Source organism: Lagenorhynchus albirostris, chromosome 14 (genome assembly GCF_949774975.1).
Source record: "Lagenorhynchus albirostris chromosome 14, mLagAlb1.1, whole genome shotgun sequence".
NCBI classification, from domain to species: Eukaryota; Metazoa; Chordata; class Mammalia; order Artiodactyla; family Delphinidae; genus Lagenorhynchus; species Lagenorhynchus albirostris.
Genome location: NC_083108.1, coordinates 70,014,593 through 70,082,222, shown reverse-complemented (window position 1 = coordinate 70,082,222; position 67,630 = coordinate 70,014,593). Strand labels below are relative to the sequence as shown.

Here is a 67,630-nt window from a genome sequence, read left to right as displayed (position 1 = left end):
GGAAGCCACGTTTAAGGGAGTAATGTGCTCAGACCTGTCTATTAAAAGGATGCCCGATGCCCAGGGCTGCTCTGGGGGACAAGCTAGAGAGGGGCGAGAGGGGAAGCGGGAGACTGCTGCGGCATCCAGGTGAATGCCCTGGTGCCTGAACTTTGGGAGCCAAGGTGGAGCTTGAGAGAAATGGACTATTCCAAAGCTAGTTAAAAGCTACCCAAGCTTTCTCCAGGGACCGGTTAGCGGGAAACCAACCCAGGGCTCGTTTCAGCTGCACAGAGACCTCGGTGCATTGCTTTATTGACGTAAATTAATTGTAAATATTATTCAAATGTACCTCCCAATGCACACTTATATTTCTCAGGGGAGCCCTCTGAGCAGTTAATAAAGCCCTATAAATAATACATATATTAACCTAAGAGGAATGGAAGCATATTAATGCAGCAATTGTGGGTGGTGGCTGAGGGGAATTTAAGCAGACAACACTCCAAGTGCTTGAACTTGGGGTTTAACCTTGGAGGTCACCGAGTTCTGCCCTGGGGGATCCTCCAGACACCCTGCAAGCACTTTCCTGTCATTAACTCATTGAATCCTTACAGCCATCTTTGTGGTAAGGACCATTACCATCTGCCTGTACGGATGAGGAAACTGAGGTTCAGAGAGGTGAAGTGACTTGCCCAGTGTCACACAGCTAGTAAGTGGTAGAGCTAGAATTCCAACCCCAGTCTCTTTGGACCCTAAAGCAACTTGCAAACATAAACTGTCCTCTGAAGAGACTCCTCCCTGGAGAACGATGGCAAGCACGTGCTCTCTCTCCACTGTCAGATTTTGAGGCAGTGAGAGTGGGGGAATCTGAGAGATAGGTTTTTTGTTTGGAGGGAGGAAGTGGTGTCTGGGTGGCTTTGTCACTCCTCCTGAGCCTGAGAATCTTAGGGTTGTTGAGTTTGGAAGGAACTCTGCTTCATCAAGTTCATCTCTTCCCATTCCCCCATTTTGCAGATGGTAAAACTGAGGCTTTTTTGTAATAATATTGGGACCTCCTTCCTACCTCACTGACTGCTGTGAAATGAGATGTGTGTGGAAATGCTCATGTGGATCATTTTTAAATACCATTATTCTACAGACCTGGACATTCACCAAGCTACCCTCTTCACTTCTTAGTTTGTTGACAAGGGCTTTGGTGCTGGTCTGCCCTGCAGGACCCCTGCCTAAGATCTGGGAGTCAGTGGGAGTTTCCAGCAGAGTCTTCCTTCCAGGGGAAACAGGAGATTTTGGAAAAACCTGGTACAGGGCAGAGACATGCTGTGTTTGGGGCATAAACTTTACCCTTCAAAATTGTCCTGGGTATGGGTGAGAAATGATCTCTATCTTGATGTAGATGGTGGTTCCATGGCTGTCTTCATATGTAAAAACCCATTTATCTGTACATATAAGACTAATGCTCTTCACAGTAATTAAGTTATGCCTCAATTAAAAGTATTTTTAAAAATAAAATAAAATAATTCATGGCGTCTGCAGGAATGACTTCCCACTTGCATTGGCAGCATAGACAGACCCAGGTTTGGGGGCTTCCCTCTGATTCAAGGGAGCAACTCAGAGGGGGGTAATCCCTGCAGGGTCTATCCAAAGAGGCAGGACCTTAGGAAAGACTGAGCACACCCTGCCCAGCTCTGTCCCCTGACTCAAAGGGCTTCTGATGGTTAAGGTCCAGGATCACATGGGCTCAGGAGTCAGACTGAGTGGGTTGGAACCTCAGCGCCACCATTTACATCAGCTAGGGTTAGGGCTAAGGTTAAGGCTCTATGACCTTGGGCAAGCTACTAAACATCTCCAAAGCCTCAGTTTTCTCACCTGTACAATGGGTATAATAGGAACTTGCAGCTCACGGGGTTGCTATGGGGATTAAAGGAGATGTGGCATGTAAGCATTTAGCAGGTGTTGGGCTCACACTCACTGCCCTCTTTCATCTAGACATGCATCCACCCCATCATTGGTCTCCCCACTTCCAGCCTTGCCCCCCGACAACCAATCACCACAAAGCAGCCAGAGTTAGCATCCATCCGTCACAGAGTACAATAATCCAACCTTTTACTGTGGCTTACGAGGCCCTAGAGGACTGACATCACCTCCTCCATCTTTATCTCGTGATGCTCCCCAGTCAGGCATTCCTCTCTGCGTCCCCAAAACAAAAGAGGCAGGTTAACAACGGCAACAATGCTAACACATCTGAGGCTGTTCCCACTTCTGGCCTTCGTGTCTGCTATCCTGGGACCTCTGTTTGCATGACTGGTTCCTCCACCTCCTCCAGATCTCAGCTCCAGTGTCACCTCCTGAGAGAGGTCCTTCCTGACCCCTTCCCCCACTTAAAGTAGCCTCCATCCCCATTCACTGTCTATCAGATCTCTTGTTTCATTTTCATCATGGTACCTCCTGCCATCCGGATTGATTTGATTTATTTGTTTAGCTGCCTTAAGGCTGTCCCCCTACTGGGCAGTGAGCTCCATCAGCGCAAGGACCGTGCCCATCTTGCCCACCTGTGTATCCCCAGCGCCCGGAGTGGTGCTTAGCACAGAAAAAGTGCTCACAGGATTTTGTTGAACAGATGAAAAAATAACATAAGCTGATGTTATTTTTATCATCATCATCATCTGATTTCATGACAATCATGATTACATCATTTCCAAAGTACTTTCACATTTTTTCCCATATTGATGGAACTTGGAAAGGGTAGGACTATCCCCCATTTCACAGACATGGAAACTGAGGCCCCAGGTCACCTGGTTTGGAAGTGGAGAAGCCACGGTTCTTTCCCTTGTATCATTAGGAGCGGTCACAAATGAAGGAGGCTTCCATTGAGTGCTTCTACCTCCCTTGGTTTTTTCCCTTCCCTTTTGTCTGATTAATTGCAGCCTGAAACTAAAGGAACCAGATGCCTCCCTCCTCCTCTTTCCCCTCCTCCTACTGTTTTGTAGTTCTTTTCCGGACCAGGACTCTGTTAAGGATTTGGCTGGTACAACCATGACCACAAGCTTCCACTTAGAAATCATGGATAGAGCAATCAACTGGGCCCCAGGTCTGTGTTGGCACTGGGTGATACTACAGCAGGAAGCACAGCCAGATAATGACTCCCTGATGCCCAAGTGTCCCTGGAGCCCAGATGTCTAGCTTTGGGAGAGGTGGATCTGGATTATCTTCTCCCTGGCTTCCATCATACAGATGTTTGACACACCTACAGAGTAAACATCTGGATAATAGAATGAGTTTCTGGTTGGCTCCCAGATGCTGGTGCCACAGAGCAGGGACACACACAGGGAGGTGGGAAAGGGGGCTCTCAGCCTTGGCTTGTGGCTACTAACAGCCTATGAGCCCCTGGTTCACGGCAGGCAGTTTACGATGCTCAGGGTCCAGCGCTTTACTGGGAAGGTTTGACTCATGATGGGATTTTAGGCAATTCCACATCCATCATCCCATTTCGTCCTCATTAGAAGCCTGAAGCGTAAAAGCGTCTTAACTTTGGAGATGAAGAAGCTGTAACTCAAGAGCTCAAGTTTCCTAGAACCACACAGATATCCATTAGGGTACTTATTGCCATCTGGAATAGTTTCATTTATTTCTATGTTTAACTGCCTTAAGGCTGTTCCCCTACTGGGCGGTGAGCTCCATGAAGGCAGGGATTGGTGTATATCTTGGCCACCTCTGTATCCCCAGCACTCAGAGCTGTGCTTAGTACACAAAAAGTGCTCACACTATTTTTGTGGAATGAATGAAGAAATAAGCACAAGCTGATGTTATTTTTATCATCATCATCATCATCGAGTTTATGACAATGGCTATTACAATTTACCATTTCCAAATTGTTTTCACCTTTTTTTCTATATTGATGAAACTTGGGAAGTTTCATTGATTTTTATTGAGCACCTACACTGTGCTGGGCTCTGGGGATATGACAGCAATCACTATCCTCACTTTCCTGAATCTTACAACATATTAGTATGGAGAAGAGTTGAGATTTGATCCCACACCTGTATTGCTCGGTGGCTCATACTCTTTCACTAGATATGCTGCTGCTTGTGTTTAATAAATGAGGTATGAAGAAATTAGTACAGAAGGGAGAGAAAGGCTTTATGTTATAAAGCCTTGAACCTCCCAGGAGTTAGAGAGAGAAGACTCGCATCTTGGCTGGGAGTTGCTGAACTGGGATTGATTCTGGGGGCCAGGATGCATCTGTCAGCGACTGCTCCCCCATCTCTGACTCCTCAAAATAGAAGAGTGAGGGCTTCCCTGGTGGCGCAGTGGTTGAGAGTCCGCCTGCCGATGCAGGGGACACGGGTTCGTGCCCCGGTCCGGGAAGATCCCACATGCCGCGGAGCGGCTGGGCCCGTGAGCCATGGCCGCTGAGCCTGCGCGTCCGGAGCCTGTGCTCCGCAACGGGAAAGGCCACAACAGTGAGAGGCCCGCGTACCGGAAAACAAAAACAACAACAACAACAAAAAAAAATAGAAGAGTGATTTGATCCAATATTCCTTCCCTCCTTTGAAAGAGCATCAGGGAGCTGGCATTGCTTAGCCCAAGCGAATGGCATGCTGAAGGTGGAATTGCAGGAACTGAGAAGGTTGAAGGAACAAGAAATTGGGAATGGAACAGGGGCTTCCCTGCTCACCATAGGGACAATGGGTTTTCAGCTTGTTGGAATCTTAAATGTCACCCCTTTCTTGTTCCTGGATTTCCCAGGTGTGTCACCTGCTTATAAACCTCATCCTGGTCCCCTGGCCACAGCATCTTCAAGGATGCAGATAGTTCTATGGAAACGGCTTGCTCAAGCTGAACACGTCAAAACTGACAAGACCCTTATGGTCAGTCTAGTGGAGCCGCTCCACTGGATCCCTGATGGGACTCCACAGTTCATCGGAGGTGAGCCAGGGCAAGAACCCAGATGCCCCCACAGCCGGCTCCACTGTTCTCTGCTCTTCAGTGTGGTTGTCCATCCCCTTCAACAGCTCCATCTTTTTCTCACATTTTGGTTCAGACACATCAATCTGTGTCCACCATTAATTGCATTAATTGCTCAGTTGATTTCCTAGCAAACCTAGTAAAAGAAACACAACTTATCTAGGCAACCCCCTATCGAGGGACATGTAGATTGTTTCCTTTTTAGAAGTGTCATTGTTGGCCCTTGTTGTTTTTGTAACTCCCTGACGGATTCTCCCCCGAGAAGCTAGGTATAGCTGAGCTTCTGAAGCCTGACCCTCAAGCCCGGGGAAATCTGCAGGTCTGACTAATCTGAGCTTTCTGCACACCAGCCCCACCTCAGGTCTGGACCCCACCCTCTCCCTTGGAGGAGAGGGACACGCTCTTTGGAGGCCTTAAGAGGAGGTCAGCCAGCTCAGGAAAGAGAGGCGGGTGCAGTAGGCAGTGATCACACGCATAGTCTCTGGAATGAGGCCAGGTTGATTGGGCAAATAACTTTTCCTCTCTGAGCCTCAGTTTCCCCATCCGTACGATTCGGAGTGTGGGGAAAATGTCTTGCAGGGTTGCATGAGGATTCAATAAAATAATCCATGTCAAGAGCTTATCACAGCATCTGGACAATATTACATGACCCCCACAGTTGCTAGCTCTCGCCGTTGTAATGTTTTATTCCATTTTTTCCCTTTTACTGGAGCTACCAGACTGCACTTGCTTTGTTATCTCTGGGGGCCGTGCCTAATTCAGACCATTGTTTCAGGAGGCTGTGCAAATCTGCTTAAATTACGTATTGGGGTTGCACCTCGAATGCTTGCTGCAATGCTGGTGTGTGAAGAAAATGTAATTTCTTTGTCTGCAGCTGATCTGGTCTTCCTTATGACATCTGTCCTAACTTCTCCCACCCCCCTGCACTGGCAAAAAACAAAACAAAAAACAAACAATTAAGCTTTACCCATGTTGTGGGTTGAAGTGTGTCCCCCAGGTTCATGTGTTGAACTCCTAACCCCCAGTTCCTCAAGATGTGACCTGCTTTGGAGATAGAGTTTTCACAGAGGTAATAAAGTTGAAATCGGTCATTAGGGTGGGTCCTAATCCAATATGACTGGTGTCCTTATGAAAAGGGGAAATTTGAACACAGACACATACAGAGAAAAGACGACATAAAGAGACAGAGGGGGAAACAGCCATGTACAAGCCATGGAGAGAGACATGGAGAAGATCTTCCCTTCCAGGCTCTCAGCAGGAACCAACCCTGCTGACACTTTGATCCTGGACTTCCAGCCTCCAGTTGTGAGACAGTGTGTTTCTGATGTTTAAACCGCCCAATCTGCGGTAATTTGTTACAGCAGCCCTAGCAAACGAGTCTAACCCTGTTTTGACATTTTAGTCCAGGTGATAGTTATACAGGTTCCTGAGCTTAATTGTCCTCCTGCTTTTCTCCTGGGGTGGTTTTGGGCATGTGGAGGGCGGGGCTTGGTCTGATGGTCCCAGGGGATTGTGGAGGAGTCCAGAGCTCCAGAGGGCTCCCTGACCCAGTGCGTGTGGAGAAATGTCTCCATTCTCCCTGGTCCTGTGTGTGTGAGTATAAGACCAGGGAAAGAGGATCTTGCCCCGGGCTTGCCTGGTTGGCTTCCCCGTGGCTCCCCTGAATATGAACCCCAGCACCCCTCCTCTGCCCTCCTCCCAGTTTGGACTGAGGTGAGGCATCCCAGCTTGTGTGAAGGTCACCTGGTCCTGCCCCACATCCATACCACATGAGAACTGAGGGTGCTGAGAAAGCCAGTGAGATGAGGCTGTGATCTAGAGAGCCCCCCTGTCCTCACTGTACCTGGGGCAAAGCTGCAAGAAGGAAGGCCAAGCAAATGTGTAGGCAGTCCTCTCTCCTGAATCCTTCTCCCCTTCTCCTTCTACGACTCCTGGCTCTGGAAAAAGAAGCATCTTTTCTTTTCCTCTCCCTATGTTGTATTCCCCTATCATCTGGTGGTAAGCCTCGGAGTTGTAGCAGGAAGGGGGTCTGCTCTGCACCCTGGCAGAATCCAGGAGCTAGGCTTTCTTTTGTGTGTTACAAGAAGAGAATAAAGGAAGTTGGAAAATCCTTCCTCAAGACAACAGCCGGCCTTTAGTCCACAGCTTTGCTGCAAATCCCATTGCGCGTGTCAGAGCAGAATATCCCATCATTCTTCCTCTTATACAACAGGTCCAACTCTCCCCTCATGCGCACAGCCTCTCAGGGCCAATTGCAACAAAGATGTTGCATTTGGAACACTAATAATAAAAGCTTCCTTTTATTATCGTTTCCGGAAGAGCCACCTGTTACCATTACTTCTTGACTTTCTGCTGCTCCCAACAGGGTTTGAGTCTTAAAAAGTGGAATGAAAAAGTCATAATGATCACTATTAAGATCATTATTAACAACTTTCAACAATTATTGACAATTATTCTACATTTCACATTCGGAGGAGGAATGGAGGCTTGGAGAGGTGAAGTCTCTTGACCAAGGTGACTGGGTTGGGGAGATAGTATGGCGATGGGAGTTGAACCCACCTTTGTCTGACTTCAAGCTGTTTATCCTTGCACTAGGAAGAGTGCATCACTGCAGCCCAGGAATGGTGTTGCTGTAATCAGGCTCCTGTGCACAGCCGCATGTGATTTTCTGCCCACTTAGGTGAGCTGCTTCCCAGATTTCCGAGACCTGGGACTCAGCCAGCGTTAGTCTCCTAATGCATCTGTAATAGGATTAATGTTGCCTGGAACCCTGGGCATCCTCTCTCCCTTCTTGAGGTCTCTGCGTCCCCTGGGTCAGAGGGTTGCCGGGAATTAGAGACCCATCCTGGATCTTTGGAGACTACGAGAACAGATGCTCAAGTCATTCCCCAAATGTTCCATGTGCAGTGCTGTTTGCAGCCATTCTGGCTTACAATAAGGCTTTCACCTGCCTGACCTCACTGCACCCTAAAAGTTTACTGGGACAAGGGGGATGAGCCCCAATTTTAATGAGGAGGAACCAGGTGCTCAGAGAGGTCCAGACATGTGCCCAAGCAACACAGCTAAGGAATAGCGGTGCCAAGACTAGAGTTTAGGACATGGCGGCTGCCAAGTTCTTGGGCTCAGTATTGAACTTGATGACCTGGTCACCAAGTGTCTTCTACACTTTGTGCCTCAATTTCTTTCCTTTTTTTTTACATCTGCAAAATGGAGAAGCAGTGCAGGTTCTCAAATGAGGTGCTAAATCAGAAGGCAAGACACTTGTGTTTGAGTCCTACCTCTGTCACGGGGTCTCTGTAACTTTGAGGTGGTCATGTTCCCTTTCTGGATCTCAGCCTTTCTTTCTGAAAAAATAGGGAAGGGGAAGGAGATGGGTTTTGACAGGAATGCAGTTATCAGAAGTTAGCCTATAACAGGTACCTACTATGTACCAGGTACTTAAGACACACATCACTTCATCGAATCCTCCCCAAACCCGGGGAGGCTAGCATGGCTATACACATTTTATGGATGTGGAAACTCACATTTGTGTGTTTCCAGAGGCTTGCTCTTGGCCAGACGACCTCTAAGGACCCTTTAAGCTCTGACATTCCAAGATTCTAGGCAGAGGGTTTAGACAGATCAGGACTCAAATCCTGCCTTTGCCACTTCCCAGTCGTGGGACATTCTGGACTACCAGCTTCACCTCTCTGAGTCTCAGTTCCTTCATCTGCAAAATGGGTCCATCGTGTCCACCTGTCGGAGTTACTGACATAATTGAACGATACACTACATATAAATCCACCATCCAGCATGTGGTAGACGTGGATCTTTCTGCCCTTTTCCTGCCCACACTCACGGAATGTTTGAAAGGAGTAGGAAGAATCTCTCTTCTCCCCAGCAAAATCCTTTCCCCTCCCTCCTTCCCTTCTGTTCTGCTCTACCACACTCAAGTTCCAGCAGTTGTGCTTAATTGGATTTAACTTAATAGTTTTATTGATGCCTTTTGGTTCAGAGGACGAAGAGGCCTCTGGGTAATTTGCACATTTTTAACAAACCAAATAAAGAGCTGATAAGCATAAACAAGTGCGTTTTAATTGGATTAAGGGAAAGCTTTGCTTGGGGACTGCAAACCACAAAGGAGCTGGAGAAAAAAAGGGCTCTTGGAGATTTCAGACTTTCTGCTTCCCTGGACCTCCAAAGCACTCCGCACAAGGCTCTGGTTTCTTTCTAATAAACTGCGTTCTGGTGTATTTGTGTCCATGTCTTACTTCCTACATGAGATGGCAGCATCTCTCCCCCACCATCCTTCCCCACCTGCTGCTATGCGCCATGTGACAAGTGGTTCAAGCCTCTGCCCTTGGTCTCAGACCCACCAAAGTTCAAGCCCTTGTCCTGACTATTCCATGCTTCTCTTGAGCAATTCATTTAATCCTCTAAGCCTCAGTTTGCTGTGAAAGGGGTTAGTGGTGTTCTCTGAACTGTAAGGTTAGTGTGAGAATTACATGCTGGGAAGTTGCCTGCTTCTGAATAGGCCCAGCAAAATGGCAGCCACTAATAGCAGGGGGAGGGATCAAAGTCCCTGTTCTCATGGGGGCTCACATATCTGTGAGTCAGATATCCTAATACTTATTGTCCAAAACATCCCCAACTGATGGGGCAGGGGATTGTTTTGTCATGTGAATCCCTGCACAAAATTTAAATATGCAGACAACTAAATTCTCATACACTCCTGGAGGGAATACAAAACGGTGCAGCCTCTTTGGAAAAGTTTGGCAGAGTCTCTTTTATTAAAGTTAAACATCTATTTACCTTGTGATCTGGCAGCAATTCCATTCCTAGGTATCTACTCAAGAGACTGAAAACATTATGTTCACACAAAGACCCACATGTGAACATTTGTAGTAGCTTTATTGATAACAACCAAAAACTGGAAAGAAGTCAAATTGCTATAAATTGGTGAATGGGTTAAAAAAAAAGAGTACTTGGAGTACTACTCAGGAGTGAAAAGGAATGAACTATTTACATATGCAACATTGAGTATAAATCTCAAAAGCCTTATGTTAGCTAAAACAAGCAAGACTTGTATGACTCCATTTACATGAAATTCTGGAAAATTATAATGATAGAAAGCAGACTAGTGGTTGCTAGAGGCTGTGGGGTGGGGGGCGGAGGGAAGGAATTGACTGCAAAGGGCATCAAAGAATTTTCTGGGGGGAAATGGTAATGTTCCATAGCATGATGGTGATGGTGGTGACATGATTGTATATGGTGATGGTTAAAAGTCATCAAATTGTATAGCTGAAATGGGCAAATTTTGTTATATGCAAAATATATTTCAATAAACCTGATCAAAAAGCAAAAGAAAACATTGAGCCCACGGTGGAAGACATACTGATATTGACAACAATAATAATTAAATCCCTTCAGTGGGTCAGGCGCTCCACATACACGTCTCACTTTCTAGACCAGAAAACTGATGCTCAAGAACATGAAACAACATTTCTAAGGCCACACACCTGGGAAGTGGCAGAGCTGGGACTTGAACCTGGGAAGGTGAAGGCACCTCATCCAGGCTCCAAGACCAAAGAACTGGCCATCCTGTGGCTTGGGAATCAGGCCATTTGCTAGGGAAAGATGCAGTCCTAACACCTGAGGGGGCGCTGGTTTCTCCTTGGGGATTAGCTAACAATGACCGAATCCATGCCACCAATGAGGCGGAAAGCAGCCTCTGATAACAATAATTAGCACTGAAACATTGCTTTTAAACATTAGCTTGCTTTGAAGGTATGTTTATTAATTAAACACTTTCCACAGCCCTGGGAGGCAAGAGAAGAGTGGATGGCTGGCTTTCCAGGGCAGCAACCAAGAGGAGGAAGAGGGTGTGATTTTCCCCAGGTGGGGCTCCTGCCAGCCTCCCATCAAGACCCAGTGGCCTTAGTCCACTTAGCCCATCAACACACAGAGAAAGGGCACGTGGTGGGTGACTGTTCTCCGAACCATAGTTTTGACCAAAGGGAACGTAGGTATGAAATACAGTTTGAGCAAACCTCTTTCCCCCTCCAGACCTTGTTCCCAGTGGGTTGGCTTGTGTGATTCTAAGTTGTACATATGCCCCTAGTTGTCCTATCCTAGGGATGATTGGATCATTAGGGGATCGCCCAGTTCAGTGCTCTGGGTTTACAGAGGGGCAGGAGACTGGGAAGTCCAAGAGCAAGGTGTCAGCAGATTTGGTGTCTGTTGAGAACCCAATTCCTGGTCTGCAGATGGCTGCCATCTTGCTGTGTCCTCTCATGGCACAGAGAAAGTGATCTAGTGCCTCTTCTTCTTTTTATAAGGGCACTAATCCCATCACGAGGGCCCCACCCTCATGACCTAACCTAATCCTAATCACCTCTCAAAGGCCTCACCTCCTGGTACCATCACACTGGAGACTGGGGCTTCAAAATATGAATTTCAGGAGGACACAAACAGATAGTTTATAGCTGTTCTTGATCCCTCAAGTTAGCCAATGGCAGACAATTTTCCGGGTTATTACAAACTGAATTAATTCCTCATTTGCAAGAATCTTCCACAACACCATGAATAATCATAGTAATGATAATAAAGAGAATACGTTTGCACTTTTTATTCCCTCTGTGTATAGAGTACTGTGCCCAGTACAAGAAGTCCAGTAATTATATTCCATGATAATCTCCATTTTAGAGATGAGGAAACTAAAGCTAAGAGATCTTTGGCAGCTGGTCCCAAGTCTCACAGCTGAGTCCAAAGGTAAGTCAGTTTAGTCTGATGCTGGAGGAGCTCCATACCCCGCTCCCTGCCCATTTCACTGAATGAGTGAATGAATGAATGAACAGCTCCCCTTTTATTATATTACACCAGGGTTTGCCAGCATTGGCACTATGGATATTTTGGGACAAATCATTCTTGGTTGTGGTGGCTGTTCTATGCTTTGTAGGATTTTGAGCTACATCCTTGGCCTCCACCCAAACCAAAAATATCTCCAGATATTGCTAGGTATCCCCAGGTTTAAATCCCCCTTGATTGAGAACCACTGTATTAGAGATTAGGAGTTCACATTTGGTTTTGATTGAAGATAGGGTTCCACTGCCCTACTTTGGAAACCACTGGATTACATGATTTTTAATTTCCTACTTTAGGTCCCAAAGAGCCTAAATGCTCCTTGAAACTCTATGCAAACTCTGCACGCACGGGTGTATGTGTATGCTCACATTTTTCTGGGGAGACAGTTCATGGTTTTCATGAGATTTATAAGCTGATTTGACACCCCCTTCCCAGTCTGATGATTAGACCTGTGAGGTTTTATGCCCCTCTTTGTTCTTTCTTTGGTCCCCCCACTCAAATTTCTCCTCCATCATCATCATGAAAGGGTCTCAGGCCATTTCTTCTCCTCCAGCACAGTCTGTCCTGGGGAAGAAGCCGTCACCCTGCCTCTGTCGGCTGGGAGGAGTGGTAGTGACAGAGAGTAGGAAGGACTTTCCAGAGAATCACTGAGCTGTGGAGTAAGAGATTATTGCTTGGCAGTTGCCATGGGAACCTATAAACCAACCTTGCTGCTGAGAACCCAGACTTGTCTGGAGCACCAGCTTCCGGCCTTGTCTCTATCCCCTCTTCACCCGGTGGTTCCTCAACCCCAGAAAGGCCAATCCTCTGCATGATGTGTTTTCTTCCCTCATCTCCCATTGTAGCAATCTTCTCTGTGTTGACCTGAAAACCACCCCTTCCTTCTCGGCTCTGCGCTCATTTCTCCCCCTGCGAGGCAGCATTGTGGCTAAACATATGGACTCTGAAGCTAGACTGCCTAAATTCAAAGCCCAGATCTATCATTTCCCAGCTGTGTGACACTGGGCAAAGTAGTCAACCTCTCTGAACCTGGATTTCCCTCTCTGTAAAGTGGGGAGACTAAATGTCCCTGTCTCCCAGAGTTCTGGCGATGATTCATACCTATGAAGCTCCTAGCACAGCGCCCAGCATACAATTAGTACTAAATAAATATTAGCTACTATCATCACTCTGAATAGTTTTTCATTCTCCTGCCTTCCTGGCCATTGTTTGGTCAGGTGGATCCTTCTATCCACTCACCACAAAGTCTGTGATAGCTGAGAGGCTGGTGGATGGTGTTAAATGTAATCGATGTATTCATTCTTTCACTGGGTCAACGTTTGCTCATCTGGGCTAGGAAGCACGTGGAAATCCAGAGGCGAAGACAAGGTTCCTGCCCTAACAGAGCTCATGCCCTGAGCACTGAGAGAGAGAGACATGCACCAGCTTACTGAAGAGATCACAACAATGGCCACGTCCAGAGTTGGTAGAGGAGGAGTTGAATTTGGTCTTTGTGATCAGGGGAAGCTGCCTGGAGGAGGAAGATCCTGAGCTGAGTCTTAAGGAGGCTTTCCAGGTAGAGGGGGCAGCATGAATAAAGGCATGGAAAAGACTAGAAATAGCACATATGTGCCTGTGTGCTTTGGGCAGTGGTGTGCTGGCAGATACTTAACAACTCTCCAAACAAAACGAAAAAACCACTCACCTGATTTGTAGCAGTCGCCAATTTCCATGGTGTAAATATTCTCACCATGGCCAATTTCAAGCTACCGATGTGATGTCACTGAATGTGAATTTGAGAAGAGATGTGCACAATGGGCTTTTGAGAGCTAGTATAAGTGGGCTGCACCACACCATCGGCTTTAGGGGCTCAGGCTGGGGGTGAGAGAATAGAAAAACAATTCAGTATTACTGGAGAGAAAATTCAGGGCAGCTAAGGGCCTGCTTTGGCTGATGACTTGTGGTTTTTCTCTGAATATCCTTTAAGAGTCCGTGATACACTCATTCAGAAAATCAACAAGCATTTCGGTCACACCTGCTGTGTGCCAAGCACTGTGCTAGTTCTAGGGATACGTAGATCACGATGCGTGAAAAGCCATGGATGTAGGGATGGTAACAACAATCCTTTGAATGCTTCTACCATAGAGCATAGATCGGAGCCAGTAATTATCAACAAGGCAATTGTAAATAGGACTTTGCCTCCCAGCAAGCCCACCAGACCCTTCACATCCACACCTGGACTCCATCTTTTGGGAAATCTGATCCAGAAGGTCTAGGATAAGGCATGGGCATTCCACGTTTTGGAAGCCCGGGGAACTCTGACTATGGGTTGGGTGCCTAACTCAGGTCTTGGAAGAGAATCTGGCCTCTGAGTTGCTTCCTGTTCCCTCTCAACCCCGACATTAGGACACACACACGTCTTGTCCCCCCCTAAGATCGACCCCCTCTCTCACTTCTGGAGGATGGTTCATTCCCATAATTGTTTAGCAAATGACTTCAGAATACACAAAAATCATTTTGTTGCAACACATTCCGTTCTATAATGACATCATTTCAATTAGCTGGCAGAGCCTGAAATAGAGCTGCACGGTACTGCTCGGGTAAATCACCACCTGGTTTGAAAGTGGATTTAAGGCAGCCGGGGTGGGGGGTGGGGGGCGAGTGGACAGAGGGGATAAATATTTCATCATTTCTTCCCTTCTTGATGTTCTGCCAGTTTGTTCTCATTTCCACGCTTCTCCCCCTGCACGCCGGCAGATTGCAGACTGTAAATTTGAGGGGAAATAGTAAATGTGCAAACGTGATAAATAAACATGTTGGTTTTGCGGGGACGGATATTATTATCATCCAGATTTACAGCTCTCCTCGCCTGCATGCTTTATTGCATTTGGGGAAAAGCAGAGCGAGGTTCTCATGTTACATTGATCAACTTTCTGCCCTTCACCCCCGTAACCCGCTCTGAGTCATTTAAATATCAACCTAGGCCAGGGACACAATCCGTCTCCCTGGGAGTGACTGCATCTTGACAGGTGTTTTCTTTGGGGATAGTTATAGCTGCAAAAGCTATCATCCTGTAGGGTGCTTTTGTTTCCTCCCTCCCCCTTTGTCATTTCTCTAAAACTGAACATATTTTTGTTTTCCCAGTAGGAAAAAGTGCCAGATGGATGATTTAAATCTCTCTCTCTTCCTGTCTCCTTCTCTGCCTGTCTCTTTATATTCTACCCTCTTCTGTCTTCCATCTTCGGGACAGGTTCTGGATCCTTCGAATCCAAGTGTCACCACCAACTTTTGGGCCACACGATCAAATGACTTACCGTCCCTGAGTCTCTCACCACCCTCGGGGCCGTGCTTTTTTCTCCGGGGCTCCTTGTTGCCAATTTGTAGGGAGAATTGAGTGAGATATTTCTGTCTGTTGCCACCTTCCCTCCCACAACGTCCCCCCAACTAGATGGTGAACTCTTGGGGACAGGGAGCTATGTCAGTTTACCATACCCCCACCCCCACCTGCTCCTCTGCCCCCTGTTCTCCATCTCAGTCAAAGGACCTCCTTCTGGAGATGCACAGACAGAATCTTGGAGTCCCTTTACCTTCCTGGCCACCTCCCCTTCCCTGAATCCAGCCTGTCACCAGGTCCTGTGGACTCCTTCCCCAGCTGTCTCCACTCTCTCTGCCTCTCTCTGACCCCACAGCCCCTCTATTTTTTTTGAGTGTCCCCAAAGTGCCAGGAACCGAGCTGGTCTCTGACCGCTGTCCCCTCTCAAGAGGACCAACACAGCAGCGTCTGTAACAACTGCCCCATCTCCAGGCTTGCCCCCTGCCCTCTCAGTACTTACTGTAATAGCTAAGGGATGGGGCAGTGGAGCACGTGCCTGCAGATTCTGTTGCTAAGGAAACCACTTCCTTGGTTACCGGCCTGGGTAGCATTTGTCTCACTGGGTCTGGATCCCACTGAGTCGCCCCCACTCTCCAGGAAGATGAGGAGGAAGAGGTGGGAGAGAACAACAGGGGTGGGGAGGACGGGAGACAGGGAGCAAGAGACAGGCAGAGACACAGAGATTAAGAGAGACAGGGAGAGAGCTGCTTGCACAAAGAGAAGCAGAAATCAAGAAAGAGATTACGATGGAAGAGAGAGAGAGATGCAGGGGTGGGGGGAGGGAGAGAGAGAGGAGAAAGACAAGAAAGAAAAGAGGTTTAATGAGCAGCTGGAAGAAATAAAAGAGACCACAAAGAGAGAAATTGAGAGCAGGAGGCAGTGTAAAGAAAAACAGTGACAGGGGTGGGGATGGCCAGAAAACAAACCAATGCAAGAGAGATGGGGGGAAGGGAAGAAAGCCTCTAGGAGGAGCTGGGTCCCTGTAGGACCTTGCCCCCCACCATCCCCTTTGCCTCCCCATCCTTTTCTCCCACCCACATTGTCTACCAGGGATATGTTTGCAGCGGCCTCCAGGGTTCCTGGAGAAATCAGGAGGAAATCCCAGCCGTCAGCAGATGCTGGGCCCTGTTTGTTCTCCTTGAGTTCTGGAGGTGTACCGGAGGTGACAGCAGGATGAGAGCCTACGTGTCCCGGCTTGCAGGCCAGGCATGTCCCCTGCCCTGGGGACCACTGGAATGCAAAGCTTTCCTTCCTCCTCAAGTGCCAGGGTTTGGGTGGCACTTTTTGGAGAGGGCACACAGACACATCAGACACTGGGCGGTCATCACACCAGCCTGGGGGATGCATCACCACACAGAAGGGCAGCTGAACACAGAGGCAGAGACAACGTTACACACCAAGATACACGGTTCTCCACAGGCAGTTAGAGTTGCACAGACATCAAAGCAATGATGCTACCAGAACATTCTCTGTCTCTGTCTCTTACACACACACACACACACACACACACACACACACACACACCCCAGAAAAACATTCCATTTGTGACCTCGCCTTACATGACAGTCTATCACGTGGTAGAATTATCAACAAAACTTGTTTTTAATGATGGTGTTGACCTGAGGAATCTTCAGACAGAGGCTGGTGGCCTGAGGTGACCACCAGCAAAGAACTGGCCCAGGTCTTGGACCCAGAGTCTCCCAGAGAGAGCGGACCTCTAAGAGGGAAGGGAGGCCGAGCCCTCTAACTGCTTCGTGAAAGAAGACTAGAAATTTGCCTGGGGGAAAGAAACACGGTACAAAATACATTTAGAGCCCCCTGGCTGGGCCCCGGGGTGGCCCGAATCCTACAGATGAGGGGCTCAGGGAAGAGAACCACAGGTCCAATCCCCTGGCCCTTCTCTTTGCATGGCCACGTTCGAAGGGGTGGAATGTATTAGTCATAGTCCTCTTAGAAAAATATATCTCTTTACACTCGCCTTCTCCACAGTCTCTTGGCTATTTGGGAATGAGCATTTATTTGCACCCCAAGGCTTCAGAGGTGGCTGCTTGGGGGGCTGCTCCAGACAGAATAGCAAAGAGCTGTGACCTATGGCTTTTGCACCTACATGGTGGGGGGATGGTGTAGGTGCACAAATGTGGGCTGGATGTGAAATCACTGGTACCCAAGGTGGCGGGGAGAGATGGGATCCTGGATCTCGATGCTTTCTGAGATAGATGATCAGTGATTCAGGTCCTCGGGAATCCTTTGGTTTGATGTCTCAGCATCAAAAGAGCAGCGTTTGTATGGACATGAACAACCACCCCGTTCACCCCGTTCCTTAACCCCCTAAGAGAAGCTGGCCTATGACCAAAGGGAGGGCTATGGTCTGGGAAGGTAGTGGGGGTTCCTTTCGTTCATGGTTCCACCTGATTTGGAGCACTCTTGTTCTCTCTCCTGGATAGCAAGGGACCTACTGGTAGGGGTCAGAAGGGCAGTGTCAGATCAACGCGTTGGAGCCCACGGTGGGGAGGGGTGTTACCAGAGCTCTCATTCTCGCTCCGATTCTGCACGTGGCTTGTGGCCATCCTGGTGAGATAATGGTTGGTACCTGAGGACCCTGGGTCACCACCTGGATACAGCTGGGGAAGAAAGGGAAGAATTCCAGCCCTCGAGGTGGACAGGAACCGGGTCATTTCTCAGGAGCACTGTGACCTGGTAGGGGGGTGGATTGGGATGTCAGTGACCCCACGCGGTGGCCCCAGTTAACCTGTTCTGAGCACCATTGCTTCCCTGACCCACCCAGAATGTCAGAAACCTAAGGCCGCAGAGAAACTTCCCAGCAATCTTTCTTCAAACAGAAGTGGCTGGGATAAACCCTGGCGTCAGTGCTTCCTGGGCGGGGCAGAGACGGGGAAGCTACGAGTGCTCAGCTCAGCACGGAGCAGAGTCTGGGCCACATTTTTCCATGTCATTCTCTTTAGCTCTTGCACCAGGGTCCTCAACACCTGCGGTGGGGCACCCTTGTCTCTGGGACACCCATGAGCCCTCCTTCCCACAAGTGGAGCCCAGAGTGGTGGGCACAGGGACACGGGAGACAGAGAAGGGTCCACGTGGCTAGAGCTCCCTAACCCAGTTGCCCCCTCCTTCTCTGGGGGCGCGGTGTGAGTAGGCGGGGCATGTCTGCACAGTCTCTTCGCCTGAGCCTCCTTTGTCATGCAGGAAACTCAGCGAAAGGCAACAGCAGCCATGGGGATTGTCCCCAGATCGAAGAGGGGACTAATGGGTGTGGGCCCCCAGGGGTCCGGAGTCCCCAGGGCCTGCTCGGTCTGGACTGCCAGCTCCCCGCCCCGCTCCGACCCATCATCTGGGGTAGTAGTCATCGGGAACGCCCGTGAGATTCCTCCCTTTAAGGGCCGCATCCACCGTCTTGATGTAGGCAGAGATGGTCTTCTGCATGTCCGCCGTGTAGGGGTCGTACTCCAGCTTCCGGAGCCCCGAGCGCTTGAAGTTGCCGTCCTTCTGGCTCTCCACACACAGCAGTCGGTCCTCCCTGACAGCCACACCCAGCAGCCCGACCATCCGGCCCAGCTGGACGAAGAGGTCCTGCTTCAGATCCTCAAAGTGCACCACCAGCACCTTCTTGCCGAACTTGAGCCAGTCCAGTGTGTGCGTGGCCCACCACGGGGCGTAGTTCCTTACGAACTCTGGCCACTCTGCGGACAGAGCAAGGAGGCCCAGGTCAGCGGGAGGACACAGGTCAGATGGCGTTGGCTATTCACAACAGCGCCACCACTGTTAACCCTCAGATCACCAAACTCGCCTCCCTCCTCCCACCTTGGGGCTGCTGCTTCTGCCTGGAATCATCTTAGCCCTTCCTTCTCTCTGGAGAGAATGACATCTGTCTGGTGCTTACTCCATGCCGGGCACAGACATATATAAATCCTTGTTACTCTATTTTTATATTTTAATATATATTGATCTTAATATAGAGTGTAATAAATATACTAATAGAGCTATCGATTCACTTATTCCTCACAAGAACACTGTGAGGCAGGCATCATCGTTTTCTTCATTTACAGAAGGGGGAACTCAGGCACAGAGAGGTTAAGTAACTTGCCCAAGGTCACGCAGCTAATAACTGGCAGAGCCAGGATTTGAAACCAGTCTGGCATCAAAGTCTGGGCTTTTAACTACCAAGTTATCCTGTGTAGGAACAGTTATCCTGTGTAGTAATAGTATCTTCTCACAGGATAGTAATAGGGCCTTTGTACAGAGAAGTGGAAAAAGCATACAAAATTTTCAGCATGGTGCCCTGTACCCAGTAGGTGCTCAGTAAACGTTGGCTATTATTACTGTGATTATTCTGTTCTCAGGTGAGATGTCACCTTCCCTGACTCCCCAGGCTCAGGCAGGTACCTCCTCTGGGCTGAGGGCAGTTTAAATCAGATTATTTACATTGTCATTGTGACACCTTCCTATCCTATCTTTCTTTCTTTGCTTTCTATTGAAGTATCACACATTGTTTCTTTGTGCTGTTTGTTCCCTTGCCACGGTAAAAGGACAGGATGGATTTTCACCCAGATTGGGAGTGTGTGTTTGGGATCCCCTGACTCGAGAAAGAGACAGGCTACAACAGAATGTGGGAAATTCACCAGAGAGCCCTGGAGAAGACCTCAGAGAGACAGCCAGCCAGCCAGCCCCAGGAGCTGTTGAAACTCTGATAAAGGGGAACACAGGAGGGGGGTCTTGGAGGATGTTGGGAACAGAGAGAGGGATTTGCAGCCTCAATTCTGAGCCCCAGCTGGAGAATCACAGGGCCTGTACTCCGGAACCCTGAAGCCATACCCCCTGCTTCTCACAGGGGCAGCACCACCCTGCACCCTCCAGACGGATATGTTTACTGAACGAGGCTCAGTGAGTCTCCCAAGCTGCGTTGGGGAGCCCAGCTGGTTCTTAATAACGAAATCCTCATCCTTTGCTGGATGATGGATACCCCTTATCTCATTTAATCATAGTAACTACCCTGAAAGGAAAAGACTACTGTTCATTTGTCACCAGTGAGGAAGCTGAGGCTCAGAGACGTGAAGTAATTTGCCCAAGGTCACACAGCCGGGAAGCATAATCCAGACCAGGCCTGCCTGATTCCAGGCCCCCATCTTTCCTAGGCACCAGCAGCCTCACCCCCACTCCCTCCCACTGCCTCACACCCAGCAGGGGCTTAATAAATGGTTATTGAACTAAATTGAAATTCCCAGCCGCCAAGCTGTGATGTGATAAAGGGCTCCTCTTTCTTTGCAGAGTACATCAGAATCTGTGGTGAGGCTCCTGCTCCCCCAGTGACCCCCTGGAACACCACAGCCGCTTGGGAAATATTTATGCTGATGACAAAGATATATTTTTTTTTTGCGGTACGCCAGCCTCTCACTGTTGTGGCCTCTCCCGTTGCGGAGCATAGGCTCCAGATGCGCAGGCTCAGCGGCCATGGCTCATGGGCCCAGCCGCTCCACGGCATGTGGGATCTTCCCGGACCGGGGCACGAACCCACGTCCCCTGCATCGGCAGGCGGACTCTCAACCACTGCGCCACCAGGGAAGCCCCTGACAAAGATATTTTTTATCCTTCAAATAGATTATTTACAATGTATCTAGCTAACTGGGCCCGTACTGTTATAAGACCAGATGTATCTGTGTGATTAGGAAAAGATCTAGCATGTGTATACTCTGCTTTACTTTTTGAGAAAGAATGTCCCCATTCCTGAGTCATCTCACAGCATCCCTGGTGATTCAGGACAACTGCCGCTCCCATGGCAGAAACCCAGATGGATGCAGAAGGCACTCAGTTACTCAGTCCATCTGGATGGACTTCCAGGCTTAGCCACTTGTGACCATCTCAAGAGGTTCCTGGAGGGTGGTCCTCAAGAAAAAGGAAGGGCCTGTCTGCATGATGGCCTGGATCCCCCAGGTGGTGCCCCTGGCCTTGGACACAGGTTGGGGGGAGATGACATGGCATCCCTGTGACTGCAAACTTCCCTGGGGTGGGAATGTATGTTGCCTGAGCACCTACTGTGTGCCAGGACTGTGCTGGGCACTTTGCACGCACTACCTCGTGCAGTGCCCCTTACAAGAAGCCTGGAGAGTAGGAATTACTCTAGCTCCATCTTACACACGGGAATGAGCCTGGCTCCTGCCCTCCTGGCAAACCCTTTAAGAGCACCTGATCTGACCATCTCCAGCACTCTTCTCGCCCCAGATCCTAGTCTACATCCGCTTACCTCACCTTCAGGTGTCATCTAAGACACGAGTCTGTTCACAGAAGACTTTGGAGTCAGACTGCCAGGGTTCAAAACCCAGCTCCTCTCCATATTGGCTGTGTGAACTTGGGGACGTCAGGAGGTCTCCTTGAGCCTCAGTTTACCCATCTGTACAATGGCAACTGTGCCAAGAACTCCATCCTAGACATGCCATACAGATGGAATGGAATAAGATTTGCAGACCCTGGCACCAGGCCTGGGACGCAGGAGGCGCTGGATAAATGTTGGCTACAACTATTCTCGATGTTGGTCCCCAGCATCTCTGAGATGCCCCAAGTGGCCCATCATTTTGGGGCAGCAGATACTCGCCCCCTCCCCACCCCTTAGAGCAAAGATCCCTCACTTGAAGCTCCTGAATGACTTCGCTGGAATGAAGAAGAACGAAAATGAAAATGAAAAACAAAAGCCCTCATATAGCTCAGGATTCCCGGTAACTGATGGCTGCCTTCAAATTGGGTAATAAAGGCACACTATGCCGTGGACCACTGGTAATGAGTGCTGGTTCTGCCGGAACTGTCCCCCACAAGGGCCCGGCGGGACACGCGCTGGCCACTCTCTGCTTCATCTTCTTGTCAAAGGGAGGAACAGGGGTCTGATTAATAGCTTAACTGTATTTAATTCTCCACGGAATCATTAAACACGGTCTCTGTTTCATTAAACAGATCCAGGACAATTCACCTTGTGTAACCGTATCACATAAAACCTTGCTTTGGGCCCACTCCAGGGATATCATAAAATCAATGTTATGGAAACAAAAGCCGGGGAGGGGTGGGTGGTGGTGACACGAGCCTCGACCCAGCTATAACTGGGAGGGGGACACGGGTGAGTGACCTCTGCTCTTAGGTGGGAGTAACCCTCACATTCCCGGCCGAGGGTGTCCTAAAGCAGTGATTCTCAAATTTGAAAGCTCATGAGAAGCTTCTGGAAGGAATCTTGTTAAAATGAGAATTCTGATCCAGTAAGCGTGAGGTGGGACCTGAGAATCTGCATTTCAAACTAATTCCCAAGTGATACTGACGCTGCTGGAGCAGGCAAGGGTCTCAAACTCAAGTACCTACAGGGTCAGATGTTAATGCAAATGAGAGGAATGAGTGGGTGGGGTCCGTGGGGATGGGGTTCTTTGGGGAAGGCTCTCAGGCAGAGCACTTGAAGACCTGGGTCAGGCCTGGGAGGAAGCACTGGGAGAAGGTCCCTCCCAACCCAGACTAATGAGGGGTCCCCAGGCCCCCCATAGGAGGTGTGTGTCCTGAAATCTCCTCTTTGCCATCCCCTGCAGCCTCTGGGCTCAGCCTGTCCTGACACCTCCCTTATCTTTGGTTTTAAAGCTCCCAACTGTCTTGAATAAGGAAGAGGCAAGGTGGCTCCTGGGAATTAGGAAATTGCCTAAACCTGAGACGAGGGGTTATGCCAGGAGCGGGGAGCCTCTGAATGTACCAGAATGTCAGCAACACCCCGAGGTGAGAGACAGCCTGGTAGCTAATGCCTGGGTTTGGATCTCAGCTCGCTCAACTCCTGGGGCCTCCGCCACATGACCCGCTCCCTTCCTGGGATGGTGATTGTGGCAGCCCTTCTTACCTCCTCGGGTAATTAGAAGATGTAAATGAGATAATTATTGCTAAGTGCCTGGTCCCATATGAGCTTCCCAAGTGAATTCCCTCCCTTTTTACTTGGGGCAGTAGGATGCCTGGGAGGTGGAGAGCTGGACTCTAGTCCTGTCATTATGTGCCCGAGTGACTCTGGCAGGCCCTGCCTCTCTTGGGCCTCATTTTCCCCATTAATAGAGAATGAATCCGTGGTTCTCAGGCCTGCCTGCACACTGCTTTAAAAAATACCAGTGCCCAGGCTCCACTCCAGTAATCGTCTGGGGTGCAGCCTTGGAACTGGGACTTCCCCACATCCTGGGATTCTGATGTGCTGCTGGGGCTGAGGACGCCTGGGTTCAGCGATCTCCCAGGTCCTTTCCAGATTGACAAGCAGAACATCTGCTCCTGGGACAGGATCCTGCCGTTGGCACCTGCAGACTTCTCAGCCTGGCCCCAAACAGTGGTCATTTTTGATTGTTCTACAAATAAATAATTCAGAGGTCCCTTTACCCCTGGGAACAAATGTCATCACCTGTCCAAGCTTCCACTCCCTCACTGAGAGAGGGGGTGAAGTAGGGGAAGGGACAGACAGGCCCCTTGAGCAAACTGGGAACCCAGGGCACAGTTGGTCAGGCAGGCCCAAGAGTTTTCATCAATGACATCAGTGCTGAGAATGTGATTGGCTGAGTTAATGTTGTCCTGCCTGCTCCGGTTCTCTCTGGGGAGGGGCTGGAGCGTGGAGCAGCTGGGGGCCAGGGGGAGGGTTTGGAGGAGTGGGAAGCACCCCTGGGCCTAGAGGCTGCAGCAGCCTGGTTCCTTGAAGCTGGATGAGGTCGGCTGGGCTCACGTTCACAGAGTACTTACTTGGCATCAGGAGCTCTGAGCGGGGGGATCCGTAGCCACTGACGTCCAGTCTAACTCATTACCATAGCTCAGTGGTTAAGGGTGTGGGCTCAGGAGCAAGACTCCCTGGGTTCAAACCCCTGCCCCACCACTTCCTGGAAAAGTGCCTTCACCTCCCTGAAACTAGCTTGCACCATCCATGACACAGGGTGAACTGTGTGAACCTAACCCAGGCATTAGCTACCAGGCTGCCTCTCACCTTGGGGTGTTGCTGACATTCTGGTCACGCATGGAGGTGACTTTCATTATGGTAATGGAGATATGGGTGATAACTGACATGGGATTTTGAGGAGGTTGGGTCTGACTTCGGAGCTCTCCCCACTACTGTGGGCTGCTGCTCTGTACTGAGACGTTCTTCCGTTCTGGAATCTACTAAGCACCAGAGGCGAACATCAAATTCAGATCATCTTAATGAAGTTTAGTGTTCGGAGACTGACACTGTCACTTCCCAGCTATACCTGGGGCAAGTCACTTAACCTCTCTGAGTTTTCCAATCCAGAGTAGTGGAGGGGGTTCACAGAATGATGATCTTAGGAGCTCATAGGTGACCTCATGGCCACTCAGCCACTGACCTTGGGCTGGATTCAGATCCCAGGAAAGGGCTCTTGAATACGAGGGTCCACTGAGTGTTTTTTTTTTTTTTTTTTTTTACATCTTTATTGGGGTATAATTGCTTTACAATGGTGTGTTAGTTTCTGCTTTATAACAAAGTGAATCAGTCATACATAAACATATGTTCCCATATGTCTTCCCTGTTGCGTCTCCCTCCCTCCCACCCTCCCCATCCCACCCCTCCAGGCTGTCACAAAGCACCGAGCCAATATCCCTGTGCCATGCGGCTGCTTCCCACTAGCTATCTACCTTACTGCGTTTGTTAGTGTGTATACGCCCATGACTCTCTCTCGCCCTGTCACAGCTCACCCTTCACTGAGTGTTTTTAAAGGGTGAAATTCTTGGATCTTACTACCTCCACTTTATAAACAGGACAATCTAAGTTCATGGAGGTGAAGGTGCTTTTCTAGGAAGTGGTGGAGTTGGGATCTGAACTCAGGGAGTCTTGGTCCAGAGCCCATGCCCTTAACCACTGTGCCACGGTAACAACCTGGCTCACAGAGGGTGATGCTGGTGGGTATGGTGGGATGTGCAAAGCATACCTCCTCATCTGTAAGAAGGACCTGGACACTTACACACATGCCTTCAAGGATGCCCTCCTGGATTCCTGGCAGGAGACAGCACTAGCCCCTCGCACTGCCCTCTACACCCTAGGGCTCCACCCCCCCACTCCAAAGCAGTACCTTTGCCCTTCCAATGGGCATGGGCAGCGAAGCCGATGTGTCCGCCGTACTTGCGGTTGAACTCCGCCATGAGGGCCTTGTAGGGGTTGCGGATGAGCAGGATGGCCGCGTCGAAGGCCTCGATCTCCTTCTGGCCACTCTCGTGCGTCTTGATGCAGATGGTCCTCCCGCTGCGCCAGTGGTCCCGCTCACCTTTAAACCCTTCCCACAACCAGGGGGTTAGGGAACGTGGCACTGAGCGGAGGGAGACAAGAGGTCCACCCCACCCCCTCCTGGACCCCTTCAGGAATCAGACGTTCATTTGTCTACTCATTCATTTACTCACGTACTTACAGAGCACCTACTACATGCCAGGCACTGTGCAGGGAGAAAATGATTTACAGAAACATCCATGGGTCTTAGTTTTTGAGAGCCAGATCATTTGAATAGTGACATAAATGAATGTAAAGTCACTGCCGTGGTTAGAGCTACAGAAGAGGAGTAACCATGCCTACGTGCCACGAGAGGGGCCTGACAGTGATGTGCTGGAGGATTCCTCTTTGGGTGGAGCCTACATCTCTACCCCACTGATGCTGGGCACGCCGTATGACTTGCTTTGGCCAGAGGATTGAGGGCGGAAATGGGTCTCTGCCAAAGTCTTAGGATGCATCACATTTCTGTTCACTCTGTGTGTTTCTGCTGTCACTGTGAGAAGGACATGCCCTGGAAGCCTGTTGGCCCCAGATGGTGAGAGACCCATGGAACAGACACGGGTCCAACCTGCAGTCTGCAGCTGAGCAGCCCAGCCAGCCTGGCCAAGATCACTGACCTAGTCAGGCAGCATCCAGAAAGACTTCCTGGGAGAAGAGGTGCTTAGGCTGAGAACTGAAGGACGAGGAAGAATTTACCAATCCAAGTGAGGAGGGAAAGGTGGTGGGAACAGCAGGTGCAAAGGTCCTGTGGTGGGTGGGAAGAAATGTGTCGCACATGAGCGACTGGTACAGGAGAGCAGAGGGCAAGAGGGGGTTGTGATGAAGAGTTTTAGTACTGGACCAGAAAGACTACACAGCCCTTAAAAGAAATTCAGCAAAAGGAAGGAGGGACCGGATCAGGTTCTCATTTCAAAAGCTGAGGAACTGAAAGACATTCTGGGTAGCTGGAGGATGCTTCTATAGCACCGACTCCATGCTGAACACTGCTTTGAGCCCTTTTCATGTAGTAGACAACTGATCCTTTCAATAATCCTTTGTGGGTTTTATCTGATAGATGACGAAACTGAGTCCCAGGGAGAGCAAATAACTTGCCCAAGTTACAGAACTAACGAGAGGCCCTTCCAATGGGCATGGGCAGCAAAGCCGATGTGTCCGCCATACTTGCGGTTGAACTCTGCCATGAGGGCCTTGTAGGAGTTGCGAATAAGGTTCAAAGCTAAGCCATCCTGCCGCCCAAGACTGTGCTCTTCTCCATCTTGGCCTCCCATGCCCATGAGAGGTAAGGCATTTGGATGGGCTCTTCGAAGCCAGTTAGAATGCTAATGTATCAATACTAGACCTTCAAGACACTGGCTGTGTGTCCAACTCAAATGAGTGATCTGGGACATCGTGTCACGTCTTTGGGCTTCAGTTTCCTGTATGAGGTGCCCAGCATACAGTAAGTGCTGAAGGAATGACTTAAATGGAGGGAAGGTCCCAGGCACATAGTAGGTGCTTAATAAGTGTCTAATGTTGACGGAAGCAGGTGAGGTACCCAGGACATGATACTCAGGAAATGTTTGTGGGATGTAAGAAGGGAAGGTACCAAGCATATAGTAGGTCTCGATAAACATCCCCAGGTGAGCTGAGCAGCACACAGTAGGTGCTCAGGAAGGGGTATTCCCATGCCCTCCCAGGGGGTCCTTCCCGAGCTCCTGCCCCCGTTCCCTGTTCCCCTCCGCCTCCTCACCTTTGTTGTAGAGAGAACCGTCGAAGTAGTAGCTGCCGGTGTAGAAGCCGGTGGCCAGCTCGATGAGGTGGCGAGCCCACGTGTTGCCGGCACCTGGGAAGCTGGCCAGAGCGATGAGCTGCTTGGACTTGGCTGGAAGGAACCTTCTGTCCATGCAGCGGTTGTCTGCAAAGGGCAGGGCACAGACAGGGGTCAGTGGCAGGGGCACAGCAGAAGGAGCCTGTTTAGAAGGGACCAGGGTGTGAGTTCCATCCCTGCCACTTCCCAGCTGTGCGACCCGGTGCTTTCTGGGCCTGTCTCCTCATTTGGAAACGGGAAAATGGTTATATGAGATAATATATGAAAAAGGATAAGCACATGGTAGGGATTCAATAAAAGTCAGCCAGGAGGATGAGCCTTCTCTCCAGCCTCAGTTTCTCCCCTGTCCCACTGAGTCTCTTATCACCCCCACACCTGCCTCCAGATTAAAACTCACAAATGCCGTCCATCTGCATGGGACTGAGTCCAAGGTTTTTATCTTGACCTTCAAGCCCCGTGTGGCCTGGCCCTTGCATCCTCACGGGCTCACGCCACCCACATGCTCTCCCCTCAAACTCCCCCACCTGCCAGCCACTTGGTTCTTGCACTGTCTCATCCGTGCTCTGCTCCTTCCTGACTTGGCAGCTTCAGGTGCACTGGTCCCTCCGCCTTCACTGCCTCCTACCTGCCTTTGACTGCTTATTATCCTGCTCTCTGCTGAACTGGACCCTTCCTTCCTCCCTTCCTTCCTTCTTTCCTCCCTCCCTCCCTTCCTTCCTTCCTTCCTTCCCTCCCTCCCTGCCTTCTCTGACTCCCTGGGCTATCATTAGTGTACTATGTCCATCTCTCTTGTATTACTTTCTGCTACTGTAATTCAAATAATTATTTGTTTAGTCAGAAACCCTGCCCATATTGTCCTTTGCTGATTTCCTGGCACTTTCCATACTATCTGGCATCCACCTAACCATCCATCTACCCATCCATCCAAGAAACATTTATTATCCTTACTTGCTTTCTCACAATAGCGCTTCAAGGGAAAAGTCTGAAGTCCTACATTTAAATTCCAATTCTGCCATCTCCTTGCTGGGTAACCTTGGAAAAATGGTGGATCTGAATAAACCTCAGTTTCCTCACCTGTAAAATGGGAATGCTGATAATGATGACATCCCGGGGGTTGGTTAGGAGGGTTAGAAGAGAGAATGGGTGTTGAGTGTTAACACAGGGCTCACATGCTGTGAGCTCTTAGTATTGATGCTGCTAGCCAGAGACCAGGTCTCTTCCCCGTCATGCAGGTTTAATCTGTTTGTTCAGAGGAGAGCAGATTTTGGAAAAAAACAAACCAAAAAGCATCTTTATCAAGCCAAGTAGGTGTCTGGGAATGGTCTTCACGGGAACACATTGCAAAAAGGAGCCTAGATGCAAAACTTTCTGGAGAGTGGTTATGTTTTATATTTTGACAGGGGTGTGGATTTCATAGGACCCAGTTGGCATCAAATAGTACACTTAAAATTTGTGCATTTCACTCTATGTAAATGCTACTTCAAAAAATCATAAGTGGGGCTTCCCTGGTGGCGCAGTGGTTGAGAGTCGGCCTGCCAATGCAGGGGACATGGGTTCGTGCCCTGGTCTGGGAAGATCCCACATGCCGCGGAGCGGCTGGGACCGTGAGCTATGGCTGCTGAGCCTGCGCGTCCGGAGCCTGTGCTCCGCAACGGGAGAGGCCACAGCAGTAAGAGGCCCGCGTACTGCAAAAAAAAAAAAAAAAAAAAAATCATAAGTAAATATTGAATTATAATTAGTGATATGCAGACTGAAGTGTAATGATGTTTGCAACTTACTCCGAAATGCATCCAAAAATAAAAATTGAGGGATGGAGAAATGGAGAGATGTATGATAAAGTAAATAGAACAAAATGTTGACGGATGTAAAATCTGTAGGATACGTCTAGCAGGTTCACTGTGTAATTCTTTCCATTTTTTTCTGGAGGTTTGACATTTTTTCATAATAAAATGTTGGGAGAGAGAAAGAACCTGGCCCCTCAATTTCCCCTGAAAACAGAATTCTCCATTCAAATACTGCCTGGGCGGCGAGGATAAAGCTGGTTATTTTCAGCACTAAAAAGGAAGTTGATTTGGTTCTTAAGCTCCACAAATCGAAACAGATGCTGGAGGCAGTGTTGTATATAGTTTTGGAATCAGACAGACCTGTGTTTCGATCTAGGATGATCATGGCCTAGTTGTGTGACACTGAACAAGGCTCTTCACCTCTCTGAGCCCCAGTTTCCTCACCTGTAAAGTGGGGCTAATAAACCTTACAGGATTAGATGGATAATGCATGTGAAGTATTTGCAGTATATGTTGAGAAGCTGAGATTAAGAGTGCAGGCTCAGGACCCAGATTGCCTTGGTCTGAATCCCAACTCTGTTCTGTCCTAGCTGTGTGACTCTGGCCAAGCTCCTCAACCTCTCTGTGCCGAGTTGCCATATTTGTAAAATGGTAATAATAACAGCACCTATGTCATTGGACTGTTATGAGGATTAGATGAGTTAATTCAGTCTAAAGAGCTTAGACAGTGCCCGGCACACAGTAGGTACTCAATAAATAGCAGCCATTGTGGACCAGACTCTTGGCGGCCTCATGAACCACATGACTCTCAAGCCACCCCAGTGTGTAGGGCCTGCAAGTGTGACATGGGAAATTGAACACCAGTAATGGCCTGGGGCCAGGCACCGGGAATGAGCAAACCCATCAATCAGGGGCTATTGAAAAGGCTCCAGTGTCGGTTCTGTCCACATCAAAGCTGTTCATGGTCACGGGATAATTAAGCTGTGTATGACCCTTCCCCCAAGCTGGGGTAACACAGTTCTGCACAGAGTAACCAACACTTCCTGGAAACTAACACACACTCATCCTTCCTCACCAGAGTGTAAGTAAAGCCAAGGGCCACACTGGCTAAAGACATTTCTGCTCACTGGGCTCTTAGCGATATTCAGCTGCCATGGAAGCAGCCGCAGTTGGCCACCACCAGTACCCCCATCAGGCCAAACAGGGGACAGGCTGTTGGTGAAGCTGCCACTAGCTCTTACAGCACCTTTGTAAAAATCAGATAAAGGTTCCCTCCCCTTCCTCTGGGCAGATGTGCTGCCATCCAGAGTGCACGGCATGACAGGCAGAGCACAGGCTGGCTTTCAGGCATTACTTTTCTTCTAGGTTATGCCTGTGCAGTGCTCAACCTGCCCGACCGTATATGGCAGCCTAGTTCCTGGGAGATGAAGAGGAGGTCTAGCCCAGTGGTGTTTTATTAGCTCTCCAGGCTTCAGAGGGTGCGGGGAGTGTCCTTGGCACTGTGGGTAGAGGTTTCTAGCAGGGACTTTGGAGTCAGAGACCTGAAAGCAAATCACTCTTGTAGATGTGTGATTACGGCCAGTTCTCAATCTCTCTGAGTCTTGGTTCTCCCATCTGTAAAATGGGGATGGTATCATCCTGATCATAGGCTTACTGTGGGCTTCCCATCATTAAATGAGATGAAGCTTGGCATAGGACTGCACGTCGCAGGTGGACAGTTTTTTCAGATATTGGGGTAATCCTTCACGGGTTTCCTTTGGGCTGAGCATCCCAGCAAGGCACCTTTCCAAGTGCCACCACCTTTCATGATGCCTCCAGCAGGAGAAAAGATTTTCATCTAAAAATATTATAAACACCATGACCTCAGGCAAGTCCTTTACCTGTGCTGAGTCTCAGTTTCCCTACCTGTAAAGAAGGCATAATGACTATTCCTGCCTCACAGGAAAGCTGAGGGGAATCAGTGAGAAAATGCATACGAAGGACTCAACACTGAGTCTAGCACAAAGAAAGTCCCTAAGTGCCACCGTCACCACCACCACCACCATCGTCATCACAGCCCGGTACCCCAACAGATGCAAGAGGAGATAAACATTGAGTGTGGGTTCCACTAGCAAAGGAAGAAGGATAAAAGCGGAAAGGATGAGTGAGACAGAGAAAGAGAAGAAAAAGTTATAGGTAAATTTGCAGAATCCTAGAATTGGAAGGCTAACCATCTACAGCTTCATTTTACAGATGGAGAAACTGAGGCCCAGAAAGGGGACATGTCTCGCCCAGGATCATGCAGTGGGTCTGTGTTGAAGACCCAAGTCTCCTCCTCCCAGATCAGATGTTTTCCCATTCAAGCTCACAGCCCCCATTACAGGAAGAGCCACCAAGGGGGTCTTCAGTATAAGGGATAGAGATGAAGGTTTTCAGAACCACCCCCCCCGGGGGCCCTCCCTCCATTGCCCATGCAGGATCTCTAAGCCTGGCTATGCTCACCAGCCCTGCCTCTGCCCTCTGCCCTCTGCTCTCTGGCCTGCACAGTCCTCTTGCTGACAGGCTGGCTGGAATGGACTGGCTGGAGCATCTCTGGGAGGGAGGCCGCTGGGAGAGCTTCTGGGGGTCTGCTGGGTCGGGGCGGACCTGGCTTACCTTGGACCTGCGTCTGATACACAATGAAGTAACTGGGTGTCCCGCAGCTCTCAAACTCCTCCGCGCTGCACTTCTGGGCACAGAGCTGTTCGTCCTCTCTCTCGTGGAGGGGAAATCGCGTAGTGGGGAAGCCACAGTGGCAGGCGGTGCCCGCAAGGGCTGCCAGTGGGTACTCCTGGGGATGAAGCAGGAGAGGAAAGGGAAGAAAGTCACCAAATCCCTGGACAGCCCAGACTCTGGGTGCAGAACAGGATTTGCGTTCCAATCGTCCCCTTCTCCATCACTCTCCCCAGCTCAAGGGTCCCCAAGCTTCAGCAGCAAGATTTTGCCCTACCTGCGTACCTCCTGTACTATTATATTTTCCAGCTTTTTTGAGGTATAATTAAGTAAAAAATTGCATCTATTTAAGATGTGCGACTTGACGTTTCAATGTATGTATACATTGTGAAATAATCACCACAATCAAGCTAGTCAACACACCCATCACCTCACATAGTTACCATTTTCTTTTTTGCTTTCCTGTACTATTATTCATTTATTTGTTTCCTTTATGTGTCAAGTCACTTTTTAAAATTAATTTTTATATATATATATATATATATATAAAATTTTTGGCTGTGTTGGGTCTTCGTTGCTGCGCATGGGCTTTCTCTATTCAAAGGAACTATTTATTACTCCTGAAAGTAGCACTGGTTGAGAAGTATCATTTCCATACATTTCCATACTGTAAACCCCAATACTGCAGAAAGAAAACCACGTGATTAAATTCTAACTAGGCACTCTGCCTGCCAAGAACTTGAGCCTGGGGTCAACTCTGTTTTTCCTGCAAAAGGGAGATTAGTTGAGGGGAGAGAGGTGTTAAAGATACTTTAGCACTGAAAAGCAGCTTTCTCCTGGAGGTCTCGAAAGAAAACTGAAAAAGAAAAGTTTTTCTTATGGCCATGCATTACGCCAGAGTAAATCCTCTGTGTCTGACAGTGATATGAAGCCCATGCTTTGGGAAAAGCTGTCTGAGTTCTTCCTTTTAAGCCAAAGAGGCTGTTGATACCTACCCGTAGCCACAGTCTTTGCTGGGAGAGCTGCTCCTAATTGTTTTATTTGTTCTATGAAAGAGCTAAGTGGGAGCAGGCTGGGCCTGAGATCTGGAGGGCAATGGACCGTCCTTGGTCCAACTTGCTTCTGCTCAGACGCATGAAGCTGAATTCTCCCTGGCAGCTGGTCCAGGAATAATGTGGTAACAAACCAAGGTCATACCGCCGTGGCTGGTTCCGGTGAGCTTTGCCATGGTAGGTAGGTTTGGTTTATTTCTCACAGGTGTTAACTATGAGCTACAGCACGTAGCCAAAGATCAGAGAGATGCTGATACAGGTGGGTGGACCTGGGCTGGGACTGATGGTATTTTCTAGCCGGTGACCCATGTTGAAGCCTCCTCTGACACCCTAAGTCTTTCAGACCCTCCACCACTTGACACAAGCAGCTCTGGACCCCTGTCCGCTTAATCCCCTCAATTTTCCTCCTGTGGTGCCCTCAGGAGATTAGAAGAAACTAGAAGAGGGAGGTTTGCAGCGGGGTCTTCCTGTCGCCCCCCGCCCCGCCCACGCAACCTGCCCACACCTTTGCTTCCCTCCAGTCCTACGTGCAGCTGGGCCCTCTTCCATCCTGGCTTGCCCTGTGGCCTCACTGTCTTGTGTTCGTCCTCCACCTCTGGCTGATCTGTAGGTTCCTCCAGAGCCCTCAGGACAGAGGAATGTCCACCTGGAGGGGATGCCATGGGAGGGGGATTCCTGCCCAAGAGAGAAAGCTGGACAAAAAGATGGTCAAACCTCCTTCATTCTTATGAACATCGCCCCTGACCTTCCAGGATGCCTCTTGGGAGCAGAGCAAGCACTCAGGAAATGCTTGGTGACCTGAAGTGGCCTGGCTGCCCTTGAATGGTTCCTGGAAGCCTCTCTGTGGGGTCTCTAGGGTAGCTCAGAAGTCAAGAGAATAGATTTGGTGTCAGTCCCAGTTCTGCCACTTGCTTGCGCTGTGAGCTTGGGCAAGTGACTGCATCTGTCTGAGCCTTGTTTTTGTCACCTGTGGAATGGGGATGAAAATTCCCAACACCTAGCTTTGTTGTGAGAGGTAAACTGTGTGACCCGTGGGGCAGAGGGCTGCATGGAGGAGGTGCTCGGTAAGTGGCAGTTTCTATGATGATCCTTTCAGTCTTCCTGAGACATGCTTTGTGAATTAGGAGCCTTGATGAAAGAAAAGCCAAGCAGGATAAGTCAGAGCAGGTGGGGGCATTCAGCAGTTGGGGCACACGCTGAGCACCCAGGAAGAGCCACAAAGTTGGCCCCCAGCAAATGTCAGCATCATGGAGGATAAAGACCATATCTTGTTGACTTTGCACCCCCAGCACTGAGCACAGGGGCCTGGCACAAAGCAGGTTCTCATCAAATATTAGCTGAGTGAATGAATGAAATGGGCAACCACCTTCTTGTGGTTGGGGAGGGCTGGTTCTCCTTTGGACCCTCGTGTAATTAGCTCACCTTGAGTGAAGGAGGGAGCTCCTCAGACATCACTGAATGCCAGCGATGAGCCTAGCTCTGTGCTGGGTATTGGGAGTGGTCACAAAATGTTTTGGGCCACAGTCTCTGCTCTTGTGGTGTTCCCTGTCTGGCTTGGGAGGAAGGATAAACAGTCACCCATCAAGGATCTCAGGCTGAGAAAGGATCAGCCAGTTGGATCATCCAGTCCAACTGATATCCAGTGTCCAAAGTTCCGTATGCCACAGCTGCTCTGCCTCTGCTTGCATACCTCCAGTGACGGGGAACTCACACTGTCACAAGGTGGGATTGTCCTTGCCTTTACCTGGCAATCTTCTACACACGCTTCTCGGCCCAGTTCACATGTGGCCCTCATTCCTGAGCAGTCCTCACTATTAGAACAAACACACTTCTTTGGAGGGAAAGAAATGGGCCCCATGTAACTCCTACCCTCCGGATCCACATGAAACAGTCACATTCCCCCCATGTCACAGATCACAGATCACAGTAATGACCTCTCTCATCCCAGCTGGGCTGCTGCTCCTCCAGCCAAGCATCCCGTTCCTCCAGCTGCTCCACACCACCCTCCCCAGAGCTCCGTGCACAGAACCAGGCTCACCTTCTCTGTGCAAAGGTCCACACACTTGTCCACAGACATGTTGGGCATGGCAGCCATCACGGGCAAGGCCAGGGAGAGGTTGTCGGGCCTGCGGAAGCAGCCTCGGAAGACTGCACTTCCATCTGGAGAGACAGAGGGAAAAGAACTAGTCAGATGTAGGCTGGGAGAGCCACCTTCTAGGCAAGAGTCTCGCCCAAGGTCACGCAGTGAGCCACAGTGGAGACTCATGAGCTAGAAAATTCAAAGAATGTCCTCAACCCTGGCATCTCTGTCAACAACACAGGTCACTGAGATGTTCTTGCTGGGCCATATAATCCCCTTTTCTTTGTCACCACTCCTATGTCTCGCTTTCCCATTCTTGGTGGTGGCAACTTTTCATTTAGGGAAATGACAGATGCCATGGAGGATTTTCGTGATCTCATCAGGAGAGGGTTGGGACGGAGGGAAGCAAAGGGTCCAGAGCTCTCCTGCCCCTCCTTCCAGCACTGGGGTGCCCCCTCTCCCTCCCATTGTCCTGGGCTTTAGGGGAAAAACCGGGGCCTCGGGAGTCTCTGCCCCAACAGTGCTCTAAGGGACTGATTTGTTGGAGAGATTCCCTTTCAGATAACCTAATCTGGAAACATCCCAGCTATGCAACAGAAAATTCAGAAGACGTTGCTATCTCTTTAATAGAAGTCATCCTCAAAACAATACTCAGAGATGTTGTCTTCAGCTGGGTTTACTTGAAGCCGAACCTGAGACAATGTTTTATGGCTTCTCAGGAGAAGCAGGACAGGGCAGGGGAGGAGCTAAGTAAGCATGTGATCTTGGCTGGGTCCCACCTCCAGCCCGGAGGGTAAACTGTACCACAGAGTTGGTCCCACTTTAAGGAAAGGGGCCGACCTTGGCCCTATGTGCCCCCCCTCCCCAACGTCTGTCATTTGGAAGGCTGCTGGGGCAAGGGTCATTTTTCAGACAAGGGGGCAGATGTGAGCCATTGGTGGTAGAGAGGATTTGGGTGGGTACCCTTTGCATCCATTACAGGTGTACACAAAGACATCAATAAGGATGCTCATTGCAGCATTTATTTAAATTAACAGGTGAAAGACTGGAAGCAACCTTGCTGTCCAACAATGAAGTACTGGACAAATAAAGTAGGGAATGACAACACAATGGGATTCTATGCCCCATCAAAAATAATGATGTTAAAGGTTACTTTAAAGAGATGAAGATGTGTTCAAGATAGAATGTTAAATAAAAACTGAGACCATGAAACTCCACATATTATAAAATATCAATTGTGTCCGCAAATTCTCTCTCAGTGTAAATCTCTGGAGGGACATAGACTAATACGTTAACAACCATGGTTATCTCTTAATAGCAGACGTGATGGTTAAGTTTTGTGTCAACCTGGTGAGGCTATGGTGCCCAGTTGTTTGGTCAGACATTGGTCTAGGTGTTGCTGTGAAGGTTTTTTGAAGATAGGATTAATATCTACAGTTCATTGACTTTAAGGAGACTTAACAGAGATTTCCCTCTAAAATGTCAGTGGGCCACATCCAATCAGTTGAAGGGATGAGGGGAAAAAACGAGGTTTCCCAGAGAAGAAGGAATTCAGCCTCTGGATGTCAGGCTTGCCAGCCTCTACAGCTGCATGAGCCAATTCCTTAAATCAATCTCTTGATTTATATATTTGCATATATCTTACTGGTTCTGTTTCTCTGGAGAACTCTGATAGGATACAGGCAATTTTTATTTCCACCTTTTTGTAAAACGCTTTTCTAACTTCTTCGACAGTGCATAGTTATTTTTTAATGTATTAAAGACAAATTTTAAAAATTATAAGTGGCCCCTGTCAAATTTATCTAAAGATTCATGGTGCCCATTTTCAATTGGGTTCCACTGTTCTCAAATCTGAGCTGTATACGCTTTTCTAGAAGCACAGCTTTCACATGAAATAAAGGACACTGTTGATGCAGTGAATCAAAATCAGGAGCACAAAAGTAGGTGCCATTTACTGAGCACCTACTACGTGTGATCCACTCTTCTGAGAACTTTGCGAATGCCGTCTCATTTTACCTTCCTGGGAACTCTGCAGGGTCCATAGTAAACTCTCATTTTACGGATGAGAGACACAGGGCTTAGAGAGGGGAGGTTATGTGACAATACTAGGGACCCACTGTTAGCGAAAACGTGCTAAGGATTATCTCAGAAAGACAATGCTAATCCTTGGGGAAAAGTGAAGCAAGCTACAAAAATCAACAACTCTGATACGACTCTGTCTTCCCCTGCACAGTCCTGGGTTGGGGAGGGTCTCAGATCCCCCAGGGTGGTGGGAGAGGGCTCCAGGAAGGAGCCCTCTTTTTTTTAGCGTATACGTATATATCTATATTTAAGTGCAGAGAAAAGGATATGAAATTACTCCCCGGGCAGAAGGATGGTGGAGGAGCGGGGAGGGAGTCTAGGAATGAAAATTTTAAATCTCAGCTGTCAAAGGCACCCTAGTGATTACCTCTACCACCTGGCACCCTGTAGCCTGAAATTGCTCATCGTGGAGGCAAATCTAGCAACCTGAGAAGACATCTGGAATTGGGTTAAATGACTGATTTCCAGAGCATGCTGCAGGCTCCCGCCACCCAGCACCATCTCCTCCACTCCCCACCTCTCACTCCAGGCTGCTGCGAGAGGCTGGTGAGAAGTGATGGTGGTGGATGCTGTGGTCCAGGCCTCAGTTTCCCCACATGTAAATGATAGGGAGGGGGTTAGACTATGCAGTCTCTTTTGTGCAGGACAGCCCTCCATCCCCCAAATGAGGAACTGCCAGACCCCAGATGGCACTAGTGTCCCGTGGGGGAACACGGGACAGTCTCCCATCCCGTGGCCCAGGATGCACCGAGGGACGCGCCATTTCATCGGTCACCCTGAGGAAGAGTTAACGATGCTCAGAGAATGTGCCATACGAGGTGAGGATGCGGAGGGGAGTCAGGCGTTTAAGCTAAAGATTTACAGCAATGAGATGAGAAGCCGGAAGCAGTGTGGACGAAACCTCACGTAGCCAGAAAACTTAGTTAGCTGGACGCCAATCGGGTCCCAGGGCAGAGACGGTGGACTTACTCTCAGAAATAAGGGGACTCGCCTTTTCTCTTTAGACTCCACCAGTGTTTACTGAGCCCGCACGGATGCCAGGCTCCAAGCTGGGCGCTCTGGCTCCACTGAGTCTTCGCAGCAGCCATGAGCAGTAGCTGCCACGGCTGGCTCAAGGAGGCACTCTGGCTTCCAGGGCCACAAAGCTGTCTAAGGACAGAGTAAGATCAAAGCCAAGTTGCTCTGTCTCCCAAGTCTATGCTTCTTCCAATAATAATAATGCTACTATGATGATTAGATGCTTATAGTTATATCATAATATCATTGTTATCATCACAGCCACCATATACGGGTCACGTGCTATCAGCCAGGAACTAGGTTAAACTGTTCACACATGTGGCCCCGTTGAACCCTTGCATCATTCTGGTGGTATAAGGATCCCCATTTTTACAGATGGAGAAACTCAAGCCTCAGAGGGCTGAAACCGCTTGACACAAGTCACCCAGCTTATAAGAGGCAGAGCTGAGACTGGAATCTAAGTCTGAGATGCTTCCATTCTTGACGATCTTATCGAATGCTCTCACCGTACCAGGCAGTGTGTAAGCACTTGATATACTTTATCCTCCTAATTCCTATAAAGAAAGTCTCACCCTCCCCATTATACAGAAGGGGAAACAGAGGTTCAGAGGGGTAAGTGGCTTGCCTAAGGTCACACAGCTGACAACTAGCAGCATCTGGATTCTAACCTGGGAACATCTGAGCTCAGAGTCCTCACACTCTGGGCTGTCCCTCTTTAAGGAACCACCCCCAGGCCCTGTTTGAGCATTTTCAAAACACTGTGACATATATTCACTCCCCTTTGACCACTAATCATTCACAAAGGCTGTCACTCTGGGGTCTCTCAACTCTGGAGTTGGATTCTCTTTAAGCACCTAAAAATGCCTAGAACTTGACACTGAGTCTCTAGAACCATATTCAAGTTGTTAACCTGCCCCTTCCCCACCAGGACCCTCTTCGAGGGACCAACTTATAATCCTCCTGGGCCCCAGCTGGGGCAACGGTTTTGGGGTTGAGGCCAAGGGAGGCCCCTTCAGGACTGGTGTGGACCTGGGTACACTGTAGGGGTGCAAAGCCCACCACCTTTTATCCTATAGGGTGGATCCTTCCTGGAGCCCTCTTCCACCACCCTGGGGGGTCTGAGACCCTCCCCAACCGAGGACTGTGCAGGGGAAGACAGAGTTGTATCAGAAGGCATTGGAGGTTTGGGGGTATGTGTGGGTGTGAGGGAACCGATGGGGCAGGAGATGCAGACCATGAGGGTAGCTCGGGCCTGGTTGTAGTGAGGGTGTGTCTGGGAGGTGGGGCACTTGTGCACAGTGTGTGTGACAGGGAGGCAGTGTGTGCATCTTGTGTGCGTGTGTGCGTGACTGGGTTTGTGATGGTGGGAGTAGAGATCTACCTATTTGGGTGCGTGGATACTGAGCTCTGAGACCACAAATGGGCCCCCGTGGACCTGGTTCATCTGAGCGCATCTGGGTCTGTCCACATGGGAGTCTAGGACCCTGTATGAGCAGGTGTATGTCCACCTGCCTGCCTGGCCTCGTGACAGTGGGCACTGGGCTGTGGCTGTGTGCTTCAGGCTGCGACTGTGTGGTTGTGCACTGGACCTCTACGGGATGAGTCTTATCAAGGGGAGGAGACATAATCTTGGAGGCTCTCTCTGGGTTGCCTGGCAACCATGTACCAGAGAGAAGAGCTCCCCCTCTTCTACCAGAAGGCCTGGCTGAGCCTCAGCCAGCCTCCCACTGGACTGGCCCAATGCCACCAGGGTTGGGCATTTCCCAACAACCCCTGAACAGCCAGCACCCAGATTCGAACAAAAACTTTCGTCTCCTCAGTGCAAGGCCACTTCATGCCTGAGCCACACGAGAGAGCAGAACAGGAGGGTGGGCCCCTCTGCTGGAGTCCAGCCCAGACTGAGTCTCTCCCCAGGGTGTCAAGACCACAGAGACCCTTCCACCTGGAGCCCACAGACAGGTGCCCTGGTGGTATCGGTCCAGCTCCTGCATATCACAGAACACCTTGCATACGGGTCTCTGTACAGGAGTGTGTGTGTCTGACCGTAGGCATGTGAGAGCAGGAGTCCACCCATGGTAGTCTTTGGAGTCACCTGCTATTAGGGGCTCACCCTTGGATCCTCTTGCAGATGTGACCTTGAGTAACTGAGGGCACTGGGGTATCACTCAGGGCCCTGTGAGCCCACAGGCTCTTCATCTAGGCCTCTGGCCAAATGCTCTGCCCTCCTATCACCCCCAGCTGGGTGCCCGTCTCTTGGGCCAGATCAGCACGCATCTCCAGATGGCCCCGAGGGCCCAACTCTGACCCAGGGGCTCCAGAAGAGGCCATCCGGCCTGGCACCACACCGGAAGGCCACGGTACTTCCCAGGACCATGGCACTTTTCTGGATGAGCTGCCCTGGCCAAGGAGCAGAAGACCAGTGGCTCAGAGACACGAGTTCTAATCCCGACTTTGCTTCTCCTCCCTGAAAGGTGGCGTCTTCACCTGTCAAACGGGCAGCTCTCCTCCACACAGTGCACACTGGCAGCTCCACCCTTCTTCACTGACCTTGGCATGTTTCCTCTCCTTTCGGAGGCTCAGTATTCTCATCTCTAAAATGGAGGCATAAATACTGGGTGGATCATTCAGAGCCGGACAGGAATGAGATTTGTCAGTACAGTGGAAGGGACAGGCAAGGGGCTGTGAATCTGTCTCCTTACAGGAAGTAGAATTCCTACCCTGGCTTCTCCCCAGATGATTTTCTCCTGCCTTCCTGGATGCCAGGAGGCCAGACTGCAAGTGTGGGAAGAGGAAGGAAGACTCTGTAAGCCCAGCTCTGCTGAGACAGGTCTCCCTTTGACATTTAAGCATCCGCTAATGAGTCCCTGACCCTCCCACCTTAGAAAGCAGAGCTGAGCTGAATGCCCTGAATATCAAGTAAGGTGACGTTTTCAGAGGCCTTAAAGGGCCAGACAGGGATCAGAAGCTGCTGCTGTGAGTCTCTCTTTGGTCAAGGTGTGCACTGGGGTGGTGGGGGGAGGGGAACAGGTTTGGGAAGTTAGTTCTAGGAGCAGTAAACCTGCTGGATGTGGGGTCTTCCTACAGTCTTGCCCATTCTGCTTTTGGAGGGAAACCACACGGATTCACAGAGAATTCTGTGATGTCTAACGGGAAGGTCGGACTCCCAGGGATCTGGGGAACAGTTTGCAGGCCACCTCTGTCTGCAGGTTGCTCTCCATTATGGCTTGGTGATTGGAACACTGAGAACATGCACGGTGGCCAACATGTTGAATCCTCCTGCTACCCTCATTTCCTCCATCTGTAAAATGGGTTGCGTCACCGGTTCTCCACACCAGTGGTGAGAGGTTTTCTTTTCTCTTACGTCTGAAAACAAAAGAGAAGCGGCCAGCCTGGGTCCCTTGACCTTCCTAACACTCTTCCTGTGATACAAAGAATTTTGGACTTCTACAGCAGTAGGTAGATGCCTTCCTGTTTGCAAAAAAGCTCTCGTGCCCAGCAGAAAGGGCCTTGGTTTTGAATTCAGACAGACCTGGGTCAGCAACTTACTTAGCTGTGTGTCCTTGGACTGAGCCTCGGTTTCCTCATCTGTATATGGGGATGATTATCTCTACCCTGCACAGGTGGGACAGAAGGCGATGCAGTGACATTCACAGTGCCTGAGACCTACCAGGATTCAGTCAATGTGTCTTCCTGCTCCTTCTTCATTGCTCGTTCATGATATGTGAAGGGTGGCTAGATCGCAGGTAGGAGACACTATCAGTGCCCCATTAATACACTCCCGGCACTCACCATCCCAGTACAGGCTGACAGTGACCTACTGTAAACACCTAGGGTATGTGAGGGACAGACTGCACTTGCCAGGGAGTTAATCTCCCTGGGAGCCACCCTCAGCCAATGATGGGTGAACGCTGGAGGATAAATACTGCAGCTTCCTGCTCCTCCAATGGGACATCTCTGAAGCACGCTCTCCACCACCTCCCACAGCTCCCCGGTGGGATTAAGCCTCAGCTGTCCTCAGCAGTGACCTGCTTTGTAAAGGGCAAGTATTGGCTCCTTCCCTTCCCTTTCTCATGTCTCCACTCCCCTGGAGGTGCATCCTGGGGTCATGATTCAAGTAAACCAGAGCTCACATCCTTGTCTCTGGGAGAACCCAACTTAAAATATCTTGGATCTTTGAGCATTCTTAATTCACAAAGGAAATCCTGCACAGAGTTCAGAGCCACTGCTCTTCACAGCCTGTAGCCTGTGAGAAGGGCGCTCCCTGGAGTTGTGCAGTACAGAGTCCGTGGACAGTAGCAGCAACCCTGAGTAGTGTCTTCCTAACGACCAACCCTTGCTGAAGAATAGCAACAAAGGTAATAATAACAGCTGTTTACTGTATGTCGTTAGTGCTAAGTATGTTACACATATCACACCTCAATTAATCCTCACAACAACTTAAGAGGTAGAGGATGCTATTATCCTGTTTTGCAGGTGGAGACCCCGAGACGTAACAAGATTTGGTCACTTTTCCAGCTCATACAGCTAGTGGGGAGCAGAGTAGGGATCTGACCCTGATCTTATTTGACATCACATCCTAGGTTCCCACCTCTCTGCTATTCTGCAGGAGGCCTGCCGAATTCCAACATGGTTGGGCTCCAGAGACCCCATGCCAGCCACCTGAATTTCCCAGAAACCCTCTGAGGCGCCACAGTAGGGGTCCAAGGATCACAAAAGCCCAGGCCCCACATTCTGATAATGTCAGCTCTTCATCGCCAGGCCAGCTGGGATGGTGCATGACCTCGGAAGCTTGGAGTTTCTACTAGCAAGAGGCGAGCAGAGCAACTGTTCATCAACTCCCTTTACTGGGGGCAGATGAAGAACATCCTGGAACCAGCTGCAAGTATCTCTGAAGTCCATCATCTCTTTGTTCTGGGGCTTCACAAAGATGAGGTAAATCCCACCAGGCATCAGCTTAAAGGCAGGCGTGGAAGAGTTCTCCTTGGTTTGAAAGAGGCCATCACCCCCCGGATAATTAGGCCAAGCTCTACTGCATTAAAGATGCTGGTGAGGAGGAAAGGCAGTGAGCTGGGAGCTGTTAATGGCTACCTATAATCAGAGAGAGATTGAATTACACAAAGAGCCTAACTGTCCGAGGAGAATTCAAACCAGCTATTTTTAGGCATCACCAGAGGCTCCTGTGAGCTGTTGGAAATTCAAATAGCTTGAGTTGGGTGCTACTCGGAGTGAGTTGAGGAATTTTCATTTCAGGAAGGAGGGTGCATCACCACTACTTCAAAACAGGCACTGTGCTATGTGCTTTCTCAATTTTATCTCACTTGGTGGTCAGAGCAATCTTTCAAGGTTGGAATTGTCCCCATTTTACAGATGAGGCATTTGAGGCTCAGACAGAATGAGTGGCTTGACCAAAATCAACACAGCAAGTAAGTGAAGGAGTTGGGATAGAAACAATGTCTGCCTGATTCCAAAATCTACAATCATTGCTCCCATAGCCTTCCTGGATTACGGTTCACGGAGAAGAGCAAACCAATTCTCTCCCATCATGATGCAGAAGGAGAAAAAATTTTCTAGCTAACATCTCCTTGGCCCTACACAGCAGAACACATGAAGACCCATATGAATTATAAAATTCAGGGGTCCCAGGCATATATCAAGGGAAAGGAGAGGCCTCCAGGCCCGGCAAAGAAGGAGCTAGACATAGCCCATCCATCCAATATGACTTTCCATGGTCATCTGAGGCTCCTCTCAGCAGAACTGGTTAAAACGGAGTATCAGGGAAGAAAAACTACAAGCATTGCACAACGTTTCCCTTCTAACCTTCAAAGACAAAAAATCGCCAGAACTAGCAACAGTACACAAGAGTCACCAGGTACAGTGTGACCCATGAGTCAAGATCTACTGTTTCAGTGATAACATGAGCTTCATAATACTTTCACCAAGGCAGAAAAGAAAAAACAAGAGGGAAAAGTGCCGGGTCCTGGGAGAGGCTGGTCTGCAGTCATGGGGGTTTTAGGCAGCACTAAAGGATTGTCAGCACCACGGACAGCCACCACGGGACCCACATACATATTGTATATTTTGTGTAATTCTAATGAACCTTGCAATGCGAATCTTGCAAGAATCTTTCAGGCAAATGAAATCTCTTGCAACACCCTATAAAGCCATAATACTCTCGAATCACCAGCAGGTCTCTGCCCCTGGGAGGAGAAGCTACACTTGCTGACACATTTAGCAAACTGCTGTGAAAAAATGTAAGCCAACCAAGAAGGAAGTCCATTTCTCGGTTCTTTTCTAACAAGGGCAAAGAGTCCGTGTGCCTGAGTGTCTGTGGCAAGAAAGAATAGCAGGATGCCTGCAGACATTTGCTCTGCCAACCTTCTAATGCTCTCACTACTGTAGGAGCATTCCATCACCTCGGAAACACGCAGGCTGGCTCCCCACGCAAGGTGGACACCCCACCAGAGCGGTGCTTGGGTGATAATAAGCCTCCTCTGGATCTTCACAATCATGAAGAGTTCTGTGCCACTGCTCAGGGAAACACAATTAGGACACGGCATTAATACAAACTAATGACTCTACAAATGGAATCTGGTTTCCACCATACCTGTTTCCTGCAGTGTTTGCTCATTGCCCTCCTTAATGTAATACGTGCTAGTGTCATGTGCCAGTGGAAGGCCTCCCTTTCTGACTTATTTGTGTATAAATCAGATCTCAGGAATGGGAAGCCACTGAGTCAGAACAAAGGCACTGGATATTCTGTGTGGTGTAGAGTCAGGACGCAGGGCAGAAGGAGAGGTCAGGGGTCAAGGAAGAGAGGAGGTAAGTTAAATCCAAGGAACACTCCCAAAAGAGAGGCAATGGGGTCCAAAATCCAATACAAGAGGTCAAGGTGTCTACAGCACTATATAGAGTTAGCACTCAAACCAGGAGCCAGAGACCTGGGTTCCAGCCTATGCTCAGTCCCTAAGCAGCGCTGTGGCCTTGGAAAGATCATGCCTGCCCGTCACGTCTAGAAATTACCTCTCAGCTTTTGCACACTCTATTCCCTCTGCCTAGATTTCTCCCCCACCCTCTGGCAATTCCTTGAGTCTGGATATCCTCCTCTTTTACACATCTTTCAAGGCCTTAATCCGTCAGCCCTCTTCTGTGGAGCCTCCCGCAGGGCTGTTCAATTTAGCCACTTGTGCTGTCTGGGCCTCAGTTTCTAAAGCCATAAAATGAAGCATCAGTGAGGAAGCTGCTTCCAACAGGTCATTCAAAACATCACCTTTGAGGATCCTTTTGTTCATGGCTGAATACACGACTCTCCCTTTCGCCTGGAAATCTTAGAATGAGATTCAGCTCAAATGTTGCTCCCGTGGCTCCTATATATACCCGCCATGCTTGAACAGATCCCACTCGTCTTGGGTCTGTTTCTCCACTAGACGGTGGTCTCCTTGAGGGCAGGGACTGTGCTTTATTCCCCATTGTCCTCTCCATGCCTAATACACATGGGAGCATCAAGTGTTTAATGAACAGTCCCCACGCTCTCTCCAAATACCATGTTGCCAACGGGGAGCCCACCAGGAGTCCCAATTTGACAAACCATCTGTCTCCTTATCCAAGCCACTTCCCTTCTCATCTCAGCCACAGTAGCCTTGAGATTAGTAAGGCTTAGCTTTCCTTCTGGAGTTTCCAGCTGAAGGTGCCCAAGCTTCCAACCTTGTACAGCGACGATTCAGAACAACTGGGCTGGACTTACAGAATCCAGGACTCCCCTCTCAGTAGAAATGAATGGGTTCCCCGTCTTCGACATAAATACAAAGATTCCTTTCTCAGATGGAACAAAACACCACTGCAGAGGTGGGCAAGCCGAGGGGCACAGCAGCATTCCCATCAGCCTCAGGGGTTTCTCACCAGCCACCACCCAGACAGCCCTCCCACTGCTACCAGGGCAAAACACACCCAATTGTAGTGGGATCTAGTGGTCTCGGTGTGTCGAGGTTTATATATTTCACCTGATGACTGAAAAATCTTTGTTGGTCCATGAGAGTGTTATTATACAAGGTGATCTCAATTGTGTGTGTGTGTGTGTGTGTGTGTGTGTGTGTGTGAGAGAGAGAGAGAGAGAGAGAGAGAGAGAGAGAGAGAGAGAGAGAGAGAGAGAGAGACAGGAGAATGTTCGTATTACCCAGCCAATCTGAACATTAACCAAAAGGAGGTCTAGCTGATAGTGGCTGATGACATACACAGCCCAATTCTTGTTATCTAGCTCAGCAACATCCACTAGAATGTTCTAGTGGCATCAGCTTTCCCTCTAAATACACACAACTTTAAGGCCATCTCTTCATATGGTCAACGTCACCATCAAAATAATGTAAACATTGGCATAAAGAAATCAGTATTGGGGACGATAAATCTGCTATCAAATTAAAACCTCATTACACTAATGGCCAAACCAGAGACTTGCTGTATGGACACCATCCAGCCTGGATTTCACACACCCTCCCCGCCCTCTGCCAGCCAGACCTGCAGAGCTGGAGGAACTGAGGCAACGATGTGGGGGCAGAGGGTGCCTCTGTTTCTAGAAATCAGCCACTTTGTAAACTGGCGGCACGCGGGACCCCGTTGTAAAGCAAAGCTTGAACAGGGCTTCAGAAACACGGGGTTTGGAAAACAGAACACAGTGTCAAGCACACCAGCAATGAATTCTTATAAACAATGACATTCATACGGAAAAGGCCTTTCTCGGCATGCAGACAGGCATTAAGGTTCTGCCAAATCCACCTGGGTGGGCAGGCTGACATTCTGGGCGGAACTTGTCAGCTCCATGGAGGTCTAAGGCCTTATTATTCAAAGTGTGGTCCATGGACCAGCAACCTAGCATCACCTGGGAACTCCTTAGAAATGCAGAATCTCACCGGCTGAATCAGAATCTGCATTTTAACAAGATCTCCCTAGGGTTCATTGGAGCATTCACATTTGGGATTCTTAGTTCTGGATTCCTATTCCTACCTCAGGCCCGCATCAGAAGAGTAACCAGGACAAACCTCAGCCCTCTGTCTTTCGTCAAGGCCATTAGCTCTTCGTATAGGTCTGAAGGTCACCTTTGAGGTCACAAGACTGTGTGACCTTGGGCAGGCTTACTTAAATTCATCAAGCCTCGGTTTCCTCACTGTAAAATGGAGATACTTAACCATGGTAACTGCCTGAAAAGTCTGTAGGGAAGGGAAACAAAATCAGGCTTGCAGTGGGCTCAGCACGTGCCTGGCACACGGCAGATGCTTGATAAATAGACATTAACTGCTATTAAACACCCAGAGAGGGGACAACGGGACAATATCCGCAGAAGAAGGGGTGGCTCTTGTCCTCGGCTATTCATCCCCTTCCCTCCCTCAGTTTGGAAACTGGAGAGTTTTTCCAACAAGACTGAAGCACTGGCAGGCGAGGGATACATTCTCTCTACAGGAGCATTAAAGACACAAGCTCTGGAGTTGGTTTCAATCCTCTGCTGTTTGTGTGACATCGAACCTCAGTCTCTTCATCTGTAAAATGGGAGTGGGTGGATAACAGTGCGATTTCAAGGGTCATCACGAGGATTAGATGTGCTCTCCCATAGGAGGCACTTGGAAAACGATGAAGTGTTTGCTGTCGTCATTGTCACCATCGTTAGACACAAGCTGCTTTCAGAAAATGAGGAAGGACAGGCCAGCTCAGGCTCTAGCTGTTTGTTAAGGAGGAAGAGGGGCGTGGCTGGAGGTGAGGCTGGGGCAGGATGGTGGCAGCCTTGGAGGGCAGCCGAGGGCTCAGGAGCGGTGGGAGCCGTGGAAGGTACAGGTGGGCGCTCAGGTGGGCCAGGGCAGAGAGGGGAGGGGCCGACTCACGTACACCTGCGGGCTGACTCCTGGGCCAGCTGCAGCCGGTAGACGGAGAGGCGGTTGGCGCCACCGCACACGCTGCCCCGCTCGCCCTTGCAGTCCATGTCACACTCCGCCTCGCTCACGTTTGTCGCCTGGATCTTGTGGCCACAGTAGCACTCGGCGCCGAACTCCAGCCCAGCATACAGGTAACCCCTGGGGGAGGCTGCTGTCAGGCCAGGGTAACTGCCACCATGGAGACCCCAGGGACAGGGTGACTCACGTAGTGAGGAGGGCTGGGGGACGGGAGGGCTCTGGGGACCAGGAGGTCCCAGGGGAAATGGAGAGACAGACGATGGAAGGGGGACAGGGGAGACCTCACGGGACAGGAGACAGAGGCTTCCAGGAGACAGGGAGATCCCAGAGGAGTAAGGAGACTGGGGTGGGGGTCTCCCTATCTCCCTGGAAGAGGGGAAACAAGGAAGACTTTGGGCGTCAGGGAGACCCAAGGAGATCTGAGGTACAGGGATACTCCAAGGGACAGGGGGATCGGGACTGAGAATAAGGAGACCCTGAGAGGGTCAGGGAGGCTAAGGGGTTAGAAAGTCTTGGAGGTGGGATGGGCAGGAAGCCAAGAAGGAATACAAAGAGGTCCCTGGGGGACAGGGAGACTCTGGAAGGGGACAAGACCCCAGGGACCACCTGCTTCCACTCCTGCCTCATGTCTCACACCCCCATACACTTACCCACACAGACACACAACGTCATATTCACACCCATCTACATATACCTTCAACACACAGGACACTTGACACACACACCCCTCTGGTCCTGTGGTCCCTCTGCCCCACCCACTATCTTGCTCTTCCCTGTCTAGAGCCACAAGCCAATCCTATCTGCAAAGTCCAGCCTCTTTATTCCAGGAAACATCCCCCAGGAATGATGCCTCTATGTCCCCTGAGAGGAGCTGGACCCAGGGGAGGGGGCAGGGACTCTCGTATGTCTTTGGAAGGTGGCAAAACCAAGGTCACGTATCCGGCCAAGTAAAAAATTCCTTTCCTTAAAACAACAAAAAAAATATCCAGGCACTGCAAGATTGTCAATTTTTTTTCATAGCTCTGGAATCATTTCCTAAAGAGGACTTTTAGTGAGGACCTGTTCTGTAAACAGATGAAAAGGGAAGTGCTTGCTCTGCCTCACAGGGTAGGTATGAAGTGGTGGGGGAGAGGGGAGTAGGACGACCCCTGCTCAGTCCTCTTGCCCACTGTGGCCTCTGAGGCACTTTCCAGAATCGTGAAAGCTCCTTGGGGGAGCAGCCTGCAAAATACTGGTCATGCAAGGCTGGATCTACGGGAGGTGTCAGCTCACGCCATCACTCGGGACTTCCAGGGGCTGGGCTGGAGGGACAGACCCACCCAGACTCATGTCTCCAAACACCCCTACTACTCGGGTAGCGTGTGATCACACGGTCACCTGGGCAGACGCAGGAAGAGCAGCTTAAACTATCTGGGCATCTTGGAGCTGGGCCAGCCTCCTTCTTCCACCTGTCTGTCGCTGTCTCTCTCAAGCCTTGGTTCTCAGGTGCCCTTGGGGCCCGTCTCATATAAATGGACCCACTGATAGAAGGAACAGTGGACAGCAGGAGTTTCTAAAATTTCCCAGCTGGGTGTGAAAATCAGAGCAGTGGTGCTCCAACCATAGTTCCAGGACCAACAGCATCCAGTGTCACCTGGGAACTTGTTAAAAATGCAGATTCTTGGGCCCTACCTAAAACCCACCAAATCAAAAGCTGCGGGTGGGGCCCGGCAATCCTGAGAGATTCCAGGTGATGCTGACGTGTGCGTCACAGCCCAGATGGAGTGACAAGCGCTTAATCAGAAAACGCCGGCATAGTGAGATGAGGGTTGAGATGGGGTAAGTCTCAGCTTGTGGAAATGCAGAAGAGGCCCCCAACCTGCCTGGGGTGTCAGGAGAGACTTCTCAGAGGAGGTGACAGCCAAGGTGGAGCTTCAGAAGACGAGTCAGATCAACTCGCGTAATTCACTCTGGTTCAGCGCTGCCCACATGGGTTACCAGGTGGATGCAGAGATGAGCCAGCTGCAGCCCTGCCCCCAAGGGGCTCCCCAGCTAGTTGGGGAGGCAGAAGCAAGAACGGGGTTTGGGCCACAGAATGCCAATAGCTTACACTTCCTCTCTTCCAGGCACTCAAATATTTGCTTTGCAAATATTAACTCTTCAACTCCCACAAGACCTCTCTGAGGGCATGGACTCTGAAATTCACTTCTGTCTCCCCACCGTTCAATAAATAAATTAAAGAATCAAAATCCTCAAGAGCTTGGAGTCTTTCCCAAGCTGGAGATGGTCCTGGGCTCAGGATTTCAATGGTGAACTCTTATGGAAGCTGATTATAAAGGGGACAGTGTGTTCTAGTCAGGAACTGAGGGAAGAGTCCCTTGGCCACCCACTTGCCCATTTCCACTCCAGCCATGCAGTGGAGCTCCTTCAGAGCTTGTGATCAGGCTAGAGCCTGAAGATGAGCATGTTAGAGGCCTCTCACAAGCCATCACACATCAGGGGACCCAGGGCACAGGGGAGGAGAAGGTCAGCTCACTCCACAGTGCCTCTAGGGCAGCAGTGCTGGTTCCCAGGCCTGGACTGAGGGTCCCAACTCGCCAGTCCTCTGGGGCCTCATCCACTCTTGGAAAGTGAGCGCCCTCCCCGCGGTGCATGTTCTAATCAAGAACATCATTTTATTCTTAGATTGGAAAACACTGTCTGGACAGGTGAGTGTTTCTCTCTGGTAGAGAAACAAATAGTTTCTTGGCTGGTAAACCATTAAATAGCCCTGATCCCGGGCTCCCACCTCACCCTTCCCACGGGCACCACACAAGCCTCACGCTCACAGACTCACACTTGCCTGCGTGTAAACACCCACTTGTGCTTTCCCCACAATTCGGGACCCTTGCAAACATATCCACAGAGACTCCTGCACTCACAGCTACTGTTATTTAAAGACAGTTAGGTACTGGCATTAAGCTTACAAACATATGACCCTGCATACCGTACACTGCAAACTCACTCCTAGGCAGTCTCACAAATTCCCACAGACCAACTCCCTGCTCAGTTGCATGCACGTATGCATATGCACACACACGCACACACACACACACACACACACACACACACATCACCCTTTCCTTGTCCACATGTTCATCCTCCATCATGCCCTCCCATGGAAAAAGAAAGACCACCACAGGTAGGAATCTGAGAAGGAAGGGATCTGAATGCCTGGGACACTGGTGGGGCCCTACCGTTCCGCACAGTTGTCCTGGCAACGGAAGACGGTCATCTTTTTGTAGTCGAAAAAGGACACGCCTCGAAGGGCCCGGCTCTGGGTGTCATCCAGGTAGCAGCCGATGTACTTAGCTTTGGGGAGATGAGAAAAGTCAGATTTGGCAGGGGGGACAAAGCTGAAAGGGTTTCAGGAGTAACCAGTGTGCCTCTGGCTATGTGGCCTTGTTGACCTTTTGGTACCAATTCCTTCCTCTGAGCAGTAAAGTAGAAACAAGAGAGACTGAAACTCATGTGCATTGGCAGAACATGATCTATAAGGGCAGTGGTGTCCCATGGGTGAGGCTGTGGGCCCTGGAGGTCAACAGAGAGGAGGGAGGGACCTTTCCAAGGCCAGGGTTAAGGTCATGCCCCTGGGCTCTACTGGTGACAACTGGGCACCCAGTAACCCAAGCCAGCATCATTCCCTAAGCACCAAGCAGATGAGACCTGTATTAGGACAGCTCTGAAGAGCCTGATAAGTTGACAGCCTGTTATCATTTCTGCAAGATGGCTTAAGGTGTTATTTTCCCTTGGAAGGAACACTGGCCTGGGATATCTCAAGATCTAGGTTGTCGTATCACTTTGGTAACATTCTCGTGCTGACCTAGTGCATTTAGGCCAGTTACCTCCCTGAGGCCTACTTTTCTTCATTGTGGGGATGAAAATGTCAGCCCAATGAGATTAACATGGACTTATTTGTATAAACGTCTCTACCACAGTGTCTTGAATATAACAGGCACAAAGTTAAGGTGAGTGGAATAAAAAACCAGCCATTCACAGTGCTGTATAAGTACTTTACAGTTTGCCCACCTTGTGGGCCAAGGTGAATGCTTTCATCCAAAAGGAAAATTTTAAATAATGTAAAACAACTATCCAAGTACAAACCATTCACTTAGTTTTCTTAAAGTAGTACACGTGTTCCTGTACTTCCTGGTAAATATTACACAAAGATGGTACTTTACAGTTTATAAAGTCTTTTCCCATATGTTCTTATAATCATTAATTTGGACATGCACTTTGCTAACTGCTTTACACATATTGTCTCAGCGAATCCTTAGAATGACACCTATGAGGTAAGTATTAATATTCCCACTCAATGTAGAAGAGGAAACTGAGGCCCAGAGAGGCTAAGTCACCTGCCCAAGGAAACACAGCTTATACCTGTGGAGTTAGGTTTGGACCCAAGCAATCTGGCTGCAGAGCCCATGTTCTGAACTACCGCTTGTTTCTCTTTGAATCCGAGGATCTTTGCAATGACCCAGGTGCAATGACCCTTGGCATGCTTAAACTGTTTTCTTAGATGATTGAACAGAGGCCCAGAAAGGTGAAGTGAGCTGTCTGAGACCTGAAACTAATTGATGGTAGAACAAAGACTTAAATCTAGATCTATGGGACCCCAAACCAGTGCTCTTTCCACCCTTGCACTTGGAAATAACTGAAGGTTAGACCGAGGACCCAGCCAGCCCTTGGAATTAAACGGCCCTCATAGGGAACGACTGAGGGAAATATTACATGCCACTTGATCTGGTTCATGGGTGGGCTGCTATCTATTTAAACTGTGGGCTTCTTGTCCCCCTCACTCATGGTGGAGAGCAGGGTCTAGCAGAGGATACAGGCTCATTATGGAGCAATTGTTTCCCTCAACACCACCCTGGTAAGTGCAGAATTTGTTAGCCTCGCTGGAGATGCGTCTCATCCCTGATCACCTTGAATTTCTTTCATAAGACAGAGGTGATTTGGTCAACTAAGAACAGTCCGTCCATCTTTAAAAGAAACATTGCCTCCCTGGAGCGGGCGCATCAGATGGTGACAGCTCTGGAAAAGCCTACATCTTGTCACTGCTTGTTCAACAATGTATGTCCCTCCTGTGTCACAGAAGGAACCACGGCCCTGGGGCATGGATGCTTGCTTACATCTGGGCTGGGAGTGAGAACTTCCATGGGCCATGGTGGTGACAGCTTCACACCAACTTCAGCTCAATAGGTCACTAGAGGACAGAGTGTCCAAGGATGGGCAGGAGGAGAAAAAAAAGGAGGAAGGAGAGGGAGGGAGAGGGGAAGGGGGGAAGTGGTTGTTTTACTTTGTCAGCATGAGGTCACTGTCATCAGATCAAAAACTGTGTGTGTGTGTGTGTGTGTGAGAGAGAGAGAGAGAGAGAGAGAGAGAGAGAGAGAGAGCGAGAGCGAGCGAGCAAGAGAGAGCGAGAGAGAGAGAGAGAGAGAGAGAGGAGAGAATATGTATTGAGTGTCTACTATGTGCTATCTACTTTACTAAGTGCCATGCCTTATTTAAAAAAATTCAGTCCTCACACCCTTCTTATTAACCCATTTTATAGATGAAGAGGCTGATCCTAATGACTATTACATCTCTCTGTCTTAGATGCAAACCTTTCTTTTGGCATATGGTATATGTTCTGACTGGTAACCACTCATGTTACTCCATGTTACTCGTTTTTATGTAGAATTCGAAACTATGTCGTCTGCCTATGTTACCACAGCTTGGAAGTGTCTCACTTAAAATTTAAGCCCAGATCTGTCCTCCGTCCATTTTACGTTTGGGGGGGGGCTTCACTTCCATTTGGCCCACAGACTTCAGGATCACAAGGGGCCACACTGAGTTCTGATGGAGAGTAACACTCGTGACCCAGAAATGCCAGGCTTGGAGTTGGGTGTACTATGACCATGGGTGGTCTCACCTTAGGGTGAGGGCAGGTGCATTTGGCCATATATGGGATAGTGGATTGTGTTAGATGAGATTTTTATAATCAAATTAATAGGAGTGCGAGTGTATGTACACATACGTCCTCTGCGGGGTTAAGGGGTAGACTGTAATGGTACTGTTTGTACCTTCAAAGCACCCCCTCTTCCTATTTTTCTGTTAACAGATCTTAGCTGCCCCGACCATGAGGAGACACTGACCTTGAAAGAGCCAATCATGTTGCACCTGCCACCAGCCAGTGATTGATGGCTACAGGGAAGGGCACATGACCCATTCTTTGGATTTTTATAGATTAAAGCTGGGAGAAAGAAATCTGTTTCCCTTGGGTTATGACACTGGCATTCTCTAAGCCCAGAGCTACCAACAGCCACAATCCCTGGCATCAAAGTCAGTCTGTACAGGAGAAGAACCACACTAAGTCAGAGGTGAGCAGAGATGAGAGTTAGGAAGAGAAGGGCACAAATCACTCATTTGAAAATCTAGCCCCTTTGGTAGTTTGGAGACAAGACACAATACATTTTCTTCTTTAGCTTAAGCTGATTCAAGATGGGTTTTTGTCCCTTGCCACCAAAGGTGCACTGACTAATATGCTGATTGTCAAGCTAAGTTGCTTAAGTCCACCCAGCTTGGAGGGTCTAGACTACACCATGTCTAGGCTGCTTTTTCCCATGTACCACATTCAGTCTCAGCTTGGGAGAAGGGCTTCTCCATCCTCCAAGAGAAGCCTTCCTGGAGGGATGATGGGAGAGGGAGCGTCTTTTGGGAGAAGAGTTGAGATTTGACCATAGGTCCAACTGCCCCTAAGCCTGGGCTTTTAAATGTTATACCACCCCTTCCCTAACCCTCCCACAGGCCAGGCATCAGACTGAGATGTCCTACATAACAGGTGCTCAAAGACTTGTTGGGTGAACAGATGACATTCCATTTCCTCATCTGTCAACAGGAGGAAAAAAGAGATACATGGTACCTTCACTGATGCTCTGGAGAAGAATGGGCGTGTTACATACTGTGACCTGATGGACGGGCTGAGCTCTTTGGGTCAGGAAATGGATATTGAATCTGTTTCCTCCTTGTCCTGGGCAAGTGCTGGTGACTCTTTCCCCACTGACCCTTCGGTGCAGGCTGTGGCCAACGTAACCGGTGACCCTGTCCCTGGAGTTCTATCACCCTGCTAGCAATGAGCTCATCAGCAAGGGTACTGTCCAACCCACTTCCACCATTTTCCAAAGGCCCGCCTCAAGTTCTGCTGTGGTGGCAGAATCTCCCGGAGATGAGGTGGAGATCGAATATGTAACACAGGGACAAAAATCACAGGTCACTCGAGGGTGAATCAATGGCCGAGTTCACATAATCTATCAGTTTATCTCTGCAGCCATCTAAATATTGCTGAAATGGCCAAGTCCTGTCCCAGTCTGCCTATTTATCTCAAGCACAGAAACCAGTGAGGGGTGAGCCCAGGAGAGCACAGACATCTGGAAAGGAGCTCTCCTGACTGTGTTTCTTCCCCTATCCTTTACTTTTTTTTTTCTTTTGCTTCAATTAATCTTCCTTTTCAAGAAATTTTGCTCTCTTCAGTGAAAGTAATTCGTCAAAAAGATAGCTACACATATGCTAATTTGTATTCCTCTTATGTACCGTCTGTGAGTAGATTCACAGACAGGAGGCACTACAGTGTCCTACAAGAACAGTTTTGGAGTCCACCAGATTGGGGTTCTAATTCTGACACTGCAGTAGCCTCGTAGAATTACTCAAGCTCCTGCCTGAAAAGTGGGAATAGTTATGGGTTGAATTGTGCCCCTCATCAAAAAAAAAAAAAAGATAGGTTGAAGTCCTAAGCCCAGTACCTCAGAATGTGACCTTATTTGGAAATAAGGTCATTGGTGATGTAATTACCTATGAGGTGATACTGGAGCAGGTGGGTCCCAATCCAATGTGAATGGTGTCCCTGTAAGAAAGTGGCTCTCTGAAGACCCAGAGATACAAGAAGAAGGCCATGGGAAAACAGAGGTAATGACTGGCGTTATATAGCTGCAAGGAATGCCAAGGGCACCTGCTGATGCTAGAAGCTGAGAGAAAGGCTTGGGACAGATTTCCTCTTAGAGCCTTTGAGAGCCCATCTTGATTTTGGACTTCTGGCTTCCAGAACTTCAAGGTAATACATTTCCATTGTTCAAGACACCCAGTTCATGGTATTTTGCTATAGCAGCCCTCAGGCTCTAATACAAGGGTAATTTTAAGATTGATTGTAAGATTGATCTCTTCATGGAGAAGAGAAACTGTATATTCCTGCTGAGGATTCTCCGCCATCTTGGAAAGTTGTCCTTCAAGAGGATCACTCCAGTGCTGTCTGGGTTTCCTTGCAGAGAGAATGGAATTTCCTGCTCATATCTAGGCTTCCCTGGGGTAGAAGGGATGCATCTTTCACTTTGGTCAAGGCCCATGGATCTTGCAGGCTTAGCTCAACTATCACCTCCCCCAGGAAGGCAGCCATGATACAGCCCCATGACCGAACAGGATCCCTCCTTTGGGATCCCAGAGTCCCCTGGCTTACCCCACCTTAACACTTTTCTGAAACAATTTTTCAAGTATTGTCCATTATTTTTTCAAATTAGAAATAATTTAGGCCCATTGGGGAAGAATTTTTAATAAAATGAAAAAGTGCTATCGTAGGGGAAAGCAGGATATGATGCTATATATACACCATTCTATTCTTTAGAAATACACACATAGAGGAAAAAGACAGGAAGGTAAAGGTGATACACCAACAGTGTTGACTGGGACTGTTGCTGGATGGTGGGACTCTGGGCTATTTTTATTTTCATCTCTTTTTTGCTATGTATTCTAATTTTTCTACTTTGATAATCAAGAAAAAAGTTATTTTTGAAAACATAATTTATCTTTTACTTGCCTGTCTTCCCCCAGGAGGGTGTGAATACTCCTCAGAGGAAAAAAAAAACACTGCTTGAATCATTCTTGTGTCTCCACCTCCCAGCACAGGGTGGGGCATACAGACGTGCAGTAAATATGGAATGAATGAATGAATGATTGCATTTGGGGATTCTATAGCTCAGTGGTTAAGAATAAGAGCTTTGGATTCAGACAGAATTGGGTTGGAGTCTGCTCTGCCTCTTAGCAGCTGTGTGACATGGGGGCAAGTCATTTACTCTCTCTGAGCCTCTGTTTCTTAATGTATGAAAAGAGTTGAATACTTCCTACCTGATGTGAGGCTGAGTATGAGCACACAGTCTCCGACACAGAGCAGACCCTCCGTAATCTGCAGAGATTGCATCTTCAGCTGGAGGAGATGGGGAGTGGGTCCCCTGCTGCCCCTTCCAAAAATGCTGACTAAATATCTCCATGTCCTTCTTTACACCCAGCCCACCCTTTCTGTAATCTGGGGGGAACAGAAACGGCACAGACTTTGAAATCAAACTGGAGTTGGCTCCTGGCTCTGGTCCCAACAACTGGGTCACCTAAGGTTAAGTCAAATCATCTCTGTTTTGTCCTACAGAATTACAATATTAATAATAATAACCAGCACATACTAACTGCTTACTGTGTGCCACACTCTGTGCTGAGTACTTGTGTGCTGAGAAGTGAGACGATGTAGTGCTTAAGGTTCAGGTGTAAGATTCAAACCACCTGGGTTCAAATATTGGTTTACCCACTCCTCCAGCTGGATAACCTTGGGCAGGTTACCTAGCCTCTCTGTGCCTTAGTTTCTTCCCTGTATGGGGGAGTTAATAACAGTGTCTACTTAACTGAGTTGCTACGAAGATTACATGAAGTAATAGATGCAAAGGGTTTAGAACAGTGCCTGGCATTCAGAGAGCATGCTATTGATTTATCTTATATAATCATCACATCAGTCATCTGATGTTAAGTACTTTTTATCTCCCAAAGGAAACTGAGGCTCAGAGAGGTGAAGTGACCTGCCCAAAGGTGCACAGCCAGCAAGCTGCAGACCTGGGATTTGAACCCTCATTTGGCTGCTCAGAGCACAGGATTTCGCAAGCCTAGCAAGGTGACTGGCACATTGTAGGTGCCAGCTCCACCCAGGAAGTCAGACTTCCTGCCCAGCCCCAGCCCAGCCTGGGAGCAGCTCCACCCTCACCAACTGTGCCATGACGGGCTCCGAATCCTTTACAGCTTAAGTCTTGCATCACTGCATCAAGCAGAGCCCTTGCCAGCTTCAGAGAAAAGCCAAATGGGTGTAGCATCAGGTCAAAGAAGCGTCTCGTTTTTATTAGCGTTAATCTAATATGTTGTATTTCCTTGCTGAACTCAGAATAAGTTAATCAAGGACAGTCTGAATTTGTGTTTTCTTACTAAGACCACCTGATTCTAAAGCTGCCTGATGAGAGCTCTGGGGTCCAGGCTTCTTTCTTATTTTCTCTTCCTTCTCTCTTTATATTTTATAAAATACGTAAGATTTCCAGAGGCAGCGGGGATAGCGTGGTAGAGAAGAAGGCTCACAAGCTTTGGAGTTAAATGGACCTTGTTTCAAACCTCAGTTCTTCCACTCACTATCTGTGTAACCTGGGGTAAGTGACCTCTCCCTGAGTTTTAAATTTTCCCATTTGTAAAATAGGATAATAGTCTCTAACTTTTTGAGTTGTTGTGATAATTACATAAGGCAATGAAGCACTTATAACATGGTCTAGCCAATAATGACCATTCAATAGACGTTTAGCTATTATTTCTACTACTAACAGCAGAAACTATTAAGTGACCTATTATTACAAACCAGGAGGTGTAATAAGCATTTTACATATATCATTCCATGCAAATAACATATGAAAAGCAAGTGGGACAGTGACTGGCATGAAGCAGGTGCTCAAGAAATGGTAATAATTACTCGTGATGGTGACAGTGGGATTTCATTCTCATAACAAATGGGGGGATGTTGTTATTGTCGTTGGATAAATCAACTGTGCCACTAGGGAATCATATTCTACCAAAGGACCTCGATAAACACAGGCAATTACCATTTACATAAGGGCCATGACAGGGAGTAGAGAAGAGGAACCTTCGATCAAGCCTGGAGGTGGGGTCAGGGACAATTTTCTGGAGGTGAGCTAAGCTGAGATCTGGAGGAAGAGTAGAGCTAAGCCTGTGGAGACACTCCAGGCAGAGGGCTGGCCATTCATTCATTTGTCCATCCAATCACTCATTCATTCAACCAGTAGGTACTGAGCGCCATCTTTGTTCCTGGTGCTGTCCCAGGTGCTGATAGAATGAGGTGACAGGACAGGCACTATCCCTGCCTTCTTGGAGCTGACGGTCTAGTAGTAGAGACAGACTATAAACAAGAAAGCGAGTAAAAAAGAGATACTTTCAGATAGCGGTAAGTACTGTGACAAAAATAGAGCTGGGGCATCTGGTCCTGACGAGGCACAAAGTGGTGCTACTTTGGGACAGTCCAGGAAGACCTCTACAGGGTGGCCAGGTTTGACTGAGGTCCAGGAGGAAGGGAGGAAGGGAGCCATGCAAAGATACGGGGAAGAACACCCCAGGTGGACAGGACTATCTATACAAAGATTCCGAGGTAGGATAAGACTTGGTGTGTTCAATGACCAGCAAGAAGGACAATGGAGAGGAGTGTGTGGTGAGGAGGGGTAGGAAATGTTATAACATGAGGCTGGATTGGTGGGCCATGGTGGGGACTCCGGAATTTATCCTAAGTATGATGGGAGCATATCCTAAGGCGCAGGCTTGTGGCAAACTTTGGGGTTTGCAAAGTAGCAGAAGGAGTTTGGTGTGGCTGGGGTGAGACGAAGCTTACTGATTGGAGAAGGTAGAGAGGGAACCCACATCATGATTTCTCCATCAGTGTAGCACCTCACACCTCAACTGTGCCTACAAGATGCGGTCCCTTACCCAGGTAGATTCATAAGAATTTCCTGATCATCCCTAAGTATTTACTGTGTGCAGGCAGTGTGCTAAGTGTTTCCATAAGCATGTCTCATTGAACTCTCCGGAGAAACCTGGCGGGGAGGGGATCATTATTCCCATTTTACAGATGACAAGACTGAGGCATGAGAAGGTAAAGCCACTTGCCTGGACCACACGGCTGGTTGGAGTGGACCTGGACTATGAATCCAAGTCCTCCAATCCATTCTGCCACCTCCCACAATCCCCTTCACCTCCCTGTGAAGTTTTCGAAGAGGCAGAATTCTAGGAAATTCCTGAGGGTGAGACGGTAGGGTCTTCTGGATGCTCCTGAGCCAGGTGCAGGGTGGGACTGAAGCAGGGAAATGTGCTCCCCGGGATGAGTCCCCTCCATTAGTCCTGCTTCCTTCCGCGGTGGGAGAAGGGGTTTTTCATAGGTTCAATCACAGCAGAAGCGTGACACGTGGCAGGGAACACAAGGGCTAGGGAGGTTTTCCTTCTGTCCTGATTGGTCATAGATCCTCCCAAACCATCTGTCCCAGATTCTGGAAACATCCATTCGTGTTAATCTCATGAACTGCAGGGGTTGTGGGGTCCTCCCCAGAATGTGGGTTAGATGGGGAGACATCAGCTGACTCTGGGAGGTAGTCATAGAGCCAGCATCCAGGCCAGATGGGTCTGATTTGAACTTACCACGTACCAGTTATGTGGCCCTGGAGAAGAGTCTTCACTTCTTCAAGCCTGTTTCCACGTCTGTTAAATGGGCATAAGTTCATATTCCTTGTTTAAGTCCGTGGAGTGTAGTGAAAATCAAATGAGGTAATGCACTTACGAAGAAAAGCCCATTTTTTCTTCTTTTTTTTTGCGGTACGCGGGCCTCTCACTGTCGTGGCCTCTCCTGTTGCGGAGCACAGGCTCCAGACACGCAGGCTCAGCGGCCATGGCTCACGGGCCCAGCCGCTCTGCGGCATGTGGGATCTTCCCGGACCGGGGCACGAACCCGTGTCCCCTTCATCGGGCAGGCGGACTCTCAACCACTGCGCCACCAGGGAAGCCCAAGAAAAGCCCTTTTGGACTGTGACAGGCTAAGAAAATGTAACGAAATATGCCCAGGGCGATGAGGTTCCCCAAGTGCCATCACTGAGAGATCCAGCAGGTGAACTGAGAAGCAATGCAGTGGAGCAGAAGCTCTGTCACTAGCTAGCTATGTAAACTTGGGCTCTCAGTGCCTCAGTTTCCTCACCTTTAAAATGGGAATAACAGCACCTATCACATAGAGTTGTGGTGATAATTCAATGCATGTCAAGTGCTTAGAAAAGTACTTGGCCCTTAGTAAGTGCTCAGTAGATGCTAGGTGTTTTGATTTTCAAGTGTATGTAACAAGGGCTAAAAACGCCTGCAGGGGAGGGTCAGACTTTGGACTCTGACAGATTCAGGGTTCAAATCTAAGCTTGGCTGTTTACAAGCTGTGTGACCTTGGGCAAGCTACTTAATGTCTCTGAGCTTCAATTTTCTCCTCTGTGAAACCTCCTGCATGTATGACGACTGGTTCCTATTAAACACTGAACACTGGTAGCTGTTATTACGTTATTATCATCATCATCCCCCTTCCCTTCTCCTCAGCCACCTTCCAAGCCCAGATGCTCACCCCTCTTACCTCGCTCCTCCTCCTTCTCCCGAATGACCCTCCCCTTGAGGGCCCGGCTCCAGGCTCCCCCGTAGTCCACCAGCTTGGCTCTCTCATTCCCGTCCTTGCCCTTGAACCAGGGTCCATACCTGCGGGCGATGCTCGAGGTTTCACCTGTATCCCGGAAGCCTCTGCCCAGATTTAAGTCACCCAAAAAGGGCAGCTCAGCGCCCTCCACTGGGGCCCCCGCAGCGGGGTTGGCCTGGTTCTGGGAGACAGCAGGCTGACCCACAAAACCAGAGTGAAGGAAGACGAGGCTCCCAGCTGTCAGGTAGAGCACCAGGAAGGTAAAGAAACGTACAGGTTTCCTGCGGAAGTACCGCTGGAATTTGAACCAGAGCTTGGCCATAGCGGGATCATTCCGGACTGGATCGTTTCGGCTCCGCTGGGGGCTGAGGGGTATGATCCAGGGAGGGAATGGAGGCAGGGCTCTGCTTCTCAAGCTTCCCTTAGGGATGGAGCCCCTGGGGGTCTTCAGTCTTAATCCGTCTGCGAAGGTGACTGCCAAGATCAGAGCAGGAGGGGAAGTCCAATGCCTGGCTGAAGCCAGGAGAATAGAGGACAGAGTTCACCGGCCCTCCCGGAGCCAAGGTGAGCTTCTTTGGGCCACGAAAGGGGTTCTGAGGCTCGGGACACGCAGGAGTTGGTCCCATTTTCCTACATCTTGTTCTTTGCCTCAGCGTTCCCAAAGAACTTTGAAAATAGCCATCGGAGGAGGATTTTGGGAGGCTTCACCAGCAGCTGGAGTTCGCTTCTTGCCCTTTCTCAGTTGCTCAGGCCTATAGGGGCTGGATTATTTCACTGAGGGCCGTGTCTGGCCTCTTCCCCAGCTGGGGACCAAGCTCAGCGTGTCCACCTGGCAGAAACAGAAGCTAGCGGGCTTTCAATCCGGTTAAGCATTCGGGCTCAGGGCTGTCACCTGCAAAACAGCACAGGTACAGGCATAAGAAATCTCCTCATAGAGGCCAGAACTCGAAGCGTTCTTGAACATTCTCAAGGGGGGAAGCAGAGTCAGAGAGGGGAGGAAACCAGCAGCTCAAAGCACCCAGCAGTGCTGGGTAGAAGCGAATTCTACTGGGTCCTGGTTTGAGGGCAAGCTTTATCTTGGACAAGCACAGGTTCTTATGCCCCACACGTCTGCATATTTGTCAAATATACACTGATTCGTGGGTTACTTCAAGGCCAAAAAGTACTTCCTAGGTCCTTGCTGAACTGTCTGCTGGACCTGGCTGGTACTGAACCAGATCAAATTCCTTCATTTTTTTTTCCCAACAAATGTTTAGCGAGCACCTACTGTGTAGCAGGCACTGTCCTAGGTGCTGGAAATAAAGCTGTAAACCAGAGAGACACAGTCCCATCCCTCACAGGGCTCACATTGTAATGGGAGAGATCAAATCCATAGCCCCCCTCTTCTATCCAAGGAAGAAAAGAAGGAAGGAAAGCAGAATTATTTAGCAACATACGCATTCACTCAGTATTTATTGAGTGTCTCTGGTATGCCCTGCTTTGTGCCAAGCCTTCTACGTGTATTAAAGATTCTTCCCCATGTTCCTGTGGGAAGTAACTATTTCCCATTTTACAGATGAGGAAACTGAGGACACACAGCTGGTGAGTGGTGGAGGTGGGATTTGAACCCAGGATGGTCCAAACACAAAACCGCAGCTCTGAACCCCTGCATTTTTGACGCTCTTTCTCCAAGTGATGGTCTGGGCATCACTTGGGAATCCAGAGACAGCCCCCGAAGCAGCAGTCCATCTCCACTGCCTTCCAATGACCAGAAATGGCTCATCCTTTGAGGGTCCCTCAGAGTGTGGTCTGAGGAGCATCTGATTCAGAAACACTTGGCAGCCTGGTTAAACATGAAGTTTCCTGACCTCTCTAACCAGAGTCTCTGGTTGAAGAGGACACCTACAGGTGTAACAAGGTGCCCTCAGGTGATGGTAATGAGCACAAAGGTTTGAGAACCACGGCTTTATGAGTCAACATTCAGAATCACCAGCCAGGAGGAAAACAGAATCTACATTAGAAAATAGAAGACTCCACTTGGCCTATGTTGTTTCATTTTACCACCAGCAGGGGGCCTCATGACAATCTTGGCCAGCGCAAAGAATTCAGCTGTCAGCCAATGGGTGATTTGAATGGTAACAGCCCCTACCAATCCAGACAGCAGCATGGGAGTTTAACTGTGGTTCAAGGTAGAGTCCAGTGTCCCTCCATATGCCATCCTATTAATTCAGGAACTAAGTACTGAGCACCTACATGCACCAGCTACTGTTGCAGGCACTTGGAATAATTCAATGAACAAAACAGCCCCAAATCCATGCTCTCGCGGGGTCAGACTATCTGTTCATGCATCCATCCATCCATCCATCCATCCGTCATCCTTTAATCTATCCAGCAGTCCACCTACCCATCTGTCAAGTCACAATCTATTCACCCATCCATCATCCATTCTTTAATCTATCCATCAATTCACCTACCCCTCCATCCATTCATCATTCATCTATTCATTAATCCATCCACCCATCCATCCACCTATCCATTCATCTGAACTGTAGCAGCCCACTCATCCATCCGACTCTCCACCCATCCATTCATCCACCCATTCTTCCATTCATTTAACAACATGTGTTGCTTGCCTACTGTATGTGTGCTTGGAATGCAGAAATAAATAATTCAGAGTTGCTGCTTTCAGAGAATTCAGAGTCTACTGAGGGAGCCAGCAATTAAACAATCACTATACTAAATCACTATACTACACAGACAATGATAAATCCCATAGTAGATGTATATATGATATAGAGCAGCAATTAATATTAATAGCTAATGTTTACCAAGCACTTATTATGTGCCAGATAGTGCTCTAAATGCTTACATACTCTGATTTAATCCTCATAACAATTCAATGAGGGAGATCTGTATCTACTTTACAGAGGCGAGGAACGAGGCTCAGAATTATTAAGCAACTTGTCCAGGGCCACACAGCTATGAAGTTGCAGTTGGATTGTGAAGCGAGGCCCATCTGATTTCACAGCTTGTATTCCTAACCACACGCCTATTCCGGACTTATATCCCTTTGAGAATATGGCGAAAACTACAGACATATGCCCAGAAAAGAGCCCTTGCACATAAGCTCCTAGATTTTGGCTTACAATGTCAAGGGGTTTCTGGACCCTGGGGTAAGAAGCCCTGGAATGCAGGAGCCCAGAGAAGTGAGGGACTGTAGCTGCCCTGAAGGGCTTCTCCCAGGAGGGGTCTTTAAGCTGGCAGGTCTTGCAAGGGGAGTCAGCTTTCTGTGTGAAGGAACAGCAGAAGGACACCTTAGGGAGGAGGAACAGCACACGCGGCCGGCAGGGCACTGGGGTGGAGGCAGCCAAGGAGCTTAGGCCATGGTGAGAATGCAGGGAAGTGCTGGGTGGGGTCAGACCATGGGGAGCCTTGAATGCCAAGCTCAGAAGTCTGGACTGTGCTCTAACTGAAGTTTCACCAGTCTCCTATCAGCTAGAAAACCTCCAGGCAGTGGGTTGTGCCCCACGGTATTTCATGTAGATCACACACATGGCAGAGATTTCTGCAGCTGGGACAGGATGAAAAAAGGCCAGCAGCCCTCAAGGGAATGGGCAGGGGACACCAGCCCTTCCAGAGACAGGCAAGCAAGAGCATGGACTCTGGAGGCAGACCGACCTGGGGTCAAACCCTCCCTCTTCCGCCCGCCACCTATGTGATTGGGGCAAGACACCTCTTCTCACTGACTGAGGCTCCTTTCCTGGGGAGTGGACAAGAAGAAGCTTGACACCACCCCCGCCCCGCAAATGCTGCCGGCAGGATTGCATTAAAAATTGTAGGAAGACTGCCTGGCACATAGTAGGTGCTCAAGAAAAGCCTCCGGCCACTGTCCCTCTCGTGAGCGCATGTGAGCTGCCATCAGAGTCACTAGCTACAGCAGCACATTTGCTGCGGGCATGAAGACAGCAAAGATTTCAGCTGTTCTGTTCCCTGTGGCTTTTTGTCTTTCTGAGGATATTTCTGGGTGTAGTTCTTTTCTGTTGTTCCCTTCTCATTCTTTTATATTTCAACACATCTTTCCTCTAAGTGGGTGCCAAATGGGTTTTAAGAGGATAATGAGCTCATTAGAAGCTGGCAGGGAACAGAAAGAGACTGAGGCAGCAGTGGTGGGAAGAGTGAGCGGGGGAAGGGGGGTTCTGACTTGAGTCACCCACACCATCCTGCCAGTGCCAGGAGGTGGGGGGGTCACCTGGACAGAGAACACTCTGGAATCTGAGCCCTATGTAAGTGGGACCCGACCTGTGCTCTCACAGTGTCAGCCCCAGCCTCTGGGACACAGTAGGTCCCCAAGAAACACTAGTGCAGAAAATGAGTGAGAAGACTCAGAGGACTGACCTCTCCCTGGGGCTTAAACCTACACCAATGGGTCCATGCCATGTGCCAAACGCCCCGCGTGACAGCCTAAGGGAGCCGTAAATTCAGGGCGCTGTGGAGGCAGCTCTGTGTGGTCCTGGGGTGCAGGGGCCCCCGCTGAGCCACAGTCCCACTTCCCCCAGGGAACCGTCTCTCTCATGCCCATCCATCATCCTTTCTCTCCTGTCTCTCCCTCTCTCTCTCTCCAAGTCTCTCTCAATCTCTCTTTGCCTCTGTCTGTCCAGACAGAACTGGGGAATGAAGCTGACTGCCATTGGCTGAAAACCTACCATAGGCTGAACACTGTTTTTAAAGGTTTTACAAACATCTTCTCACAAACTCCTCCCTCCTGGCAACCTGCAAGGCAGGTGTGATGGTTCCCCGTACTCCACAGCTTGTGTCTGTCCAACCCTGGGCAGGAGGCATGGCTTGGCCTCCAGAAAGCCCCTTCACCTCTCAGTTTCTGCTTGTTCATTACATGCTGGAAGCCAGAATCACATTAACATCCTCTCCCGTCACCTATGGGTGTGAGAGTCGGGAAGGTGTCTTCACCTCTCTGAGCTGCCGATTTCTCTCTGCAGAGTGGGCGGCCCATAGAACCTCCCTCCCAGGGTTTAGGGAGGACTTGAGGAGATAACCCACAGGGGCGGAGTTGACACTCGCTAAGAGCTGGCTGTCATTGCTTCATATCTCTGTGTTTTACATGAGACCGCCCTCTGAGCCTCAGTTTCCCCATCTGTTGAACGTGGTGGATGCCCCCTACCCTGCCTCCAGGGTAGTGTGAGCTGCCACGAGGGTGAGGCTGAGAGGCCCCCTTTTGCGGGCATGACAGTATTTGGTTACTGTAGTCTGTGTTTCCAGCCGGAGCCCTGGAGTGTCTAAACACAGCCTATTTTTAGCACCAGAATGAACTTCGGGTGCTGAGTTGCCAAGAGAATGATGGACAGGGCAAAGCTGCCCTGTGGGAAGGGAGACCAGGAGGTGCAACCTGCCCCATGGCTCCCTCCCTGGGAGGGGCCGGAGATTCTGGGGAGCAGGTAAGTCTGGCTAGAAGCCCAGAAGGCTGGGCAGGAGCCGGCTCTCCCTCCACAACTCCCTGAACTTGACTTGAGGGCATAAGCCTAGGCACCAACTGACCCCTTGACCATCTAAACTTGCCAAGAAATAGCTGCTGCGAAACCAGGTTTGTGACAGTTCAGTTTCTTCAGTTTTTCTCCAAGAAACTGAGAGCCTAGGCCAAATAATAACAACATCAGAGATCACTGGTATTTGTTAAGCATTTACTACGTGCCAGGCACTGTGCTGAGTATCTTATTTCCATTGCACCACTTGATCCTCACGAGAACCCTTTGAGATGGTTGTTAATCTCACTTTCCCCATCCATAAAATGAGGGAAATAATAGTACTTATCTCATAGTGTTGGTGTGAGGACTAAATATTAAATTGAATTATTAGGTACAAGTGTCACCTGTTACCTCTTATTACAATTTGTAAAGTATATATGTGGTTTTGCCTCCCAATGCCCCTTTTTTGCTGGTATAAGGATCCCATTTTCCTTCACAGGGCTTCCTCATCATTAATTCTCAGCTCATATGGCTCGGGCAGAATGGAATCCCCTCCCTGGTTGCTGCAAACACTCTCATCCTTATCTCCTGATATATGTGTACAAGAATTAATGTACGGTGTGTATATACCTGGGAGTGAAATTGCTGGGCCCTACTGTGAGAGCATCTTATGACTACCCCGAGAAATGCTGATCTGTTTTCTAAAGTGGCTGTAGTGACAACTCCCCCCAGTAGTGTATGAACGTGCCTATGGCTACAATTCCC

At 49.2% G+C, this 67,630-nt stretch overlaps 1 protein-coding gene across 1 annotated transcript; it reads right to left on the bottom strand.

Annotated features, from left to right (window-relative positions):
- Positions 1–16,717: 16,717 nt before the first annotated feature.
- WSCD2 (WSC domain containing 2) lies at positions 16,718–61,731 on the bottom strand. Its single transcript, XM_060120719.1, has 8 exons — positions 61,353–61,731; positions 51,064–51,178; positions 47,784–47,968; positions 34,776–34,897; positions 31,629–31,803; positions 27,133–27,297; positions 25,213–25,413; positions 16,718–18,834 (listed from the first exon to the last, which is right to left on the bottom strand). Exons 1-8 carry the CDS (start codon positions 61,729–61,731, stop codon positions 18,482–18,484), a joined length of 1,695 nt encoding a protein of 564 aa, XP_059976702.1. The 3' UTR covers positions 16,718–18,481.
- Between the last annotated feature and the right edge of the window lie 5,899 nt (positions 61,732–67,630).

What these genes read in the sequence shown, in the direction of transcription:
- WSCD2 (XM_060120719.1), bottom strand. Translation starts at nt 61,731, where the DNA reads ATGGCCAAGCTCTGGTTCAAATTCCAGCGGTACTTCCGCAGGAAACCT. An exon ending in CAGGACAACTGTGCGGAACG is followed by an intron (nt 47,969 to 51,063) that starts GTAGGGCCCCAC and finishes AGCCTCCCCCAG; the next exon opens with GGGTTACCTGTATGCTGGGC. An exon ending in GTATCAGACGCAGGTCCAAG is followed by an intron (nt 27,298 to 31,628) that starts GTAAGCCAGGTC and finishes TGCCCTTTGCAG; the next exon opens with ACAACCGCTGCATGGACAGA.